The 72089-nt window shown below is 41.6% G+C and overlaps 2 protein-coding genes across 3 annotated transcripts in view; one reads left to right on the top strand and one right to left on the bottom strand.

Annotated features, from left to right (window-relative positions):
- Window positions 1-16636: 16636 nt before the first annotated feature.
- LOC133659282 (uncharacterized) lies at window positions 16637-25786 on the bottom strand. The gene is made up of 2 exons (XM_062062051.1): window positions 22450-25786; window positions 16637-17084 (listed from the first exon to the last, which is right to left on the bottom strand). Exon 1 carries the CDS (start codon window positions 25784-25786, stop codon window positions 22844-22846), a length of 2943 nt encoding a protein of 980 aa, XP_061918035.1. The 3' UTR covers window positions 16637-17084; window positions 22450-22843.
- Window positions 25787-54517: 28731 nt separating this feature from the next.
- LOC133650144 (chemokine-like protein TAFA-1) overlaps window positions 54518-72089 on the top strand; it is a 401775-nt gene continuing 384203 nt past the window's right edge. For both annotated transcript variants that reach the window (XR_009826188.1, XM_062047052.1), the window contains exon 1: window positions 54518-54986. The gene's annotated coding sequence lies outside the window, so the exon portion shown is untranslated. The remainder of the gene's footprint in view (window positions 54987-72089) is intronic.

Here is a 72089-nt window from a genome sequence, read left to right on the forward strand (position 1 = left end):
TATTTCCTGGACTTCCGGCAGAATCCTAGCCTGGAGCACACCCTGCATGGCCAATTGTCTGGGGTCAGCGTCTCCTCCGGTCCACCACTCCACTACCTCGACTCCCCAGGCCGATCTATCCATGGTTCCTGCTTGCTACCATGACCTAGCCGAGGTCTTCAGCAAGGTACGTGCCCTGGGACTACCCCCTCATAGACCCTACGACTGTGCCATTGAACTACTTCCTAACGCTACCCTGCCGTCTAGCCGCCTTTACAATTTGTCTCTTCCAGAGAAGGAAGCAATGAGGAAGTACATTACAGAGGGCCTTGCCTCGGGCATCATTACCCCGTCCAAGTCTCCACTGGCGGCGGGATTCTTTTTCGTGGCCAAGAAGGACGGGTCCCTTCGACCCTGCATTGATTACCGTCATCTTAACAACATTACCATCAAAAACAAGTACCCCCTTCCGCTACTCAACTCTTCCTTTGAGTCCTTGGCACCTGCAACCATATTCACCAAACTGGATCTTCGTAACGCCTATCACCTGGTACGAATCAGAGAGGGAGACGAGTGGAAAACGGCCTTCAACACCCATATGGGGCATTATGAGTACCGGGTAATGCCTTTTGGACTTACTAACGCACCTGCAGTTTTTCAAACACTTGTTAACGACATCCTCCGGGACATGCTGGATCAATTCGTGGTTGTATACCTTGACGATATTTTGATTTTCTCCCGTAACCTCTCTGATCACCAGCAACATGTTCGACGTGTCCTGCAACGTCTTTTGGAGAATTGCCTATTTGTTAAGGCAGAAAAATGCTGCTTCCACTCCTCTTCAGTGGAGTTCCTAGGATTTGTGGTCGAAAGGGGTCACATAAGACCCGACCCGAAGAAGGTGGAGGCCGTGGTGAAGTGGCCGCAACCAACCACGAGGACGGAACTTCGGAGGTTCCTCGGCTTCGCCGGCTTCTACCGACGATTCATCCAGGACTTCAGTAGGGTTGTGGCACCGCTCCATTCTCTCACGTCAACTAACGTGCCTTTTGTATGGACTCTTTGGCTAGGAAGGCCTTCGAGGAATCAAAGGAGCGTTTTGTTTCGGCCCCCATTCTGGTCCACCCTGACTTGGACACTGCCTTCTTGGTGGAGGTGGACGCCTCGGACTCAGGGATTGGGGCTATTCTCTCTCAAAGATCCAAGAATGACAAATTAATTCATCCTGTTGCCTTCTTTTCTAGACGCCTGACTCAGGCCGAACAAAACTACGATGCTGGGAATAGAGAATTATTGGCGGTCCACGAGGCCCTGGTGGAATGGAGACACTGGCTGGAAGGGGCTAGACACCAGTTCCAGATCCTGACTGACCACAGCAACCTTCTGCACATCCGAGCTGCCAAAGAATCAACAATCGCCAGGCAAGGTGGCAGCAGTATTTTTCCCGCTTCAATTACGTGCTCTCTTTCAGGCCAGGATCCAAGAATACTAAGGCTGACGCTCTATCCCGTTTATTCGTAAGAGAGCCCACTTGTCCATCAGTAGCGGAACCCATCCTTCCTCCCACTCGCATTGTGGGAATGCTAACCTGGAAGGTGGAGGACCTGGTAAAATCTGCGCTGCGCTCCAATCCAGGACCAGGAGATGGACCACCCAACAAACTATTTGTCCATCGGGAGCTATGACCCAGAGTCTTGGATTGGGGGCACTCCAGCCTGTTCTCTTGCCATCCAGGTTTTCAACGAACTCTATCACTGCTGCGAAGACGTTTTTGGTGGCCATCCATGGCCAAGGACACTCATGAGTTCATCGCTGCTTGTTCTACTTGTGCCCGTAGCAAGACGTCACACAGGCCTCCCGCTGGTCTCCTTCACCCTCTTTCCATTCCTGCCCGTCCTTGGTCACACATTGCCCTGGATTTCGTCACAGATTTCCAGCCTCTAGAGGTAACACCACCATCTTAACTATTGTTGACCGTTTTACCAAGGCAGCCCACTTCATTCCGCTGCGCAAGTTACCTTCTGCCTCAGAGACTTCTGATCTCCTCACTCTACACGTCATCAAGCAACATGGTATCCCGGTGGATATCGTCCCTGACCGTGGCCCTCAGTTTACGTCACAAATCTGGAGAGCCTTCTGCAAGGGAATCGTGGCCTCGGTCAGCCTCACATCGGGATACCATCCCCAAAGCAACGGGCAGGCTGAGAGGGCGAATCAAAGCTTGGAGACCATGCTCCGCTGTGTCGCCAGTCATCAACCCACATCCTGGAGCAAGTTTCTGCCTTGGGTGGAGTTTTCCTATAACTCCTTGAAGAGCTCCGCTACCGGTATGTCTCCATTTGAGTGCTCATTGGGTTATCAACCCCCCTTGTTTCCCAGCAGGAACTGGAAATCGCTGTGCCCTCAACAAGGGCTCATATTAGACGGTGTCAGAGGGTGTGGAGAGCCGCTCGTGCAGCTTTGGAAAGGGCATCCGAGAGGATGTGTCGCAACGCAAACTGTCATCGCATTCCAGCCCCATCCTATAAACCTGGACAACAAGTGATGCTTCTCCCTAAGGACCTCAGTCTCCAGGTACCATCAAGGAAATTGGCTCCACGTTATGTTGGTCCATTCTCCATCATGTCGATCATAAATCCTGTATCTGTTAAATTGGCTCTCCCACCCTCGGTCAAGCGACATCCAGTTGTCCATGTGTCTCAGATTAAACCGGTAGCGGAGAGCGCTCTGTCCCCTCCTCTGTCCCTGCCCCCCCACCCTGTAGGTTCTTGTCTAACGGAGATCAGGTTTGGACGGTTAAGGAAATCCTCAGGGTCTGTCGACAAGGTAGGGGGCTCGTTTATCTGGTCGACTGGGAGGGATATGGACCTGAAGACAGATCTTGGGTGCCAGCCTCCTACCTTGCCGATCCCTCACTTCTAGAGGATTTCTACCGTGCCAATCCTGATGCTCCCCGGCGCTTGTCGGGGGCCTCGCATAAGAGGGGGGGGGGGGTACTGTCATGACGCGGAGTCGAACCCACGTTTCCTCTGCAGCTGGAGCTGCAGGCACCTCTGCTAACCCCTCTGCTGGCAGCATGCTCAGACACGCCTCTGCTCGTGCTGAGCACAACACGCCCACACAGCAACAAGCCTGCAAGCAATCAATGATCAACGCACCTGGACTTGACGAGGGGGAGCGGCATAAAGACCAGCGGACCCGAGGAACCTTTGCCAGAACGTCGCTAACCTTCAGTAAGCATCACGTCTGGCATTCCCTTTTCCCAGTGATTTCCTCGTCCTTGTGGTTGCTCTATCTCTGTGTTTTCCTCCTGGTTCATGCCCTTTTGTATTTTCACAGTGACTCCCCTGTCCTCCGTGATCGTGCCTTGTCACTCGATACCCATCCGGATTCCTGACTGCTGTCCCCGATCCACGACCTCCCTGCTCGGAACCAGACCACGCTGCCCTGCTCTTGCCCACGACCTCTTGCCTGTCCATGAACTGCCTCTTCGCCTTGCCCCTTTGGATAACGACGAAAGATACAACCAACATTTGCTGACAACAACTCATGGTAACATTTACATTATTAATATTACACATAGTCAACACTGTAAGGCTGAAGGAGGTCGGAAATAAGGTGGAAATAAATATGCCAATAATGAATAGAGCAAATTATGACCTGAACAAAAACACAAACAAAACAAGAATAACTCCATATTCTCTACTGCTCTCTAGTGTTACCATAGTTAGTGTTAGTTAGTGTGTCAAAATATGGGAAACTAATTACAAAGTATGATGTATTCACTAACCTGTTACAAAAAGGTCAGTTATGATAATGCATAATTCGTCGGTTATAGAGAACATTCAAACATATTGACATTCAATAATTTTGTGCATTTGCAAACAGCTAAAATTAGGCACAAATCAAACTATAACCTGATGTACAAGACTGTACTTTTGTACAATTCTTCTCAACAAAAGAGGAGAAAAATAACCTGAGGGAAAAAAAACGTACTTGAATCATTTGTATGCACGTACAACACTTAAGACCTTTAGCATAGCAGTATGTGGAATTGAATAATGGGATGGATTAAGCAAATAAATCAAAGCTCTAATAGGATCAAGTTTAAGAAATGGTTCAATCTCAAAGTGTTTACAAAGGAAGGCAGACAGATACTGATAAACATATTTAACCTTATTGAACAATGAGATAATCTCATTCATCTTATTTGAATAACAATTTATAAACACATGTTTTTTGTTCATTTTAAGTTTGTTTGTGTCACAGACTGAGCACAGGAAGTGAACAAATGTGAACGGAAATTGGCTAGAATAAGATGAACTCAGCTTCTTCCTAACCCTTTTCGGAAATGTTGTCATGACAAACCGTAAATGTGTGATGTTTTATTCCATAGAGCGCACCGGATTATAAGGTGCATTAAAAGGGGTTGTATTATGATTTAAAACACTTCCTTGTGGTTTACATAACATGTAATGGTGGTTCTTTGGTCAAAATGTGGCATACGTACATTATGTTATCTTCTTACTGACTCTTCAAGATGCGCCATTTTGTGTGCGGTTTTATAATTATTTTAGTCATGGAATTAACACATTATTATGCCTAATTTTGTTGTGATACCCCGCTGGATGCATTAAACAATGTAGCAAGGTTTTCCAAAATAAATCAACTCAAGTTATGGAAAAAAATGCCAACATGGCACTGCCATATTTATTATTGAAGTCACAAAGTGCATTATTTTTTTTAAACATACCTCAAAACAGCAGCTTGGAATTTGGGACATGAGCATGAGGAGGTTGAGGTGGGCAGGGTTGGGGTGGGAGGGTTGAGTTGGGGGGGGGGGGGGGGGGGGTAGCGGTGGATGTATATTGTAGCGTCCCGGAAGAGTTAGTGCTGCAAGGGGTTCTGAGTATTTGTTCTGTTGTGTTTATGTTGTGTTACGGTGCGGATGTTCTCCCGAAATGTGTTTGTCATTCCTGTTTGGTGTGGGTTCACAGTGTGGCACATAATTGTAACCGTGTTAAAGTTGTTTATACGGTCACCCTCAGTGTGACCTGTATGGCTTTTGACCAAGTATGTCTTGCATTCACTTGTGTGTGCGAAAAGCCGTAGATATTACGTGATTGGGCTGGCATGCAAATGCAGTGCCTTTAAGGCACGCCCTCAATATTGTTGTCTGGGTGGAAATCGGGAGAAATTCGGGAGAATGGTTGCCCCGGGAGATTTTCGGAAGGGGCACTGAAATTCGCGAGTCTCCCGGGAAAATCGGGAGGGTTGGCAAGTATGACAGGGAGACGCAACTGCTCTGTACTTCTCCCTAAGTCCGTGTACCACTCCGTACAGCGGCGTTTTAAAAAGTCATAAATGTTACTTTTTGAAACCGATACCGTTAATTTCCGATATTACATTTTAAAGCATTTATCAGCCGATAATATCGGCAGTTCGATATTATCGGACATCTCTAGTTTGAACTGTATGCTACTTTACATTAGAAACGACAACAGCGGAGAATGCATGCCCCGCAACAAGAGGATGGAAAAAAAGAAGGAGCTTAATGATGACGTCACTATGGCGTCGGACTACAAAGACGATTGTGCGCACATTTTTAGTACCTATGCAGATCCCAAATACACAACAGCAATGAAAAATGTGTTTTGCATTTTAGGCCGAAATAGGGCAGCACGGTGGAACAGGGGTTAGTGCATGTGCTTTACAATGCAAAGGTGCTGGTTTTGATCCCCGGGCTTGGGGGTCTTTCTGTGTGGAGTTTGCATGTTCTCCCCGTGACTGCGTGGGTTACTTCCGGGTACTCCGGCTCCCTCCCACCTCCAAAGACATGCACCTGGGGATAGGTTGATTGGCAACACTAATTTGGCCCTAGTGTGTGAATGTGAGTGTGAATGTTGTCTTTCTGTGTTGGCCCTGCGATGGGGGTGGCGACTTGTCCAGGGTGTACCCCGCCTACCGCCTGAATACAGCTGAGATAGGCTCCAGCACCCCTGCGACCCCAAAAGGGGACAAGTGGTAGAAAATGGATGGATGGATGGATATGAGGCTGAAATAAAACACCAGATAACATGTCTCCTATATGTAACATTATGGGGTAGAAATCATTTCAATAGGTTTATTGAACTTGATGAATGTGTAAGATGTGTATGCTACTCTAAGTGATAGGTGCAAAACGATGTGTATAATTCACCATGTAAAGGTTACTAGAGGTGTTGTATGTGTATGTTGGATGAATCCTTCATCAGACCAACAGGGCAAGGCGAGAAGGCAGTCCGTGGGCAGGCAAGCGTTCGGGGGCTGGAGAGAAGCAACGAGGTCCGTGTCCAAGCAGGGATCGAGGGAGGCAGTCCAGAATCCAGAGGGAAGTCGAGGCACACAGCTCGATCACAGGAATCAGGGGAGGCACTGCGGGGAACACAAAGGACATAAGACACGGGAACAGGGAGGGCACAGAGAGAGAGCAAGTACACAGGAGGGAAGCCAGAGACGGGATGCTTACTACGAGGAGTAAACTTCGTTCCGGCACTAGATCATCGGGTCCGCTGGTCTTTATGCGGCCTGTCTTCATTAGTCCCAGGTGCGCTGATTACTAATTGCCTGCAGCTTTGCTGGCGCGTGGCTGCGATGCGGTGAGAGCGAGCAGGGGCGTGTCCCGGCGCGCTTCCAGCAGAGGTGCCAGCCAAGTGACACAATATTCTCAATGAAACATCAACATTTTGGTGTTGCTTGCTTACGGGTACTTGTTAGCGTCATTTAATGAACAGGCGTTAACCTGCAGTCCATCTACTGGTCACACTTATTATTACACCATGTACCAAATAAAACTGCTTCAAGGTCGGTAAGTAAAATCAGAATTATCGGGTTATGAAGTGCACTGTTGATTTTTGGGAGTCATTTAAGTGCACCTTACGAAAAATATGGTACTTAGTAATTGTATGCATGCTTGAAATGAACTAATACCATAACCATAAAAGTTACGGACATAGCCGATACACACTTATTATCTGCAATTGTAGACGTTGCTTCCTAGCAGTTCCACTGTAGACACGGCACAGGAGCCAAGCGTGCAGTTTTTAACAAAGTTTTTAGTGCACAGATTTGATCAAAGTCTTTCTCCCGCAGAACGTGACTTTTCAGTCACGTCCGTATCCTCTCTTCCCCCCTGCTCTCGGCCGCTTACTATTAAAGACAACAGATGATTAGATTAACACGTGCCACCTGGGAAATCTAATCAGCTGTCAGCTGTGTCTCCCCGTCAGCACATGCCCCGCCCCCATCCGATGGGGCTCGTCCTCAACACCATAGACAGAGGTGGTGACCTTTGCTCCTGCAGGTGCGCTGGCCACACCTCCCTCCACAGCAATGAATTGCAAAACTATTATGATACTGGATTAATAATTCAACAAAAGGCACACACTGGATTCAAGCGTTCTCCCAGTGCAAGCATTATTATTGTCAGCAGGTGATGTCTGGAAGTCTAGTTTAGAGACAATTACCATGAGGAGAGAAGAGGCCACAGTAAATAACGCCATACCATCAATAGGAATGGCCTGAGTGGACAGCAGAAACTCTTTGTGATTGCACCACTTCATGCATTCATGTTTGACTGTTATCTGCTATTCACCTGTGTTCCCATTGATCTTATTCTTTCAAAGACCCCTTTCCTTCTTCTTTCTTGCTTTTTCAATTCCAATTCTTTCATTCCTGCTTCCTCGACGGGCAGTCCTTGAAAGGAAAGTACAATTGGATGCTTCGCCTTGAAGCGTTTTCCTGTCAGATTTGTAGCAGATTTTTGTTCTGCAGAGGGTGACTTCTTTTCATAAAAAAAATAAAGTCAGCCTGTCGTATCCTGTCATGCCCTCAAAGAAACCAACTATTAAATCAGCTATGAGTGCACAAATAGAAAAAACAGCATGATTAATGAGAATGTATTTTTTTAGAGACGTCCTGGTCCCGGTTAGGGTATCGGATCAGGGCCGATATTTGTATTTTTTAACTGATTGGCGATCAGCTGATGAGCTGCCGAGCCCAGCTGCTCTTTACTGCAGCTGTGTTTACTAAAGATTGTACTCACGTGGAAGATTCCTTCAAAAGGCATGCACGCTCGGTGAGACACGATTACATTTCCATATTCCTTGTCACACACATGCAGGAGTTGCATGCATGTCTTGCTAAAACACACGCTCTAATATGAGTGCAGGCGTCATTCAGAAGCCGTTTCTAAGATGCTAATCCTCACCATTATGGCAGTAAAATTAACTTCTTCCATGTCTCTTTATCACTGGGGGAGTGCAGGAAAATAAATTGCTAAGCATGCTACACACACATAGGCTGAGCAGGACAACAGAATAAGCTAACCGCTAAAGCTTCAATGTAAAGTAGGGGTGCTTTATCCAGATGTCGATACTAAATAATACTAAAGTCATTAATTATTATTTTTCTTTCTATTGTTAATATACAAACTCAGGGATTAAGTCCCTGGACACAGGAAGGCTTTGAGGGCAAAACTGTTTTGTACAGGAGGAGTAGACGGCACAGACAACAAGGGAGTGGTATTTAGCTCTATGATTTAAATATATATATATATATATATATATATATATATATATATATATATATATATATATATATATATATATATATATATATATATATATATATATATTTATTTTATTTATTTATTTATTTTTATTTTTATTTTTATTTTTTATTTTTTATTTTTTTTATATATATATAAATAACAAATAATAATATTAATAAACAAGGGTATGGAGTGTGACTGAGCCAAAAGGGTGTATATGTGTGTGACTATGTGTAGGAATTAACTGCTGAGTGTTACCAGAGTGTTGAGCGAGAGGCAAGTCCAAAAGGGGCAGGGCATGCTCGTAGATCCGTGAGACAGGCAGGTAGTCGGGGGGTATAGCGAGGCCTCAAAAGGTCCGTGTCCAGGCGGGAGATCAAGATCCGAAGGGCAGCCAGGGAACCAGAGGGGAAACACAGGGAAGACGAGACGCACTGCTCGTCATGTGGAACGAAATCAGACTGCAGTAAGGACGTCCAGGAAGACACGAGACCAATCAAACACGACGGTGGAGAACACACAGAGAGAGAGCAAGGTTGCATAGAGCTAGATGATCGCTTACGGTACTCGAACAGATGATTACGTTCTGGCGCCGGATAGCATGTTGTGCAGGCTTATGAAGGCGGTCATTTGATCAGCAACAGGTGCGCTGATTGGCGGGGATTGATTGCAGCTGCTTGCTGCCGCCGGACTGACACACGCTTGGCGCGCTCCTGGAAGTGCGCTCCTTGAGGTGCGCTCTGATGAGCGCACAGATGAGTGCGAATTGGCTGGCGCCTGGGCCGTGACAAAAACACAGATAATTTAAATGGGAGCCAATAGTAGTTTTTGCTTTTGTTTAGTTATTGTGCAAAAGCCCCTTTATTTTGTTTAAAAAAAATTTATGTCGCATTAAATACCACAAGTTAAATACATCATCTAATTTATTATAGTACCTAATTTTTAATTGAAGAAGATATGCTTTATAAAAAATGTGTTTACTTTAGTTACTTGCTATAAAACTTTTTTTTTTGTTCTACAATCTATAGTCTAAGTGGCGGTTTGGGACTCAAAATCGGATCGGAGATCTGAGACCAAAAAAACGGATTGGGATCGGAAGCCAAAAATGTTGATTGGGAATGTCACGAACAGACTACATTGCTTGTGATGTAAGCCCAGGATGCAGTGACATTAGACTGCGTGCAGGCAATATCTTACTTTCATAAGTGGACATAAAAACTTGTGCACAGTGGGAGTGCACAGAAAACTAGTATCTGTCAAGGTAGCGGAGCCACAAAACAATAAGCCAGTCCTGTCCAGAGGAACAAGACAGCTTTAAGAAACGACCTTGTTGGCAACGAAGGACAGGTGTGTCCTGATTGGCATGTCCAAAACTGTCATGACAGAGACATCCCTATTTGTTTTATTTATTTGGATCCTATATTAAGTATACATTAGGGGTGTGCATCGCAACCTTAAACGGCGATCCGATATTAAATCTAGATACATGAGTTGCAATACGATTCACTAACAATACTTTTTAAAACATTACGATTTGATGCGAATCACTGCGATATGATTCGATGCAGATGGAATCTTTGCACTGTGGAAAAAAATAAAATAATCCTATATAGTTTCATGTCAGAACAATGTTGTGTTTATTTTTTTAGTAGACACAGACAAAACAGGCGGTTACTGTATTGATTATGAACAAATAGTAGAACTTCAGTGCATTACAACCGATACAATTTAGGATAAGAAAATGTAAACAAAACACTTTTGAAAAAGCTAGCTGGTTTTTATTGTTGTTTGCTCGGGTAGCAACAATAAAATACAGAGAAAAGCAAGTTGTGCATCAAGTAGAGGTGTTATAACACCACAGTAACACAAGTGCAAAAAACAATTAAGTGCCACAAAGTATACTAAACAGCAGCTTTAGTGTAGAATCTCAAATACTTTTCAAAGTGCCATTCTGCTGGTGACTGTGCAGCTAGGTCTTTATCTTTAGCACAATGAACAGTGTAGTCGATGCCGTGATTACCTCGCAAAGTTGTGCCTAAGTTGGGGCTAAAAATCTTTCAAATCAGTGTCCTTGTCTTGCCAGATGGTAGCTCTGCTAGCATTAGCATCCCTTGCGCCGTCATCACCGGCTTGAGTGTCTCCATGCCATCACAACAGGGGGTTACTAAGATTATTGCTCCTTTCCAAACTTTACAAGTGGCAATACCTTTATCCAACTGACCATTCTTTTTAAAAATCTAAACCTTTACCACACTTTTTTTTAATATTCAGGGTTGCATTGTTTGTAAACTCTTTCAGTGCTGTCTGCCATGTTGCTCTGTTGCTGTCAGTCGCTAACGAGATTACGAGAACGTTGCTCTTGTATTAAAGGCCTGCTGAAATTAAATGTTTTTATTTAAACGGGGATAGCAGATCCATTCTATGTGTCATACTTGATAATTTCGCGATATTGCCATATTTTTGCTGAAAGGATTTAGTAGAGAACAACGACGATAAAGTTCGCAACTTTTGGTCGCTGATAAAAAAAAAGCCTTGCCTATACCGGAAGTCGCGTGACGTCACAGGAGGAAAGGCTGCTAACGTTTTCCCATTGTTGACAATGCAGCGAGGGAGATTCGGACCGAGAAAGCGACGATTACCCCATTAATTTGAGCGAGGATGAAAGATTTGTGGATGAGGTACGTTAGATAGAAGGACTAGCGTGCAGTGCGGGACGTATCTTTTTTCGCTCTGACTGTAACTTAGGTACAAGGGCTCATTGGATTCCACACTCTCTCCTTTTTCTATTGTGGATCACGGATTTGTATTTTAAACCACCCCGGATACTATGTCCTCTTGAAAATGAGAGTCGAGAACGCGAAATGGACATTCACAGTGACTTGTATCTCCACGACAATACATTGGCGAAACACTTTAGCTACGGAGCTAACGTGATAGCATCGGGCTCAAATGCAGATAGAAACAAAATAAATAAACCCCTGACTGGAAGGATGGACAGAAGATCAACAATACTATTAAACCATGGACATGTAAATACACGGTTAATGCTTTCCAGCCTGTCGAAGCTTAACAATGCTGTTGCTAACGATGCCATTGAAGCTAAATTTGCAACGGGGCCTCACAGAGCTCTGCTAAAAACATTAGCTCTCCACCTACGCCAGCCAGCCCTCATCTGCTCATCAACACCCGTGCTCACCTGCGTTCCAGGGATCGACGGAGCGACAAAGGACTTCACCCGATAACCGATGCGGTCGGCGGCCCGGACACGGAGGAAGTCAAGGTGAGGTTGGTGGCTAGCGCGTCTGCTATCCATCTCAAAGTCCTCCTGGTTGTGTTGCTGTAGTCCGCTGCTAATACACCGATCACACCTACAACTTTCTTCTTTGCAGTCTCCATTGTTCATTAAACAAATTGCAAAAGATTCACCAACACAGATGTCCAGAATACTGTGGAATTTTGGGATGAAAACAGAGCTTTTTTGTATTGGATCCAATGGGGTCCGAATACTTCCGTTCTCTCTGTGACGTCACGCGCATACGTCATCATATCTAGATGTTTTCAACCGGAAGTGTCGCAGGAAATTTAAAATTGCACTTTATAAGTTAACCCGGCCGTATTGGCATGTGTTGCAATGTTAAGATTTCATCATTGATATATAAACTATCAGACTGCGTGGTCGGTAGTAGTGGGTTTCAGTAGGCCTTTAAGTCATCCCAGAAGTCTTGCAAGATTAGAGCAACCATATTTTGTAGCAGAGCTCCAATCATCCATTTATCCATTTTCTACCGCTTATTCCCTTCGGGGTCGCGGGGGGCGCTGGAGCCTATCCCAGCTACAATTGGGCGGAAGGCAGGGTACACCCTGGACAAGTCGCCACCTCATCGCAGGGCCAACACAGATAGACAGACAACATTCACATTCACACACTAGGGCCAATTTACCATGAATTGATTTACGTGGACCCCGACTTAAATACGTTGAAAACGTATTCGGGTGTTACCATTTAGTGGTCAATTTTACGAAACATGTACTGAACTGTGCAATCTACTAATAAAAGTTTAAATCAATCAATTTAGTGTTGCCAATAAACCTATCCTGGGAGAAAGCCGGAGTACCAATCAACCGATTCCTAACTTTCCAACTGGACATCGACTGATCCATACTAGATATACAGTAGATCAATCCAGAGGCTCGCCAAAATTATATATCCATATCTCTGAAGTTGAAATAGTTTTTCGATTTGTACCCATTCATTTTTGGTGGTCTTAGGAGTAGCCTTTGAAAATGAACTCCTTTGTGGGCCTCAAACAGCTGAACTGTTCTTTAATGCTTCCCTTTGCTTTTGGCAGATCATAACCGTCCTCTGAGGGGAAAAATGTTGAACACCCTCCTCACAGATCTGATGGAAAAGGTCACAACAGTCCCTCCATCTGACGCGGACTGGCTTACATGAGTCAGCAGTACAGTTGTCCAAACCCCTGTCTTACCTCATCATCCCATCCCAGCACAGCAAGGCTGGCCAAAGGTTTAATCCCCACCTACAGTTTGAAACCCTCTTTTCTCCTCTCTCTTTTCTTTGAGCGATGGGAAGGCTGCTTGAGCCACCGTGGAAAGCATCAAGCCGGGTCACAGGTGACGGAACAGAATAATCCCTTTATGAAAACCTTCTTCTCCTGCTGAAGTAGAGCTGGCGTGAGGAAGGTCAGCGTGCATTGACCTCGTCCCTCAGCAGCGTCATACCAAGATTGCCCTGCTCTATTCACTCACTTACCCTAAGAAGCACGTGGCTACTTTGTCCCACATTGTCATTGTACCTTGAATGCAGTAGGAGAGAAAAGCCAGATGAATGTCTTACTGTGGGTTCTTACACACGATCGTGATCTTATCAATCTTCTATCCCAGGGGGTGTCAAAGTCATTTGGAGGAAAATCTATTCCCAAGTGGGCCGTAATGGTAAAATCATGGCATGATAACTTAAAAATAAAGACTACTTCAGGTTGTTTTCTTTGTTTTACTTTAGCCAAAAAAATACAACAAGCACATTATGAAAACATACAAAAACACTTCGAGTTTGTCGAAAATTAAAGGAAATTGGTGCAGCTTGAAAAACACGAGTTTAGACTTGGTCTCAGTGTATCTACAAAGCCAGGTTTGAACTTTAAGTAGAGACTTAGACTTGGACTTCCTTTGATTGTCATTCAAATTTGAACTTTACAGTACAGATAAGAACAACATTTTGTTGCATTAGCTCGTGGTAGTGCAGGATAAACGAGCAATAAGGTGCAGATATAAATAAATAGATTACAGTACAGATAAATATATTGCACTTTTTCATACGCACCCACGTTTATGGATGTATGTTATATTGTCTTTATATTTCAGCGAGTTAATCCGTTTTTAGGGGGGGATTTAGGGAATTATTTTGATGCGTTCAAGAGTCTGATGGCCTGAGGGAAGAAGCTGTTACAGAACCCGGAGGTTTTGCTACGGAGGCTGCAGAACCTCTTTCTAGAGTCCAGCAGTGAAAAAAGTCCTTGGTGGGGGTGGGTCACAGTCTTTCTGGGATTGAACAAAAAACACAACATGTAAACTATTCCAGGTATCAAATACTTCCTTTTTTCATGTCCACGTATCAATCCAGTGCTAACTCAACAAACCGTAAGAAACGGTGGTATAAACTATTCAAAAGAGTTAAGTTCACTTTTCTTGTGTTTGACAGAGACATTTTGGGGGAGTAAGGGTGCCAAATGACGATATGTTCGAAGCAGAAGACATAAAACTGCAGGTTTTAAGTTTCATGTGGGTGGGGGAGGAGGCGCCACAGTCACCCTTTACTGTGTACCTCTTGCTTGGCCCCGGTATAAACCGTTTGCTTGCCTAACAGAATTACTATTGTGACATCCAGTGGACACATTTAGAACAGCAGTTTCTTTCGTTAAAAAAACATTTAATTTTTATACTCGGCAAACTCATCACGCGGGCCAGAAAAAATCTGTTCAGGGGCCTGGTCCGGTCCACGTGCCGTATGTTTGACACCCCTGTTCTATCCCGTTTCATAACCACTATTCTTAATGCATTCTTGCCTATAGTCTGCAACATGCATAGAGGAGAGAATCCAGTGTGACTCAGATGTTAGTCATCAATGCTTCCTTCCTCAGGTCAGGGATGGATCAGGTCTCTTCTGCTGCAAGAACATATTGGAATATCTTATTCGGTTCATTTAAGTTTTGATTAGTGCTGTTAAACCATTGTTTATTTCAATCAGAGTAGTCACACTTAACCTTGGATCAATCGTGACTAGGTGTAGTAATCAACTAGCTTGCATAATTGAAATTACCTTTTTTTAAAAAGGACAATATTTTGACATGAATCCAACTTTGTTTTACAGAATGTCATTGAGGGAAAAAAACGGAAAAAAAAACAACGTTTTTCTCCGTATCAAAACTGAAATGTCAAGGTGGTGAAATGTCAAATGGAGACATTTTGGGTGTTTAAGAGTTAGAATACTGTAAATATTCGTACAACGTTTGTTTACACAAGCAAGCATTACAATAAATGCACTGAGTGAGGGGATGCAATTAATGCACGGTAGACCAATGGTCCCCAACCACCAGTTGAAAGAAAAAGAAAAATTAAATAAAAATAATAATAATAATTTTTTATTTTTTATTTTTTTTATTAAATCAACATAAAAAAACACAAAATACACTTACAATTAGTGCACCAACCCAAAAAACCTCCCTCCCCCATTTACACTCATTCACACTCAATCGCACAAAAGGGTTGTTTCTTTCTGTTATTAATATTTCTGGTTCCTACATTATATATCAATATAGATCAATACAATCTGCAGGGCTACAGTCCGTAAGCACACATGATTGTTATTTTTTTATGGCAAACAAAAAACCAAAAAAAAAACAACCCCCCCCAACCCCCCATTTCTGTATAGGCAGGTTGTGACGTAAACTTTGGTATTATGAAAGGTATTTATTCAAGTCGGACTAAGTAGGACATCACTGAAGGCCTAGGTGTGAAATGCACGGCCCGCCACTTTATCATATATTAACGTTTGTTCACCTCACTGTACGTTTTGAGGACAGGTTGACTGTCAAAGAACCACAGCCACACAAACATGGTGCATACCATGAATTGATTAACGTGGACCCCGGCTTAAACAAGTTGAAAAACTTATTCGGGTGTTACCATTTAGTGGTCAATTGTATGGAATATGTACTGTATTGTGCAATCTACTAATAAAAGTTTCAATCAATCAAAATGCCGCTATCTTACACTGATGTCACGTCGTTATGTGGTACATGGTACTGAATTTGGTACTGTTATAGGTATCGACCAAATTCCATCACATACAATCATGACGTCACATCCTGTTGCAGACTTGGTACTGAAACAAGCAGTCAAGCAGTCAAACACTCAGAACGGACTCAGCTGGACTGCCTTTAGGTGATGTTTAAATTTTTAATGCCAACAAAACCAGTATGCCTGATAGAAAACACCCGTAAGTACAGCAAGGCTTTACTTTTAAAAATGTCCTAGCTCGATGCTTATTTAAATGGGATATACCATGTACATGCTGCTGATTAGCATTATCGATTTTTAATTCAATTAAATTTATTGTCATTGTCACAAAGAACAATGCAATTTTACATGGCTATCATACAAATTTGGTAATCAAAACGACAACTAAGATGCATGCTACATTTAAGTAGCTGGTGTGTAGTAAGAACAATACTTAAAGTATAAACACTTTTCAGGTCTCAGCAAAAGACTGGATAGGCACATTCAGCTGAATGGCAAAGACTACTTTCTTACTACAGCAACACACCGTAGCCTATACACTACTGTCATCTAACATCTTGTAGTTGTAACTGCATGCAAAGTATTCTATATAATACTTGCAAATGACACTTATAAGTGTAAGAAAAAAATAATGTAACAACTGGACAGCACAGTTATCATTATCAGCTCTATTAAGCTCTATTTTCTTTACATTAAAAAAAATTGCTATCTGGGAGTCAGTTCAAACATTTTAAAAATGTACCCATCCCTATATACATTTTACACTGTTATATTATTTATTTATAAGTTATTCCTGTGTTAGGGTAAATGAGGTGATTTTTTAGGAAAAATGTACTATTTTCGGATTTTTTTAAAAAATGACACCATAAAAACATTCATTTGAGTGGTACTCTCTTTTTTCTGGGCTTCTGTACACTGGTAAATCAGTAAATATTTTACGTTGTGCCTTAAAAACAATTTCACTTTCTAGTCCTCATATTTCGTGGGAAATGAATAGCTGTCATTCTCGGGAAGCTTGCAAGATATCGTCAATTTTGTTCAAATGTTTTAAGTAAAAACACAGTTCTCCTTATTTGAACCAAGCCTTCCATCACTCTCTCAGCAAGTCCCCGGACTCAACAGTTGACTAAAACTCTATTGAGCGAAGCCTTGTCACAGGTGGTCTCCTCAGGCATGGCACCAACGTCTGTCCCTGGTCCTGTTAAAGTAGGAAGAAAAGGGCATTTCTATGGCTGCCAACGTGGATTGGAAAGGGAGGACAAACAAAGCCTGCAGACACCTCAAAGAAACAATCCTCACAAACCACATTCTACAAGATCACATGCTTGGAGTTTGTGACAAAGCTCCAACAAAAAGACCAGAACTAAGTTTATTATACTACTACATAGGCCACAATTTAGAATCAAACATTTTCATTATTTTTCTGGAAAAATACACTATTTATTCGGGCCACGTGCAATGGTGTGAGGGTTTTAGGCGTGCAGGCTTAGCCTAAGTCAGATTGATTGCATATTTGATGTATGGTTTATTTTATATGAATTCATTATACCCTTACCTATCGTTTCATTATTTGGTTTTACACTATTAGTTTGTGTGCTGTGGACTTGCAGTGGATTGCATGCCCCCTATTGGCCTTAAGCCTTCTGACTAGGCCCTACCATCAGTAACCCAGTAACCCGGCCTAGCCCCCTGGGTAGCCCTATCCCTACTAGCCATTGCCCGTTGTCCTTACACTGCAGGTAAATCCTCTACATTAGACTCCTCCTGTGGTAACTTTTACTACTGTATTGAATTAATAAAATTGTTCCTTAGATTTGTACATCAGCCTCTGTCGTCCTGGTCATTCTGGACAGCTTATGTGGGGATATTGCCTTGGCCTAGATATTAGTAATTTGCTATAGGATTCCCTCATCCTTTCAATCGAGGGTGGCATTGTCTTCGAGGACATAGCGTACTTCGTTTAGGCCGGGGGTCAGCAACCCACGGCTCTGGAGCCGCATGCGGCTCTTTACCGCCGCCTTAGTGGCTCTTTAGCGCAGCCCTAGTGGCTCCCTGGAACTTTTTCAGAGATATGTGAAAATGGAAAAAGTTTTGTTTTAATATATTTTCTGTAGGAGAACAAACATGACACAAACCTTCCTACTTGTTAGAAAATCCCACTGTTTATGTTATACATGTTTCACTGATGACAGTATTTGACAAGCACCGTTTTGCCCTACTAATCTCAGGGATCTTTGAACTCATCGTAGTTTGTTTACATGTACAACTCTCTCCAATGCTGCCACAGAAAGACGCGTTGTATGCCACTCATTTGTCTCATTTTGTCCACCAAACGTTTTATACTGTGCGTAGAAGAAGACAGCCTGCCTTTTTCCCTTAACTTGGACACTCACATCTATACCTTTGGCCATTCTGAGCCAGTATTTTTTAGAAGGTATATCACCCTCTGAGAAGCCTCCATTTTACTAATGATTTCCAATGTTGCAAAAATGTGTAGAATAAAAATGAAAATACAACATTTCTGTCAACAAAGATTTGCGTCAGCCTTTGATAGTAGGCTAATATAGCTAATATAGACACTTACATCATATGTTGCCTTCATTATAACACTTATACAAGACTTTTAAAGTCATTTTGATAGTAGGCTAATATAGCTAATATAGACACTTACATCATGTGTTGCCTTCATTATAACACTTATATAATGCTTTTAATTTTGTGCGGCTCCAGACAGATTTTTTCTTTGTAATTTTGGTCCAATATGGCTCTTTTTAAATTTTGGTTTGCCGACCCCTGGAGCTAATTAAGGCGAAAACGACCCCGGAAATACGTTTCTTTCCAATCCCCTTTTTTCTTTGCGAAGATTATAAGTCATTCTTCATACTAACAGTCGGCATCCCAGTGAGAGCAGACATTGTACAGTAAGTGATGATGTACTATGTTTGTTGGCCCTCATAAAGTCTGCGGTGAGTTATAATCAGTGATGTTGTTATAGGAAAAAGTTAACATTTTTGAAGTTTATGCTTGAAGTGAGCATAATACGTAAATATGACATATTATTACACGTGTGCATGTTACTGCATTACATATATACTTACATCATGTATATAAAACCTTAATGAAGGTGTTTAGATGTTTTTAGGTGCTTTATAGACAGAATAGAGCGACTCGTATATGCTTCATTTTAAGTGGAATTTTGATCGCATTTATTTACTAGTGAGAATCTAAAAAAAAAAAAAAAAAGAAAAACTTCTGTGTGCTTGTCTTGCATCATGATTGGGAATGGTAGGGAAAATTCCCCCCAAAAAAGTGCAGTTCCCCTCTAACACACAAGGAATTTGATTTGGTAGACTGCTCACTTTGTTCAATGTAACTATTGATCACTTAAGTCAAGACTGTGTGAGGGTTTCTTTGCTTTTATTATTATTAGGTCGGTCAATGAATTGTGACTGTACACTTTATAAAGCCTTTATGCAAGCATGGGTTTTGAACGGAATAGATTGTCATACATTATTCCCCATAATGAAGGGACATTTTACAGCTGTATAAACTTAAAGTATTTCACATAAAGAATATCTCCACCTAAACTTAGAAAAAAGATGCAATGGGAAATAAATGATAACCATAGCGCTTTCAAGTTTTTATTCATGAATCATCTTCTCCCTTCCAACATCCATGAGCAAACAAGGTTCCACTGCTTACCTTTTCGAAATGAACATATCCCCTCGCTTGACTAATCTTTTTTTTATTATTCTCTGTCACTGTACCTACAGTTGTTGGTGACAAACAGAACTTCCATCTTGTCAGATGGCTTTGCACAATCTATGAGTAGCCCCACTTTATTAAGACAACAGCTAAATGCACTGCAGGGTGCAAAATATTGCATTTCTTATTTACAATGTATTTTATTTTTTTTACTTTGAATCAGTTCCAAAAGCTTGTCGGCTGAACTGGAACGGTAGAAAGGCATGCAACAAAGAGGAATACAGTGGACCAATAGAGAGAACGGCCATTGGCAAACACTGGTGTTTAACAGGTCTGTCCTGGTCCAAACACAGACTTGGCCAGTGATTGGACATTTGTGGTTACGTTTTGGCACAGTGTGAGTAGACAGCTGTTTGGAACTGATGGATGGACCTGAGAATAGAAATGAGAGAGCAGAACCAAGACACCAAATCCAACGGTGTTGTCCTAGTCTCAGCTTTCCTATTCTCACATGCTGCTCAAAGAAAAATACAAATCAAAAAGTAAAACTGGGCAAAAAGATGAATATGTTGGGAATACAACTTGCTGCGAGGAACATGCAGCAATTTAAAAATCTTAATCGTCCTCCGGGTGTGGTTTGTTGGACTAATGCCTTTATCCCGCCCAATAGAACTGTTCATTGTCATGTTAAATGCTAAAGATCCAGATGGGCATGGTAGTAATGGTCTCTTCAAAAGACTCCAAGATACGGAATATCTATTGTGTATAGGGAAATACAGGTGAAACTAAAAATAAATACATTTTGTGCAAAGGTTTGTTTAATCCAGCAATTATATTTACAAGGTGAAATCTACATCAACTCATAACATGCAACTCAAGCTATTTCAAGCCTTCTTTTTAAAATACATTTAATGATTATGGCTTAGAGCCGTGTTTTTCAACCTTTTTTGAGCCAAGGCACATTTTTGCGTTGAAAAAATCCAGAGGCACACCACCAGCAGAAATCATTAAAAAACAAAACTCTGTTGACAGTAAAAAGTTGTCGCAATTGTTGGATATGACTTTAAACCATAACCAACCATGCATCACTATAGCTCTTGTCTCAAAGTAGGTGTACTGTCACCACCTGTCACATCACGCCGTGACTTATTTGGAGTTTTTTGCTGTTTTCCTGTGTGTAGTTTTTTTTTTTTAGTTCGCTCCTATTTTGGTGTTTTTTTCTTTTTTTTTGGTATTTTCCTGTAACAGTTTCATGTTTTCCTTTGAGTGATATCTCCCGCATCTACTTTGTTTTAGCAATCAAGAATATTTCAGTTGTTTTTATCCTTCTTTGTGGGGTCATTGTTGATTGTCATGCCATGTTCGGATGTACATTGTGGACACCGTCTTTGCTCCACAGCAAGTCTTTGCTGTCGTCCAGCATTCTGTTTTTGTTTACTTTGTAGCCAGTTTGGTTTTAGTTTTGTTCTGCATAGCCTTCACTAAGCTTCAATGCCTTTTCTTAGGGGCACTCACCTTTTGTTTATTTTTGGTTAAAGCATTAGACACATTTTTACCTGCACGCTGCCTCCCACTGTTTCCGACATCTCCAAAGCAATTAGCTACCGGCTGCCACCTACTGATATGGAAGAGTATTACACGGTTACTCTGCCGACTCTAGGCAGCACCGACACTCAACAACAACACATCATTTGCAGACTATAATTCCTGGTTTGCAAAAAATATTTTTAACCCAAATAGGTGAAATTAGATAATCTCCCACGGCACACCAGACTGTACCTCTGTGGCACAGTGGTTGAAAAACACTGGCTTAGAGATGATGAAAACCTAAAATTTAAAATATCCGAAAATTTGGGGTTTTCAAAAACTGGAAACCATGATCATCAAAATGTTTACATTTTAATGCTTGACATATGTCACTTTGCATATGAAGAGTTGATATCGCATATAAGTTTCACTTGTGAAGTTGAATTGCTGACATGAACAAACTCTTACTCAATTGTAAAATGTTTGTGGTTTCACCTGTGTATACAACACATGTTTTTATAAGTACAACCATACTGTGTGTATAAACACAATTTTTTGAGATATTTACTTAATAGTTTCAGATCACGTTCCCAATAAATTCAGAATCAGCTTTATTGGCCAGGTGTGTTTAACAAACAAGGAATTTAACTTAGGAGACTGTGTTCTCTTTGTACAATGTAAACGATAAATATTAACAACTAACTAAAAGATAAACAAGTATTTGACTAATATGTGCAAGGCTAATGAGGTAATAATACATTGGTGAATAGCATTGGTGTCGTTAGGCATATTTTAGGTGGGCTGAAACCCCCCTAAAATGTTCTCAAGTTTTTTTTACAAAAAAATGCAGAAAAAAATCATATAAATATGCAGGAATATGAGTTTAAATAAATATTATAACCTGTCATTATTCATTATGATACTAAATCATTGGAAGACCATTTGTCAGCGCTTATTATCCAATGGGTTCCATCGTTAACACCCACTATTCTGCTCTTGCTTTTTGCTGGTTAGCTTAGCAGATAGCTAACATGATATAATCATTGATGAAAAAAGAGTCCCAAGCGTCTAGTGTAGTTTAGGTCTTTTTAGTGAAGGATCAATCGTATATTTTGTAAAACTGTGAACAAAAACACATAAACAAACATTTTACATTCAGCATACGTCTATATACAACATACATGTTTACGTAGCATCCAAACCAACAAAATGCTGCCAGTAATTAGCTTTCAACAATGGGCACAAATATCTTACTAAAGCAGTCTTAAACTGAAAATGCACAAATAATGTGTCACAATATACATATGCATGTTACATTCACATAAACTTACAGGTTTAGACCTTCAAAGTCTTCAAAGTCGAAAAGAAAGCTTAAAGCCTGCAGTACGTCCTGTTTGTTTGACATCTGCTCTCAACTGTTCTCTACTGCTCTCTGAAACACACCCTCACTAAGCTGACTACGGCAAAACAGGAGGGTCAAAATAGAACACAAACTGCAAACTGATTTCCACCACTAGGTGTCTTAGAAAATAGCATTGTGGGGCATAACACTCCCCGTCTGGTATTTTAAGATACCACTATGTCTTTTTACTGAGGAGCAGTACGACCTCTGAAACGGGTCTGGAATAAACCTTAGGGGTACCCTGTTTGATGACCTTCACATTCACTTTTCGAATCATTCCGTCACGGCTGGGGAAGGTTTCCTCAATGATGCCGGTGGGCCACTCATTCCTGGTAGTATCGTACCAACAAGGTAGATATGTGATTGTCTTTTGGAAGAATGATCGGATGCTTTTCTTCCCAGGTCATGTCTGCTGATGAATTCCTACATCCGACTCTCAGCAATCCTTCATTGTCAAATATGGGATCCAAACTCTTGAGCGGACTGTGTCGAGACAACTCTTCACCCTTTGCTAGGCTTTTCATTTCCTCTTTGTACACATCTTGTTGTGTTGTTTTCAATATGACCAGTCTTGCTTGACGGAGTTCATCTTTTTTCTGGATATCGTCTGAAGTTTTCCAGAAGACTCTAGCCTTTTGGACAAGCTTGGCTATTGCTCGAGTATGAGATTTCCAGCTGGAGAATCTTTTAAACCGGTAAGAGCCAATAAGTCCACTTGTGGCTTTCGTAGCATAGGTTGAAACTTGAGGGCGAACTTCTACATCAGTCTCAGGATGCAGAAGGTTAAATGCCTCTGGCTGTGGAACTTCATCTACTTCTGGATTTCTTAGAAAAGCTGGACCTGTCAGCCAGTTGGTATCTGGTAGGAGAGCCGCTGAGACAGACCTAGATCCGTGATCTGCAGGATTAAGTTTGGTGTTGATGTAGTGCCATTGCTCTGGGGTAGAGGACCTTCTTATTCTTGTCACTCTGTTTGCCACGTAGACATAGAAGTTTCTGGACGCATTATGTATGTAGCCCAGTACGATCTTGCTGTCTGTGTAGAACTTGACTTTGTGAATCTCTACATCGATGTCATCCATTATCGTCTCTGCAATTTCCACTGCCAAGACGGCTGCACACAATTCCAAACGAGGGACAGTGTGAGCAGGACGTGGAGCCAGCTTGGATTTCCCCATGATAAACCCGACATGGCTGTGTCCTTCTGTATCGATTGCCCTGAGGTATGCTACAGCTGATATAGCCATAGTTGATGCATCTGAGAACACACAAATCTCTCTGTATACTGTGGCGAGCAGAGAAACAGAGATGTAGGTTCTCTGGATCTGGAGCTGCATAAGTTCCTTCAAGGAATCTTTCCAGTCATTCCACTGGGTTGCTTTGTCTTCTGGTAACGGAGTGTCCCAATCATACTCTTCTGTGGAGACATCTCTCACGAGAGCCTTGCCCTGAACTGTGACAGGTGCCACGAACCCCAAGGGATCATAGAGACTGTTGACCACTGAAAGGATTCCCCTTCTTGTAAATGGCTTTTCTTTGTCAGACACACAGAAGGAGAAACTGTCTGTTTGAAGGTCCCATCTGAGGCCTAAACTGCGTTGGAGTGGTAGTGGATCAGATGTCAGGTCGAGATCCTTAAGGCCTTTTGCAAGGTCTTTTGGGGGGAAAGCATCCAAAACAGTGTTGCTGTTAGATGCTATCTTATGTAGCATGGTGCTTGACTCTGCCAACATCTCCCTTGCATTTGACAGTACGGTGATGGTTTCCTCAGCATTGGAGAATGATGCAAGCCCATCATCTACATAGAAAATCCTCATTATGAACTGCTTGGCATCTGTACCATGTTCTCTCTCTCCCTCTTCAGCTGCCCTTCTCAAGCCATAAATGGCCACAGCTGGCGAAGGGCTGTTACCGAACACATGCACCGTCATTCGGTATTCAGTCACTGGTTTTGTGAAGTCGTTGTCTTCGAACCACAAGAATCTTAGAAAGTCACGGTGTTCTTTCCAGACTGTGAAACAGTAAAACATCTGCTGTATGTCGGTGGACACTGCAACCGGCTCTCTGCGGAAGCGAATAAGGACTCCAAGAAGGGTATTATTCAGGTCTGGTCCTTTCAAGAGGACGTCGTTGAGGGAAATACCTCCGTGTTTAGCACTAGAATCAAACACCACGCGTATTTGATCCAGCTTTTGAGGGTGATAGACACCAAAGGTTGGTAAGTACCAGCACTCTTGCTTCTCCTTCAATGGTGGAGCTAGCTCTGCTTGTCCTGACTCAAAGATTTTCTGCATGAACTCTGTGTATTGTTCTTTCATAACTGGCTTTCTTTCCAGTGTGCGACATAGAGATGGCAGTCGTTTTGCTGCTTGCTCTCTATTGTTCGGCAGACATTGTCTTGGGAAACGGAATGGTAAGGGTGCTACCCAGGTGTTAGCATCATTCATGTAGACATTGTTGTCCATGATCTCAAGGAAGGCTTTGTCATCAATAGACCATGCTATTTTTTCATCCTCCTTTGTCCTCTCAAATATGTTGCTTCCAAGTTCATCAGTGTCATCTTCCAGGAGACCTGTCTCTTTACGTGACCTTGGTGTGTTCTTGTCGAAATTTTCTTTCACATGAATAACACTTGTACATGGACTCAGGAACGACGTCCGTCCATTAGGTAGGACATTGGTCCTATAGACATTAATGCTGCTTGGCTTGTGGACTCCCTTTAGACATACGTCTCCGACAATGACCCAGCCGAGGTCCAATTTCTGAGCATATGGTGCATTTTTGGGTCCATTGTACTGTCTACGTACTTTGTGTACACGTAGGATGTCTCTGCCGAGAAGAATGACAATATCTGCCTCAGGATCAATAGCTGGTATTTTATCTACCACTGGCTTGAGGTGCGGATAATGATGTGCTATTTCTGCTGAGGGGATCTCTGCACGGTCATCGGGCATCATATCACACTCAATTAATGTTGGCAGTGGGATCTGTACACTGCCATCTATTGACTCTACAATAAGATTATTTGCGCGTCTTCCTGATGTTTCCATGACCCCTGCACATGTTTTAAGGGTGTAAGGAGTGGCACCTGATCCAATGCCAAACAGGTCAAATAGCTCACTCTTGGCCAGCGACCTGTTACTCTGCTCATCGAGGACAGCATATGCTTTAACAGCTTTCTCTCGTTGACTTGCAGGGTATACACGGACCAAGCATATTTTGGAGCATGATCGCCCCCAACTGCCTTCCCGCACACCTCCGTGCATTTTGACTTGACCTCTGGAGGCTCTTTCTCTTCTCGCTCCCCGCCTTGATCTTTGATGACAGCAGAGCTCTCTGGTTTTCTTACTGCTGGGCCAGGGTGTAAAGCAGTTGGGTGCCTACTACTGTCGCACTCTTTGCACTGCACAGTTTTATCACAGTCCTTGGCAAAGTGTCTTGTTGAGGCGCAACACTTGAAACAGATGTGTTTCTCTTTGAGGTAGGCTATCCGCTCCTCTAAAGTCTTGTTGCGGAAGCCATAACATTTTCTTAGGGGATGGGGCTTATTATGTAAAGGACACACTCTGTCTGGATCTTCAACCCTTTTCTCCTCCTTGTTTTGCTTGCCTGCATCTGCTTTGGACACATCAGTTTTCCTGGTGAACACAGATTGTTTGATTTCTTTCTGTAGTTTATCTGTCCTGTTTGAACCACCACCAAGCTCAGAAAAGCTGGGGTCATTTCGTATCTTTGCTTGGTCTTGAATAAACTGTACAAAGACGTGAAAAGGAGGATTTTGAACTTGAAAGTTTTCCTTATATTTCGAGCCAACTGAGATCCACTTCTCCTGAAGGTGTATCGGGAGCTTCTGCGCTATAGGAGTGACTCCCCGGGGAGTGTTGAGGTAAGAAAGTCCAGGTAGGAATCCATCCCTTCTTGCTGCTTCCAGCTCTAGCAATAGATCTCCTAGTTCCTGTAAATTTTCGGTTGTCCTTATTTGCAATCCTTAGAAATTCCTCTAACCTCTTCAACATAGCATCTTCAATGATTTCAGCTGACCCATAGCATTCCTCCAGCCTCTTCCACAACATAAAGAGTCCTTCTTTAGCTTCATGGATGTGGGCTGAACGGATTCGTTTGGCCAACTCTGCAGACTTTGGTCCCAGCCACTTGGACATTAAATCTAACTCCTGGCTGTAGGTGAGGTTCAAGCTGCCAGTGGCATTGATAAAGGAAGCCTTCCATGCCCAGTAGTTCTCAGGTCTATCATCAAACATCAGGAGACCAGTGCTAATTATTTCTTTGCGAATGAGGTATTGTTCTAAGTTTGATTGATCACATGGGGGCATGTAGTTAAATGCACCTTGGTGGCTAGGCTGCTGGTCTCGGTGGCATGCGAAGTGAAGTTGGTGGGTGAAATATCTTTGAGGGAATTTCACAGGACTTCCACGGCGTTGTCGGCTGTGGGTGGTGGGTCTGCTCTGGCGTTCCTCTTGCCATTTGTGCAAAAAATGAAAAGAGTTGCTTTTTTCTGAACAACTGCTTACATCCATACCGTGTATTTCCATATCACCGTTGTCCATGTATTGCTGGCACTTTGGCGATAAGACGTAATCACCGTTGTCCATGTACTGCTGGCGCTCTGGTGAATAGAGGGCTTTTTGTATTGGATGCCGGAGTTGTTGCTGACCATGATCCACAGAATGTTGTTGCACATATTCCCTAGTGCGTTGCTGTGAGGAATAGGGAGCCAGACCTGTTACACTTTGCCTTGAAGGCTCTCCAACTTCATCCTCATAGGCTTCCAAGACTTCGGCCTCAGCGCATGCTGCTGCAGCAACAGTCCGTACCTTCAGCGCGTCAAGGCTAGCTTGTACTTCAGCTGCTCTACATTGCTGTTCCGCTTCAATCTCCGCTTTTTTCTTTGTTTGTTCAGCTTCGAGGTCCGCTTTTTTCTTTGATTGTTTAGCTTCGATCTCCGCTTTTTTCTTTGATTGTTCAGCTTCAATCCGTGCCTGATCGATTTGCATGTTTGCTTGTCTTTGCGCAAATGTAGCCATGATTCTTGCAGCTTCGGCTCTGGCTCTTGCTCTGACAGCCAAACCGTGTGATCCATGACTAGAGCTGCCAGAGTGATTAGTACGACTGGAGCGTTTAGAAGGTGCAGGTTTAGGGTTTTGATCATCCATGATATGTTGTTGAATGTCTTTCTGGTCTGCAGTTGTAATGGCTCACTTTCCTTTGTAAGCAGACTGAATGTTAAACCTTTTTACTATTCTGCTCTTGCTTTTTGCTGGTTAGCTTAGCAGATAGCTAACATGATAGAATCCTTGATGAAAAAAGAGTCCCAAGCGTCTAGTGTAGTTTAGGTCTTTTTAGTGAAGGATCAATCGTATATTTTGTAAAACTATGAACAAAAACACATAAACAAACATTTTACATTCAGCATACGTCTATATACAACATACATGTTTACGTAGCATCCAAACCAACAAAATGCTGCCAGTAATTAGCTTTCAACAATGGGCACAAATATCTTACTAAAGCAGTCTTAAACTGAAAATGCACAAATAATGTGTCACAATATACATATGCATGTTACATTCACATAAACTTACAGGTTTAGACCGTCAAAGTCTTCAAAGTCGAAACGAAAGCTTAAAGCCTGCAGTACGTCCTGTTTGTTTGACATCTGCTCTCAACTGTTCTCTACTGCTCTCTGAAACACACCCTCACTAAGCTGACTACGGCAAAACAGGAGGGTCAAAATAGAACTGCAAACTGATTTCCACCACTAGGTGTCTTAGAAAATAACATTGTGGGGCATAACACCCACATTACTATTCTGAAAATCCAGTCCACGTTTTCACTGTCCAGCCAGACAGCAGCAGCATTATTTAGTGTGTTCACAACACTGCAGGGTAGGATGTCCAATTCATATTTTTTTCGTCAAATCTGATATTTTTATGTAGTCGTTTACATTACAAACAAATATGTCCGGACTCTACATTGAATGCAAACTGACCCGAATACAGACATGGCGTCGTGACGTTGCACGTCCTGCAATATAAGTAAACATGCTTCAATTCTCATCACCTCAGTATTGGGGCATTTGTTGCAATTTCAAGGATTCTGTGCAATCAAAGTCAACATTTTCTGAACCACGGAGAAGATTATGAAAGAAGATATCTGCCGCAGTTTTGGGGACATTTGCCTCGATGTCTGCTCTGAAGAGCATGGTGGTGATCAGTGATGGAACATTGATTGACATGAGTTCCCAAAACATTACTTTCGCCTGTTTCTGCTAATTTTTTCAACAATTTTTTTTGTAACCGTCTATCTTGGTGAGCAATGATGACGCTTATGATAAGCGTCATCATTAACGCCATTATGCGACTGGAGCGCGGGAGAGTTCGCACTGTAGTCGCATCATAACGCCTGCCGGGGAGGAGGGGTTTGAACAGTTTGTGGTCTCCAGTGAAGCTACCTGCCTGTGTCCTGACACTGACCCCTTTTGGGAGAATTTCCCCCCAACTGAGACAGCAGCTTCAATATTCTGCAAACCCTCACATCATCTTTGGGAATCATTTCCAGAAGACAAACTAAAGATACATTTTTAAAAAACTGCTTGAACTAGTCATGATCCGTTGACCGGATCATGTTTTGTTTAGTTTTTGACTCCCTCAGTTCTGTTTTCAGCACCCCTTGGTTTGTGTTTTAGTTGTCATAGGTGCTGATTAGTTTTACCTGCTTCTGATTAGTGTTTGGGACACTCACCTGCTCCTTGACACTAATCAGAGAGCTATTTATTCCTGTTTTTTGCCATACACTGTCTGGCTGTCTTGTTTGCTTTATGCAACAGTTACGTTTGATGATTTCTTACTTCTTTGCCTTAGCTCCCCTTGCGATCGGCACATGTCTCTTTTGTTTTGTATCTTGTCTTTTGGTATTTTGAATGATTTATAAGAATAAATAATTTCCTTACCTTCACTTTGCCTCCAGAGTTCCTGCCGCATCTCCGGAGAACGATCCGCGCAATAAAATTTGGCCCAAGGGTGACAGAACTTTTAGAAATGTATTTAAATTGTTTATGTTTTATTGGTTTGTTGCAGACTACTGCAGGTTTTCAACTTCAAAGATTCTTTAGTCACTATAAACTTAGCAAATATATGTTTCCAAAAAGCTCACCATGTCGTCAGAGAAATACATGTAACATTTTAAAATAAATGTAAACACTAACTGATAGTACATGCATTGATCCCACTTTTCATAATCCAAGGTTGACTTCATTGAAACAAAGTGGTGGTAATCTGCATTCCTTTTCCACTACAAAGTGAGTGGGGAGAGTTGTAGTCGCCCCACTTTTCGTATGATTTGGTTTTCGATGAATATTTTACCAAGAGTTTTCATTTGCCGTCTTGGATATCGTACTGCCAAACATCACGTGTAACAAACTAGTCAGCTTGTCCACGCATAATTCTGCAAAATTGAGTGCCTGAAGAAATACTACTAGTGGTGGGTGAGATAGTCTTTTTTATATTTTTATTAAGGCATTATAATAATAATAATAATGAATTAGATTTATATAGCACTTTTTAAGACACAAAAAAACCATTAGTCATTCACTCCACATTCACACTTTGATGGTGGTAAGCTACATTTGTAGCCACAGCTGCACTGGGGTAGACTGACAGAAGCGTAGCTGCCAAACTGCGCCTAAGGCCTCTCCCACCACCACTAAACATTTATGCACATTAATACACCAGTGTGAGCGGCACTGAGAGCAAGGTGGATGAAGGGTTTCGCCCAAAGGCAGATCAGCCGTGACTAGGATCGCAAAAGCTGGAATCGCACCTGAACCCTCAATTTGCTCTACCATCTGAGCCTTACCGTACACGCATATTGCTGGAATGTTACTGACGTCACGTCCCGCACAATGAATACTGGTGGTGGTCAAGCTAGCTCTGTTTTCTATGGGTACTCGTAGCCGTTCTCGTAGACAAAATGCCCAATGCTTGTGTTGTTTTCGGCTGTACAAACTGTTCAAATTGCAGAAAGGATAAACGTTTCTTCAGAGTTCCTCGAGAGGAAATCAAAAAGAGCGGAAAAGTGCAAGATTTTACAACAAAACGACGATGAGATAAGCCTGCAGCTCACACTCTAGTCCAAGGGAGCAGAGTCAAAGAATGCATGAGTTTGCAGTGATCACTTTGTTAAAGGTTTGTTACTTTTAACGGTTATTATTTCCCATTAAATGATTATATTACATCCGGAGATGCTTTGCTCTCCATTCACCAATTGAGCCTTGGCCAGGAGGACTTGATATCATCAGATGGTATCCAGCGGTCATTGGGTGTTTCGACCCTGAACCATAACACCCTACCACTGGTGGGCCGGCAGTGGTGGCCAAGTCACTGCCTATCTCCTCCTCCTGGCTTCCAGCTCATCTCGTCTCTCCTGCTCCATAACCAGCAAGAGGCTCTCTCTGCTGCGTCCCCCATCCTGTTAGCTGCTGTCTTTGTCTCCTTCCCTGTTATTCCCAAGGCTGTGAGCATTCTCCATACCGACTGGGCAGGGAATTCTCTGTCCGACCTCGACCGGGAACAGCCATGCCTGCCATCCTTTTCCCCTGCAGTCATTCAAAAGGTCCTGGTATTTGGCACTTTTCCTTTCGAAGGCTTGGTCGCACCCTTCTTCCATGGGACTGTGAGTTCTATGAGAATGATCTTCTTTGCCTCTTCAGACCACAGCACCACATCCGGTCTCAGGGTTGTCTGGACAACCTGGGGGAACTGAAGCCTTCCTCCCAGGTCTACCTTCATGTCCCAAGAACGGGCCATTTGCAATAGGCTCTTCCTTGATGTTGCTGTGGTTGGTGGCTTTTCTCCCTCCCTCACAAACTGGATTGATGTTGTTCTCCCTTGTGGTTGCCGTTTCTTACATCTCTGCTGCTCCAGGGTGTTAGCCAGTGTCATGAGCACCTTGTCATGACGCCACCTGTATCTCCCTTGGGTGAGTGCTGTTTTACACCCTGACAAGATGTGCGCCATGGTGCCCTTCTGTCCGCCAAGCTTGCATAGTGGATCCTCTCTCATGCCCCATCTGTGCAAGTTTGTTGGAGTCTGGAGTGTGTCATACACTGATCTCAGCAAGAAAGAGATGCGGAATGGTTCCAGCTTCCATAGATCCGCCCAGGTGATCTTTCTCTTGGGGAGGTCCCATTTGGTCCAGGCTCCCTGGGACGCTAGTTCCACTGCTCTGGATTTCCGACCTTCCTCTTCCAGGTTTCGTACTTCCTCCTGGATCATAGCTCTTCTTTCTCTGGGTTCTGCCTTACTCCACTGTTGGACATGGGAAGTTCCAAGACCTTGTCTTCCTGTGGATGGCGTTCCTATGATGTCACGTAGCCTCAACATGCTCTCAGCTTGTGCAACAGATGTGTCAGCTGCCCACTTGCGTCCTAATCTTGTAGTGACGCCTGCGTGTCTGACTTGTTCGTCCTGGGAGTATGTCATTAAGACTCTGCACTTTGCTACCTTGAATTCCTCCACCACGGATGACAAGGGAAGCTGGAGCTGTCCTGATCTTATGTAGAGGCCTACTGATGTGAAGCTTGGAGGGATTCCCAGCCATTTTCTGAGGTACTTGTTGACCTTTCTCTCCACTCCTTATACGCATGTCATAGGGATGTCATACACCGTCAACAGCCACATGAGTCTTGGTAACAGTCCATGTTGGTAGAGCCATATTTTGAATTTACCAGGGAGTCATGATTTTTCAATCCTCCTCAGCCACTCCTCTGTCTGCTTCTCTGTACTGGTGATGTTGGTCCTGTCAGTAAGTGAGCTGTCAAACCACTTTCCAAGGCACTTTATAGGGTTCTCCTCAATCGATGGAATCACTTCTCCTTGCACTTGCAGCTTGAACCTGTTCGTCAGTTTGCCTTTCCGGATAACCATGCTCCTTGATTTTTTTCTGGGCTTAAACTTCATTCTGGACCATGTTGCCATGTGGTCCAGAACTGTTAGCACCCATCTCGCCTCCACATGGCTTGTGGTCGTCACGGTGAGATCGTCCATGTAACCTCTTATTGGGGGTTGTCGAATGCCTGATTCCATTGCTGGTCCTCTGGCTTCTTTCCCAGCAGCTGTTATGAGGAGGTTCATACCCATGATGAAGAGGATGGGGGAGATTGTGCATCCAGTTACAATTCCCTTTTCCAGGTTTTGCCACTGAGTTGTGAAATTGGCTGTTTTGAACCGTATCTGGATGCCTCCAAAGTAGCTGGTTATCATTCCCTTGATGTGCAGAGGGATGTGGTAATGGTTTAGTGCAGTGTGAATGAGGGTGTAAGGGATTGCTCCGTAGGCGTTAGCCAGATCGAGCCAGACAACAGTCAGGTTGCCTTTGCTTGCTTTGGCCTCCCGGATCATCTGACTGAGAACTCCGGTGTGTTCCAGGCATCCAGAGAAGCCTGGAATTCCACCTTTCTGGATAGAGGTGTCAACATATCCGTTCTCCGTCATGTATAAGGTCATCCTTTTTGCCAGTACAGAAAAGAAGATTTTGCCTTCTACGTTTAGAAATGATATTGTACGGAATTGATTTATGGTTGAGGAGTTCTCTTCCTTTGGCACAAAACAGCCTTCTGCCCTCTTCCAGTATGATGGAATGGTGCCCTTTTTCCAGATCCTCCGGAACAGCATCCACAGCCTCCGAAGGAGCATCGGGCATTTCTTATACACCTTATAGGGTATACCACTGGGGCCGGGGGAAGATCCTGTTCTGGGCTTTTTCACCACATCTTGGATTTCCTTCCAGGATGGTTCACTGATGTTGAGCTCCTTTCTTGGTTTTTCCAAGCTGTCGATGTCACCCAGGGCCTGGTTTTTGCAGGTGTCATTGTGGGTTTCCCTTAAGAACGCCTCCACATCTTCCCTCGAGCTGGTCAGCATTCCGGATTTTGCTTCACCCAGTAGTTTCCTGGTGAATCTGAAAGGGTCTTTGGTGAACTGTTCTCCCTCTCCTTCCTCCTCTTCCGAATGCTTTCTGCTCTACGGAGTCTACAAAGACGTTCCCGGAGTTGCCTTGTCAGATCCTTGATGCCTTCCTTTTCCTCGACTGTGGCTCTTTTGAACTGTTTGTTTAGAGTTTTAATTTCCTTCCTTAGGCGATGGATTTCTCTTTCTCTTCTGCTTGGCTGATGCGCCATTTTGGTGTTAACCTTCTTGTCCTCCATCCCAAAACGCTCCCTTGCCAGATTGTATGTTATTGTTGTGAGTGTATTGACTTTCTGTTCAGCTGTTCCTGCTAGTGTGGCTTCTAGCACTTTGTCGAGGTCTTCATCTAGTTGGTTCCATTCTTTGGTGTCACTCATCTTGGGCCACTTATTTTGTTCTCTCGCAGGGTGGGTTTGGCTCTCTGAAGAGGTATGGGGTGGATCCCGCCTGAGGTCTTGAGGTGGCACAGGTGCTGAGAGATCTCCAGTGCAGTGGGGCGCTTCCTGCCTGGAGCTCTCCTGCGTCTCAACAGATGCTACCGCTGTGCGCTGCACCTGTGTCCCCCCTTTTCCACATGTGGTCCTGGCTTGGTGTATTTTAAGCCCTCTTGTGTTTTTGCAGGTCTTTCCGCAATGACACTTCACCTCCAATACCTCTCCAGTTATTTTTGTTTGAGTGAGCCGTCTCTTTGTCCGTGATCCATTCCTGGCCGTTACCGTTGTGTCCGTCCCGTTGAGTCTCTCATCCTCCCCCCCTCTCGGGCGACTCTGGGGGTATTGCTCATTGTGAATTTCCGTAGCTTGGCTTGGTGCCCTCTTGCGAGTGCTGTGCATGAGGTTGCTGGCCTCATCCACCCACGCCAGTCTTTCCTGGAGGTCATCTGTCTTTCCAGAGTCACCGAACTTCCTCGGTTGCCATCCAGGCTTTCCTGGAAGTCACTGGTTTCCCAGAAATCTATGATTATATTACATCCAGAGATGCTTTCCTCTTCATTCACCTTAGGTGAATGGAGCCTTGGCCAGGAGGACTTGATATCATCAGATGGTATCCAGCGGTATTGGGTGTTTCGACCCTGAACGATAACACCATACCGCTGGTGGGCCGGCAGTGGTGGCCAAGTTACTGCCTATATCCTCCTCCTGGCTTCCAGCTCATCTCGTCTCTCCTGCTCCATAACCAGCAAGAGGCTCTCTCTGCTGCCTCCCCCATCCTGCTAGCTGCTGTCTTTCTCTCCTTCCCTGTTATTCCCAAGGCTGTGAGCATTCTCCATACCGACTGGGCAGGGAATCCTCTGCAGCCGACCTCGACCGGGAACAGCCATGCCTGCCATCCTTTTCCCCTGCAGTCATTCAAAAGGTCCTGGTATTTGGCACTTTTCCTTTCGAAGACTTGGTCGCACCCTTCTTCCCATGGGACTGTGAGTTCTATGAGAATGATCTTCTTTGCCTCTTCAGACCACAGCACCACATCCGGTCTCAGGGTTGTCTGGACAAACTGGGGGAACTGAAGCCTTCCTCCCAGGTCTACCTTCATGTCCCAAGAACGGGCCATTTGCAATAGGCTCTTCCTTGATGTTGCTGTGGTTGGTGGCTTTTCTCCCTCCCTCACAAACTGGATTGATGTTGTTCTCCCTTGTGGTTGCCGTTTCTTGCATCTCTGCTGCTCCAGGGTGTTAGCCAGTGTCATGAGCACCTTGTCATGACGCCATCTGTATCTCCCTTGGGTGAGTGCTGTTAAAGTATTATCTTGAAATCATTTGTATTTCTTAAACACATATTTGCTACGTGTGTTTCGAAAAGCACCAACTCGGCGAGTCTAAATAAAAAAAATGCAAATGTCAGCAAAATCTAAAAGGATTAAGCTTTTACCAAGGGCAACAGTCATAAATGAAGCTTCCAGCACATAGACAATGTTGACATCTATTGTTATACTTTGATAAAGACGGAGGACGCTACTCGTAAACGTGTGCAACAGCAACAACAAACATGGCATCTGTAGAACTGGCCCTCTAGTGGGTTCTTCGGACCACCACACACTGCCAGGAGAGCCAAGAATTTCAGGGTACAACCCTGTTTTATTTTCATAACAGGTGCAGAGGCTTTTGCTTTTCAGCAAAGTGTCTTTGTCTGCTGCGTCCGCTCAGCAGCACCTCCAACCCCGACTAACCCATCTCATTACTGCTGCTGCTAATAAAGGCGACAGGTGATTAAATAACAAGGCCCACCTGGGCCATCTACGCACCTGTCACTGTCTTCGAGGCCGGTCCTGGCACACCCAGGCCCGCAGGCCACGCCCCCCTCCACGGCATCTTAGGTCCCTTCTACGCTAAGGTTATCCAGGGTAAATCCCACCTAACCTTATCCTTGTCCACACACACACAATGGTTGTTTAAGACCCCCTCCACCCCTCCCTCCACCGGCGCAACGCGACCTAGTATGCATGTGCGGGAAATGTGCAAGTTCTGATATTAAATTTAACTTATCTGAGCAATATCCAGTGTTGTGGTATTTCAATTACCTGGAATCCAGTGTGCTGTGTCAGGACACTCCTCACTCTTTTGCCTTCACTTTCATTGTCCATTCGTTTTTGGTGACTTTATACACTCTGGACCTAGACGTTGAGTCCACGACATACATGGCGGACAATAACTGATACAGTCTGCTTTGCCAGTCCAAATGCATTCGCTGTTTTCCGTAGTCTTCCCTCGACGACCAGGTAATACAAAGCACACGCTACCTTTTTTTTATCACATCCACGGGAGCCCGCATTCTTGTTGTCTCTCCTTCGACAAATGGACAACGTTTTTCAGTAAGTAGAATCACAGCTGACCTGGACATTCGAAAGTTCTCTTGCCATCTGAGAAGTTTTGTATCCCAAATCACTGCAATTGCTTTCTGTTAAGGTATTCATGTGTGATTTCCACAAACGTCTGTACATGCAGAGGAAGAGGCAACATGGCATGTCTGGATAACTCGCCTCTGTCTTTCTAGTGTTCACCTCCGAGTATCGCGGTACTATACTAATACCGGTATACCATACAACCCTACAAGACACACATTTTTCATCAGACGGTCACGACAGGCATACTTGACAATATATCCTTAAAAGCATCTAAAGTGTCCCAGAGTCTTCCCATCCTGTTCGCTTGTCAGAATTATCTCGCTGTGAGTGAGTCAGCCATGGCGCCTGTGTGGCATCGGCATATTCTCCAGTTCTCTGCTTTAACAGGCAATGTGTTAATAGAAAAGCTTTTTCATATGCAGGAGAAATGTGTTCTAGAAAGACATGCGCCACACAAAGGCTTGCTTGTGCAGCGCGCACACACACACACACACACTAGGGCTGGGCGATATGTATAGGCCATGTCACGATACACGATATATATCTCGATATTTTGCCTCAGCATTGAATGAACACTTGATGCATATAATCACAGCAGTATGATGATTCTATGTGTCTACATTAAAACCTTATTTTTCATACTGCATTAATATATGCTCATTTTAAACTTTCATGCAGAGAGGGAAATCACAACTAAGTCAATTTACCAAAACTGTATTTATTAAACAGTTACTAAGCAGTGGCACAAACATTCATGTCATTTCAAAACAGAAAGTGCAAGATTGTCAGAGACATTTTAAAACAAGCTATTAGTGCACTTTTGTGCATGATGTCACTAAGATGACAAAACAACACTAAATTAAAGTGCACTTTTTGTACAGAACGCCACTGCAATAGTTTAGAATAAATAGAGTGCACTTTTGTGCATGATGTAACACAAGATATTTCAATAACTGTCAAATAAAAATAAGCTGCATAATAGGAAATAAAATAGTGTATGTCCTTGGCTATGTGGTAGGTTACTGCGGACGTTATCTCCTTCTGTTGTTGACTATTTTTGTCATATGGTTTTGATCTTGAAATGGAAGACGCCAGGCTCAATCGGGTCAGTGCTGGTTGCTTCGGCATGTTGATGGGTGTGGCACTGGCTGGAGATGTTGACATGCGGAGTTTCAAGCACTCTTCATTCTCTAGCGGGTGACTTTTCAAATGATACTACAAATGAGTAGTGCTGCTACTTTTTGTAGCAACGCTTTTGCCGCATACTTGACATATTACAGTTGTCTGTTCAACATCTTCCCGCTTGAAGCCAAACCACCGCCAGACGATAGATCCCGTGCTATTTTTCTTGTGAATGAATTCTTCTTCCTCCATTTGTTACCAGATTCGCACCTTCTCTCGCTCATATTACCACTCGCACCGCTAATGTTACCCATGCTGATACCTCTCTGCTCGGCGAGGGAGTATGACGTTGCACGCGTGGCAGTATGTGATGATAACAAACTGTCACTACACCTGGGTAAAACAGAGTCCATCCTATTTGGGTCTAAGCACAACCTCGGTAAATCCCCGGGCTTTACGATTAAAGCAGGTGATACCATTATCACCAGCAAAGACAAGGTAATTTGCCTATGTTGTATATTGGACAACACTCTCTCGGGTGAAAAAATGGCATTAAAAGAAATCACCAAGATCAATAATAAAACTAAATTTTTGGGCAGGATTTCTGCGCTCATCAACAGGGATACACTTAAGACCCTTGCCGGTGCCCTCATACAGTGTCATTTTGACTCCGCCTGCACCTCATGGTTCACCGGTATCCCCAAGCCACTAAAAACAAAACTGCAAACTTCCCAAAACAAGCTGGTGAGCCTCCTGCTCAACCTCCCATACAGGACTCACCTAACTCAAGCCCACTTTACCAAATTGGGATGGCTTAGAGTTGAGGAAAGAGTACACCAAATCGCAATGTGCCTGGTATTCAAAATACTCAGAGAAACGGTCCCTAAGTACCTGCCAAACTATTTCACCAGAGTAAGTGATGCTCACAGGTACTACACGAGAGGGAGTTCCTCAGACATCGTCCCTCCCAAATTCAAGACTCTCATGGGAAAAAATGCATTCTACTATTTTGCCACCACACAGTGGAATGCACTACCAACAGACCTTAAAATTCGAACTTCCCTACTAAATTTTAAAACTGCCATAAAATCATGGCTCAGCTCAACCTCTACCTGATCTGAACCAAAATTGATCCCCGGCAACTCTTCGAAGCATCAAACAGGTTTATATGTGGTTATATATATTTTCTCATTCTGTTTTTGCACACTCTTGGAGTCAACATGTGCATAGTCATGTACATAGTGTCCATTTTTTTGTATATATTGTTCTTCAAATCACCTGACATGTATACTGTGTATATGTACATCATTTATCCATTTTTTTGTACGTATTTTTTTTACATACATGTTACAGGTTGTATGTGTTTTATTATTGAATGTATCAAATGTGATACATATTTAATGGACCACAATGGAAACAAGCCTTTTGGCTTTTTGTGCCGTCCATTTGCCTTTTTAAAGCGTTACATGGATTAAATTCTTTAAAATATCAATAAACTTCTCAATCAATCAATCAATCAAAAAAACATATGCAAGTAGGTGCGCTTGTTTTATCTCTCCTGTGCGAAGGAGAGACAAGAAAGAGTGAGAAAAGCCTGCCGCAGCTAAAAGCAACTGCGTGAGAACTTATATACTCGAATACTCACAAAATAGTCATTTTCTACATCGCACAGAGACAAACCCGTGATGTATTACATTATGCTAGATCCACTCGACGTCCATCTGCGGTCCCCCCAAGGTCTCATAGGAGAAATATAATCTTAGAGAAAATTTTAATTTAAAACATTTATATGCACATACAACACTTAAAACCTTCAGTATATCAGTATGTGGAATTTAATTATAAGAATGGATTAAGCAAAGCAATCAAACAATGTACTAATATGATCCACTTCAAGAAACTCTTCAAACTTAAAGTGTTTACAAAGTACAAAGAAGAAGAACCATGAGAAACATTCTGAATGTATTCCATCCATTCATTCATTCTCAAAATAATCTTACTCATCTCATCATATGAAATATAACTTACTTCACCAATCATGATTTATTTATTTATTTTTATTGTGATTACTTATGAAGTATATTGTGAATAAATTGAGAAGAGGAAGTGAACAAAAGTTTTAGCAACTGTTATGTAAAATAAAAGTGGTAGGATTAAAGAAGCTCTGCTTCTTCCTACTCCTTTTCGAACATGTTGAATAGAGAAACTGGAAATTGTGATGTATCATGTTGTATGCATGCATGTTCCAAATAAACTCAAACTCAACTCAACTCAACTCATTGTATCTAGAGATGTCCGATAATATCGGCCTGCGTTAAAATGCAATATCGGAAATTATCGGTATCATTTTTTTTATTATCGGTATCGTTTTTTGTTTTTTAATTAAATCAACATAAAAAACACAAGATACACTTACAATTAGTACACCAACTCAAAAAACCTCCCTCCCCCATTTACACTCATTCACACAAAAGGGTTGTTTCTTTCTGTTATTAATATTCTGGTTCCTACATTATATATCAATATATATCAATACATTCTGCAAGGGATACAGTCCGTAAGCACACATGATTGTGCGTGCTGCTGGTCCACTAAGAGTACTAACCTTTAACAGTTAATTTTACTCATTTTCATTAATTACTAGTTTATATGTAACTGTTTTTATATTGTTTTACTTTCTTTTTTATTCAAGAAAATGTTGTTAATTTATTTATCTTATTATTTTTTTTTTTTTTTTTTTTTTTCAAAGTACCTTATCAATCAATCAATCAATCAATCAATCAATCAATCAATCAATGTTTATTTATATAGCCCTAAATCACAAGTGTCTCAAAGGGCTGTACAAGCCACAACGACATCCTCGGTACAGAGCCCACATACGGGCAAGGAAAACTCACCCCAGTGGGACGTCAATGTGAATGACTATGAGAAACCCCCCCCCCCCCCCCCCCCCCCCTCTAGGGGAGACCGAAAGCAATGGATGTCGAGTGGGTCTGACATAATATTGTGAAAGTCCAACACATCAGCGAGAGTCCAGTCCATAGTGGGGCCAGCAGGAACCATCCCGAGTGGAGACAGGTCAGCAGCTTAGAGATGTCCCCATCCGATGGACAGGCTAGCGGTCCACCCCGGGTTGGGAGCAGAGTAGAAAAGAAAAGAAAAGAAGCGACAGATCAACTGGTCTAAAAAGGGAGTCTATTTAAAGGCTAGAATATACAAATGAGTTTTAAGATGAGACTTAAATGCTTCTACTGAGGTGGCATCTCTAACTTTTACCGGGAGGGCATTCCATAGTATTGGAGCCCGAATAGAAAACGCTCTATAGCCCGCAGACTTTTTTTGGGCTCTGGGAATCACTAATAAGCCGGAGTTCTTTGAACGCAGATTTCTTGTCGGGACATATGGTACAATACAATCGGCAAGATAGGCAGGAGCTTGACCGTGTAGTATTTTATACGTAAGTAGTAAAACCTTAAAGTCGCATCTTAGGTGCACAGGAAGCCAGTGCAAGTGAGCCAGTATAGGCGTAATATGATCAAACTTTCTTGTTTTTGTCAAAAGTCTAGCAGCCGCATTTTGTACCATCTGTAATCTTTTAATGCTAGACATAGGGAGGCCCGAAAATAAAACGTTACAGTAATCGAGACGAGATGTAACGAACGCATGGATAATGATCTCAGCATCGCTTGTGGACAAAATGGAACAAATTTTAGCGATATTACGGAGATGAAAGAAGGCCGTTTTAGTAACACTCTTAATGTGTGACTCAAACGAGAGAGTTGGGTCGAAGATAATACCCAGATTCTTTACCGAGTCGTCTTGTTTAATTGTTTGGTTGTCAAATGTTAAGGTGGTATTATTAAATAGATGTCGGTGTTGAGCAGGACCGATAATCAGCATTTCCGTTTTCTTAGCGTTGAGTTGCAAAAAGTTAGCGGACATCCATTGTTTAATTTCATTAAGACACGCCTCCAGCTGACTACAATCCGGCGTGTTGGTCAGCTTTAGGGGCATGTAGAGTTGGGTGTCATCAGCATAACAGTGAAAGCTAACACCGTATTTGCGTATGATGTCACCTAGCGGCAGCATGTAAATACTAAAGAGTGCAGGGCCAAGAACCGAACCCTGCGGAACTCCGCACGTTACCTTAACATAGTCCGAGGTCACATTGTTATGGGAGACACACTGCATCCTGTCACTAAGATAAGAGTTAAACCAAGACAAGGCTAAGTCTGACATCCCAATACGCGTTTTGATACGCTCTAATAAAATATTATGATCAACAGTATCGAAAGCGGCGCTAAGATCAAGAAGCAGCAACATAGATGACGCATCAGAATCCATCGTTAGCAATAGATCATTAGTCATTTTTGCGAGGGCTGTCTCCGTAGAGCAGACCTGGGCATTCTGCGGCCCGTGGGCCGCATCCGGCCCTTTGTACGTCCCTGTCCGGCCCGCGTGAGGCCAATTATAAATTACAAAATACATTTTAAAAAGTATCTATGTCGAGTGTGCAATACAACCAGGGGCGGATTAAGAAATTTTGGCCCCCTGGGCCTGACATGGTCTTGGCCCCTCAACCCCCCGCGCGTGTGGGCGCACACACACGCACGCACTATGCAAGAAATACTGTATACTGTGAACAGACATGCACACTGTACTGTACAGAAGAGTGCACATACTGCACACACACTATTAGGTATACCACACAGACACTGACAAGCACAGGTTTCACACAGACACAGGGGGAGGGGATAAATGGCCTAAAAATAAACATTTTGGAAAATGATTACGCCCACTTCAGTGATGGTGCATTGGGTCATTTGAGAGATATTATGTATTGGAAGTTGGTAGCTATCATGAAATAAACCCCCCACCCCACCCAAAAAACTAAATCGGACATGATTTTTGCCCCCTTTTCCTCCCTTCTATCATTAAAAATAAAATAATATCTTAGGAAAACACTTTGGCATAACGGCAGCTGTGCAGCAAATTGAGGCTCAAAGTCTGTATCTATTTGTGGTTAAGCTTGAGGAGAAGGAGAAAGGTAAAATGATAACATGCATCGGAGAGCACCACAAAGAAAGGTGTAGGCCAGTTCATGGTACAAGGGCTGCATGCAGGTCAAGATAGCCCATTTCCAAGAATGCTATAGTGGCTGGACAGGCACTGGACATGTCCTGAACTCAGTGTCAGACGTGGCTGCCGAATACTTGGATGAAGTGAAGCAGCTGACAGATCTCATGCTGCCCCATCTGAAGACTGTCCTGGCCAGGCAGAGGATGGATGAGGAGACCTTCCCAATGGACCCTGTCAGTGAACAGGCTAGTAACATTGATGGCACCCCTGTGCACAACATTGGGATGGAGAGACAATGTGGCAAGGTGGACTACAAACTGAAGAAGTTGGGCACACTGAACGCAGTCAATAGGTCAATAATTTTACAGAAGAGCCAGGAGCTTCAGAGGTTTCAAGGCAGCAGCACAAGCAAAAAGGGAGGTTGAACTCAACTGGAGTAAATTCATGAAGGCAAAATTCGAGAGTAGGGCAGATGAGAAACAAGAGATGGCTCAAAGAAAGGAGACTAGACATGCTGGACACACTGAAATCTTTTGATGGCCCCTTCACGATAGTGGGGAAGTTGAAAAGTTCCTTGTGGATGAAAGTCTGCACAAGAATGCAAAGCTGCAGAGAATGAAGCTTGAGGTTCAGTTTGCCAGAGAAAGCACCAAGCTTCTGCCTAAAGTCAATCCTATCTTCACAATCCAGGTGACACTTCCCAGAAATGGCAAAAGTGCAATTCTCCAAGTCATAATGGATACTTAGAATTTTATGGTGGTGGTAAGTATTCATGAAAACAGGTAGCCTAACATTAGTGAATGGGTGAATTCTGGAAATAACCTAAAAATCTTACACAGTGCACCTTTAAAGGGAAACTTCGGTTTTTTTCAACCTGGGCCCTGTTTTCATAATTTTTTCTGTATATGTGAGTGCTGGATAAAACATTTTTTGAGGTCGCGCCAGTATTGAGCAGGGCAGGCAGCCTCCAGCCCAGCTAACGCTCGTACACAGGGCAAATGGCTCTCGTCAAAATTCGGCCTATAAACATGCATTTTTTTCACACTGACAGGCTCAGATAGTTACAATGAGTGTCCGACAACATACTAGAAAGGAGAAATTAACGTATGTCTCTACCTTTAGCTGGAGATCGCTGTATGTTGTGAGCTGTGTCCAAATCTCACCACGCTACAAATCTCGTTCCGAAATCTCGCGATAACTCGCGACAAAACACCGGTGGAAAAACAGTTACCTGACTGAGGTGAAGAGAGATGACTGAAGTGATTTTCTGTTGGATTACCGAAGACTGTTATTTTAGTTTTATAGAAAAGTTTGTTTGTTTGTCTGTCATGGCTGAATTTTTGCCTGATGTGGACGATTTGATTTGTCGCGAGTTATCGCGAGATTTCGGAACGAGATTTGTAGCGTGGTGAGATTTGGACACAGCTCACAACATACAGCGATCTCCAGCTAAAGGTAGAGACATACGTTAATTTCTCCTTTCTAGTATGTTGTCGGACACTCATTGTAACTATCTGAGCCTGTCAGTGTGAAAAAAATGCATGTTTATAGGCCGAATTTTGACGAGAGCCAGTTGCCCTGTGTACGAGCGTTAGCTGGGCTGGAGGCTGCCTGCCCTGCTCAATACTGGCGCGACCTCAAAAAATGTTTTATCCAGCACTCACATATACAGAAAAAATTATGAAAACAGGGCCCAGGTTGAAAAAAACCGAAGTTTCCCTTTAAGCAAGGGGTTTCTTTCGTGCTTTCAATTTTGCAAAATCATCCACCACATCATTGAAGTCCAACTCTCTTGTCAGCTCACTCTCAATTGCCATTAGAGATAACGCATTTAATCTTTTCTGAGTCATTCTTGTGCGCAGCTCATTTTTTACTCTTGACAAAAGAGAGAATGAGCGTTCTCCCTCACAGTTACTGACCGGTAGAGTGAGAAAAATCTGTAGCGCAATGTATGTATTAGGAAACGTAGGCTGTAGTCCAAAATGTATTATTGTTTTGAGCAGTCCTGAAGGGGTCCTCTCCTCATCAGTGTTGTTGAGCTGTATAAAAGATTTGAACTGTATAAGCTCCTGTCCAAGACTTTCATTGAGGTCAGATGGGTATGATTCAGTGAGAATCTTGGCCTTGTGAAGGACTGAAGCATTGGACTCTGTATCCAAAGAGAAAAGGACACTGAACAAATTGTTCAGATGTTTGTAGGCCTCCAGACGGTGATTAAGGCTTGAACTCAGTTGATCAATAGAGGCAATAAATGTCTCTATTTGAAACAGTTGCCTTCCCTCAAGCACAACATCTGGGGATGCTGATTCATCAGCAAACTTTTTACGTTTCCTCGTCCGTTCAGCCCTGTAAGATGGGGTGCCACCCAACATGTTTAAGGCTTTCTGCTCAAAATGATCAAATAGATCTCTTTGGGAGAGAACAAAGGTGCGCAGAGATTCCAGCAATCTAACTGCTGTACCAAGGTCCATGTCTGCTTTTTGAAGTTGCAGACTTGTGGCCTGAAATCTGGACAGAACAGTGTCCCAAAAGCCTGCCATGAAGGCCATCTCAAGTGAATCCAGCTTCCGCACTAGACTGTCAGCTTCAGTTCGTGTGTCTCGTTTCTCTGTGTCATCAGTGGAAATAACCTGTAGTGCTGCTTTTATTTTACTGTAGTTCTGCCACAGTGCTTTGGTAGATTCTGCACGGCAACTCCAACGCGTGTTGGATAAAGCTTTAAGTGTGAGATCTATGTTGGAATTGCCAAATACCCTGTCCCATCGGTGTGTGGATGCAGTTGTGAAGTTGTAAATAGACTGAATCAAGTCAAAATACTTAGAGACTTCATTTCCACATCTGTCAATGCTGTTGACTCCCACCAAATTCAAAGAGTGAGCTGCACATGGAATATAGTGTATTAATGGGTTGCTTTTCTTTAAGTGAGCCTGCAACCCATTATACCTCCCTGACATGTTGCTGGCATTATCATAAGCCTGCCCCCTGCAATTTGACAGCTCTAACCCTAGATTTTCCAACACAGACATGACACAGTTAGCCAAACTTTCACCTGTATGGCTAGTAATGGGCTCAAAACCCACAAAGCGTTCAACAACACTGCCCTCTTTGCTAACAAAACGGAATATGAATGTCAATTGGTCCACATGAGATAAATCTGGGGTTGAATCCACAATGATAGAGTAGTATTTGCTTGCTTGCAGTTCATCTGCTATAGCCTGTTTGGTTTTTGCACCCATCAATTCAATGAATTCCTCACAAATGGTGGAGGACAGATATGAGGTATTACCTCGACCCATCTGCCCAAACTTTCTGATGTGATCCTTTAGAAAGGGATCAAATTCAGCCAGGACCTCCAGAATACCAAGGTAGTTCCCATTGAGAGGAGACCCTAACGATTCATTTTTACCCCTAAATGCAAGGCCCCTTTCTGCAAGGAATTTAATGACTGCAACAACTCTTTGTAACACCTGCCTCCAATAGCTGCTCTCTGCCTGAAACTGTTTGAACAGGTCTGCATCAACTGTGGCACCTTTGGCGCGGTTCAAGACTGCTTGCATGCAGGTTATGTGCTCAGCACTTCGCTCATGTTCACCAAATCTTTCTGAGTGTTTCCAATCACAATAGCCTGTCACAAAAGAATGCGTTTTTGGGGAAAACAGTTTGCATGCAAAGCAGTAAACATTACCAGTAGAGGGAGAGTACATCAGCCACTCTCTTTGTACTCGTTGTCCATTGGGCAAGTGTGAAGTAAAATGTTCATTGTTTAGGCATCGGGTTTTGCCTCCTAGCCCACTGTTCCTCACAGAAGCTGGATAATGGCTGTGACGGTTGTGAAATGATTTTGCACCTCTTTGAATAAGAACTTCCTTCATTGACTCAGTGAGGGTCTCAGCCCATTTAGCGGGATCACTAGGTAGAGTTGTCACTGTAGATGGTGTTGAAGAAAGATTCAGCTCATTTTCTATGCTGTCCAGAGGTGCAGTGACCTCACATTCATCCGAGCAACTGGCTACTGCTGAATTGGTTGAATCATAAGCATCAGAAGCATTTGGTTCAGTGTCTACACTTGTAGTGGTCTCAGGATCTTGGGAGCTACATGCTAGCTCAGGTGCATTGCTAACCTTAGCTGAATTTTCAGTAGCATTTATAGAATTGCTTTCAGCAGATGTCTTTGTACTGAAGAAGCTGGAGATATTTGGAACACTCTCAAGTAAAACTGATTCCTTTTTTTTCTTTTCTTGCTGAATTTTTTTTCTAGCTCCTCCACTTAAACGTTTATGATCCATATTTCCCTTCTTTCTTTGCACATTGGCTCTTTGCCTATCACAACAGATAAACCAACTATGTGTGTGTGTGTGTGTGTGTGTGTGTGTGTGTGTGTGTGAGTTTGTTTGTGTGTTTATGATTGGTGCTGCTTCCTTCAAGTGTGTGAGGTGATTTAGAAAACTAGCAACCCAGCATCAACACTCCAAAGCAGAGAATAACAGCTTACTAGCATAGACAATTGAGAGCAGAGAATCAACTGATTCGTCTGATAGACAGCAGGAGAGCAGAGTGGTCAGTGATGATCGAATCAAGAAAATGTCTAAATGGCAAGGGAACAGACTGATTTGTACTGAGGAGAAAGAGAGAGAGAGCCAATTACAGTGAAATATATTCCAAAAGAGCCAAGTGACTAGCTGAAGGCAGGGACAAATGCCTTGGAGTGACCAACAAGAGTGCAAAGTACCAAATGGCAAAATGTGGAAAGACCAACAGGCAGATCTGCTTTTACCTCTTATCTTTACAACCAAAAAGTTGCTAAATGATGTTTTCAGTCGCTAGCCAGGTATGGCCAAAAGACGCGAAATCTAGCGGCAAAGTCGGTCAATCACACTGACAGTGAAACAAATATTTTGAAAAGATAATAATTGTACACCTTTGTGCACTTTAGTCTTCTATCTAAATATTTTCACAAAGGACACCAAGGCAGCTTGCTAGCTATGATGGGAGCAACAATGTCTGATAGACAGCAGGAGAGCAGAGTGGTCAGTGATGATCCAATCAAGAAAATGTCTAAATGGCAAGGGAACAGACTGATTTGTACTGAGGAGAAAGAGAGAGCCAAGTACAGTTAAATATATTCCAGAGCCAAGTGACTAACTGAAGGCAAAGACAACAGCCAGATACCTTAGCAGAGACCAACAAGAATTCAAAGTACCTAATAGCAAGATGGCGAGACCAACACAATAAATTGTATTAGGATTTAATTTATTAACGTTAATCTTAACAGCCAAAAAGTTGCTGAATAATGTTTGTAGTCGCTAGCCAGGTATGCCCAAAACAAGAGTCGCTAAACCTAGCAGCAAAGTTGCTTAATTGCAACACACTCTAGGATTCAGGGGAATTAAGGATAATAAAGATATTAATTGTACAACTTTTTGTACTTTTTTTCTAGTTTTTTGAGTCGCCAGCCATGTATGGCCAAAAGTCGCTAATTGAATGCCAACGTTGCTTAATCGCCAACACACTGGGACTCACTGAAGGACTGACTGAATAAAAAAGATAATTAAGATAATTGTGTACTTTTCTCTTCTGATATTTTCTCTAAGGACCCCAAGCTATCTGCAAGCAGCAATAATGTCTGACAGACAGGAGAGCAGAGTGGTCAGTGATGAATGGCAAGGGAACAGGCTGATTTGTACTGAGGAGAAAGAGAGAGAGAGAGCCAATTACAGTGAAATATATTCCAAAAGAGCCAAGTGACTAGCTGAAGGCAGGGACAAATGCCTTGGAGTGACCAAGAAGAGTGCAAAGTACCAAATGGCAAAATGTGGGAAGACCAACAGGAAGATCTGCTTTTACCACTTATCTTCACAACCAAAAAGTCGCTAAATGATGTTTTTAGTCGCTAGCCAGGTATGGCCAAAAGACGCGAAATCTAGCGGCAAAGTCGGTCAATCACACAGTGAAACAAATAATTTTAAAAAGATAGTAATCGTACAATGTCTTGTACTTTTGTCTTCTTTCTTAATATTTCTCAAAGGACACCAAAATGTCGCTATCTGCAGGCAGCTTGCTAGCTATGATGGCAGCAACAATGTACCTTAGAGTGAATGACCAACAAGAGCTCAAAGTACCTAATGGCAAAATGTGGAGAGACAGACACAATAAATTGCATTAAGATGAAGAGAACTGTTGCTATTATTAATCTTAACATCAACCAGAAAGTCGCTAAATGTCACCAGCCAGGTATGGCCAAAAGTCGCTTAATTGGCCACACACAGTAACAGAGAAACTAACAAAAAAAAGATCATAAAGATAATAGTTGTACAACTGTGTGTACTTTTGTCTTCTTTCTAAATATTTTCCCAAAGGACACCAAAATGTTGCTATCTGCAGGCGGGAGCGTGCCTATGTTCCCCGGGTCCTATGTTCCCCGGGTCCTATGTTCCCCGGTTGTTCCTGGGTCTTTGTATTCGACCGGGGAACTTAGGACCCTTTTTCTAAAAAAGGGTCCTATGTTCCCTGCATTGTATCTGGCGAAATTGCGAAATTGTGCCCTGACCAAAACCATCCCTAAACCTAACCTGTCACAGGGCGTTGTGGAGCACTTTTTTTTGGCGAAATTGTGCCCTGACCAAAACTATCCCTAAATCTAACCTGTCACAGGGCGTTGTGGAGCACTTTTTTGGCGAAATTGTGCCCTGACCAAAACCATCCCTAAACCTAACCTGTCACAGGGCGTGCGGCAGCAGATAGAGCAACTCAAACGCGAACTTCCTTCCTTCGACAACTTAAACGCGTCTCTGTCATGAGTGTCTGCGTGCGTCTTACTTAGTCGCGCATTGGAAGCAGCAGGGAACATAGAACCCTTTTCTGGAAAAAGTGTTGTACGTTCCCCGCAGCGGGGAACATACAACACTTTTTTTTAAAAAGGGTCCTTAGTTCCCCGGTAGAGGGGAACATAGGACCCGGGTAACATAGGGACGGGGAACATAGGGATGACCCGCTGCAGGCAGCTTGCTAGCTATGATGGCAGCAACGATGTCTGCCAGACAGGAGAGAGTGGTCAGTGACGATCGAATCGAGAAAATGACAAAATGGGTCAAAGACCAAAAAGTTATTAACTGACAGCAGTGACAAATGTCAGACTGTAAACTTTCTCGAAAGAAAAGGACAAAATGGGAAGATGCTGATAATAACAGCAAAATGGAAAATATAAGAATTTCCAAGTAATGCTCAACTCAAGTGTGTGTGTGTGTGTGTGTGCGCGCGTTAAACTTCTTGTTGAATGATTTCAAATTATCTCTGAGTCTGAACTGAGGGAAAGGAAACCAAATTTTGAGCAGTCTCTCACGAGTTCAAAATACCAAATGAGGAGATTCTAAAAGAACAGACCGGTTTATGAAAGACTCGATGGGGGAGGGGCACAGCTAAGAATACTTGAGTGAGATTCTGTGATCCAAATTCGAGATAGAGCTTTTTGATAATGATAATTTGTCAGAGTAAGGTTGTGTAATCAAAATTTGAGAATGAGCTTTGTCAATCAATCAAGAATATTTGCATTAAGTTCTGTGATCAAAATTCAGAAACAACCTTTAATAATTGATAAAGAATATGTGAGTGAGGTTGTGTGATCCATCCAATTTGAGAATTAGCTTTGATAATAATGATTGAGAGCCTCTGGCCCTCTGTGGATCATGGCCGCGGGGCCAATTTTGCCTGGCCCCTTGGGGCCTCTGTGGGTCGTGGCCGCGGGGCCAAGTTGGCCTGGCCCCTTGGGGCCTCTGACCCTCTATGGATCGGGGCCAAGTTGGCCTGACCCCTCGGGGCCTCTGGCCCTCTATGGATCATGGCCGCGGGGCCAAGTTGGCCTGACCCCTTAGGACCTCAGGCCCTCTGTGGGTCGCGGCCGCAGGGCCAAGTTGACCTGGCCCCTTGGGGCCTCTTACCCTCTATGGATCATGGCCGCGGGGCCAAGTTGACCTGGCCCCTTGGGGCCTCTGGCCTTCTGTGGCTCGCGGCCGCGGGGCCAAGTTGGCCTGGCCCTTTGGGGCCTCTGGCCTTCTGTGGGTCGTGGCCGCGGGGCCAAGTTGGCCTGGCCCCTTGGGGCCTCTGACCGTCTATGGATCGTGGCCGCGGGGCCAAGTTGACCTGGCCCCCTGGGGCCTCTGACCCTCTATGGATCGTGGCCGCGGGGCCAAGTTGGCCTGGCCCCTTGGGGCCTCTGACCGTCTATGGATCATGGCCGCGGGGCCATGTTGGCCTGGCCCCTTGGGGCCTCTGGCCCTCTGTGGGTCGCGGCCGCGGGGCCAAGTTGACCTGGCCCCTTGGGGCCTCTTACCCTCTATGGATCATGGCCGCGGGGCCAAGTTGGCCTGGCCCCTTGGGGCTTAAGATTATTATTTTTGCAAAAGTAGTTTTGCTTGGGTCGCGGCCGCGGGGCCAAGTTGGCCTGGCCCCTTGGGGCCTCTGGCCCCCTGGGCCTGGGCCCGGTAGGCCCGGTCATTAATCCACCTATGAATACAACGGTGCTGCTTTTGTTTTGAACATCGTTATTTGTATTTCTTCCGTGTGGACGTATGCGTGTGCGTGATTGTGAGTGAATGTGAACAGCTGCAATTACAAATTACAAAATAAAGTTGAAAAAACATCTATGTCGTGCGCGCAATACAACTGTGCTACTTTTATTTTGAAAAGTATTATTTATGGGCGTGTGTCCGTGTGTAACCTGTGAGTGAAGGTGCACATGCAGCGACAAGTGATGCACGGTTTACACCCGAGACGCTAAAAAGAGAAAAGTTGATGAAGAATGACGTGTTTTCAACAAGACATGGACTGCAAAGCAATGTTCCCTCTAAGGTGCGTGCCTGCGCAATTGCGCACTGCTCAAGCGTCTGCTGCGCGCAGCAAATATATGCCGCGCACCAAATCAAATCCCATCTGAATTCTAAACAAAATAAACATATTTATTCTATGTAATTTTGCAATGCAACTTTGAGTGACAGTGACAACAAGCGGCCCTAACGGTGTTCGTCAACACCGTTCAATTATTGTAACGTCTATCGAGATGCTTCGAGGACAGGAATTATATCGATCACTTTATTGAGCAAAACTGTTTATATTCGGACATAACCACACCAAAAACATGAGTAAAACACTTCTATCTCGAAAAACTAGTCATTTTCTGCCGTACAAACCAGGCCAAAACCAACTTGTCATCTGTCACCAACACGCATAGCACTAAACCACTGGTGCGTTTATGGCCACACAAAAAGTCAGACAACTCAAACACCACACAAAGTTACACTATGACTCCTCAGTCATACGTGTGCTTATTTTACTGTCATTTATTATTAATGTTAATTTATTTATATTAGTCGTGGAATGCTGTTACACACACTATGTTGAAGTATTACTATTATTGTTCATTACTATTATTATTATTATTATTATTTATCTTACGGTATATATCAAAAATAATTTGAGCAAAATTTAATTGAGATATTGTCGGTTTTGCCCTCCAGCGGTGCTCGGGTTGCTCATGCGGCCCCCGGTAAAAATTAATTGCCCACCCCTGCCGCAGAGTGATTCGTCCTGAAACCGGATTGAAAAGGTTCACAGAGATTGTTAGACGGTAAGTGCTCATTTAGCGGCTGTGCGACAATTTTTACGAGGATTTTCGAGATAAACGGAAGGTGGGACACCGGCCGGTAGTTTACCATGAGGTCAGGATCGAGGTTAGGTCTTTTGAGTAGAGGATGAATAACCGCTTTTTTGAATGGGGAACAGTGCCAGAGGAAAGTGATAAGTTTATAATATTTAACACTGATGGACCTAATAATACAAAAAGCTCCTTGATAAGTTTCCCAGGAATTGGGTCAAGTAAACATGTTGTTTGTTTTGTCCCATTTACACATTTGAACAATTCCTCCAATGTTATTTCATCAAAGAGACAGAAACTATTTTGGAGGGCAGTGTCCGTCGTATATACAGTCGTATTTGTGTTAATAGAACCCAGTTGTAGCTAAGATGCATTGTCTTTAATCTCTTTTCTAATGACTTCAATTTTCTTATTAAAGAAATTCATAAAGTCATCTGCTGAGTGGGTGGAGCTACTGGGAGGAGTCCCTTGTTGGGTTAGTGATGCTACTGTACTAAACAAAAATTTAGGATCATTTTTGTTGAGGTGGATGAGATTTGAGTAATATTTAGCTTTAGCTGAGGTAAGCATGCGTTTATAAGTTATTAAACTATCACTCCATGCTTGATGGAAAACCTCAAGTTTAGTCGCACGCCATTTGCGTTCCAGCTTTCTACATGATAATTTCTGGGCTTTAGTTTCTTCTGTAAACCATGGGGTACGCCTTTTAGGGGCCCTTTTTAGCTTTAGCGGTGCTACACTATCAATGGTGTCGCATAGGGCGTCGTTAAAGTTGTTAGTGAGGTTATCAATAGAGCCCACATAATTTGGGAATGGTGCCATTACCGAAGGCAGTAGGTCAGTAAGAGTCGTCGTTGTGGCAGCATTAATGTTGCGGCTGCTATAGTAGTTATTATTATTATTATTAGTTTGTTGACAATGAGTCAGAACTTCGAATTTTATAAGGTAATGATCGGACATTACTTTAGTGTACGGGAGTATCGTAACTTTAGAGGTGGTGACACCCCTGACAAGCACTAGATCTATCATATTACCGTTGCGATGCGTGGGTTCATTTATTATTTGTGTAAGACCACAGCTATCAATTATAGTCTGGAGCGCCACACATGGAGGGTCCGATGGGGTATTCATATGGATATTAAAGTCCCCCATTATGATTATATTGTCGGCATGCGTCACTAGATCAGCAACAAACTCTGAGAATTCACTGATGAAGTCCGAATAGGGCCCAGGGGGGCGGTAGATAACAACCAGGTGGAGAGGCAGCGGTGTGACAAACCTCATAGTGAGCACCTCAAACGAGTTATATTTATTATTTAGGTTAGGTGTAAAATTATAGTTTTCATTGTATATTAGTGCGACACCCCCTCCCTTTTTAAGAGGACATGCAACATCTTCACCATACCTGGTTGTCCAAATTAGGCATAATAATGTGTTAATTCCACGACTGTATATATCGGTATCGGTTGATATCGGTATCGGTAATTAAAGAGTTGGACAATATTGGAATATCGAATATCGGCAAAAACCCATTATCGGACATCCCTAATTGTATCCCATTGGGTTGAGTTTTTTCTTGCCCTGATCTGGGATCTGAGCCGAGGATGTCGTTGTGGCTTGTGCAGCCCTTTGAGACACTCGTGATTTAGGGCTATATAAGTAAACGTTGATTGATTGATTGATATCGAGTATATTCGATATATCGCCCAGCCTTAACACACACACACACACACACACAAACACACAGAAAACTGTGGATTTTTTTTTTTTTTCTATCAAAAGAAAGCCACTGAAGGACGCTCACACGCTCCTTCTGGCACTTTCTGCAGATGCAACGGGGACCGGCCGTAAAAAAAAACTCACATCCACGTTCATCGCTGCAGAAACTGCTAGCCAGCTGCTAATGGACCGTTTGGTGATTGCAGAGGCTCTGATGAGGCACTCCGACGCCTAGTAAAAGTCCCGTGCTTGGAACACATTTCACTCTCAAGCCTCAAGTGCCAGGGGGGGGGGGGGGCAATGACGGGAGGGAAGGGGGTGAAAATTCACTCACCCCGCCGTCCACACCCTCGCAGGCACCCATTCTCCACACATGACTAACGAGCCGAGGGCGTAACGTTAATGCCCCGTCTCCTGTCATGGCGCAGGGGATGTAAAGAACGCTGGGGTTAATAAAGCGCGCTTCATTTACTGATGGAGTTTTGATGCAGAAGTGGGCAGTCTTACTTTAAGGCATGTGATTCCACTCTCTCACTTTCACTTTCTCTCTTCCCAGCTGGACTAGGTTGTAATACACACATGCTCACTCACACAAGAGCGCTGCCTCTCTGACACAGACTCTACTTAGTGGCTAGGGGGGGGGGAGAGGACCAAGGCGAGGAGCTTCTCCAATGTGGAGGACGCCGACAGAGCAGCCTGACAAGGAGTGTGACGGTGGAAGACGTCAAAAAAGCCCCCCTGTCGCCACGGCATAGGAGTTTCTACGGACGGAGACAAAAAGGCAAGGACTGAGGAGAGAGGAACAGAGATCTCCACATCCAAGCATCTCTTAGTCCCCTAACCAGTGGCTGACACAGACGTGAGGGTTTGTGTTGTCAAGGAATTCAAAGGAAGTGAGGAGCGCGGGTCCAGAGGAGGGACTATTTTTTTTCTTTCTTCCAGATCCTATTCTAATCTGGAATTTCAGGCAGGAATCCCAGGTTTTTTTGGTTGTTTTTTTTTACAGCATGGATGAATTTAAAGAGGAGGAGTAAGTCATCCAAACCCTGCCTCGGTCCTCCTGAAGTCATTGCTAAGGTAAGGGTCACTTTCTTTCTTTCTTTCTTTTTCTTTCTTTTCTTTCTTTAGTTTATTTCGAACACTTACAGCATAATACATCACACCATTTCACATCATTTCACTTTTACATCATGTCCGAAAAGGAGTAGGAAGAAGCTTAGCTTATTTAATCCTACCCCTTTCCCACTTCAGAGCGTTTACATATGTTAATTTACTGACTTTTTTTTTTTATGGCAAAATGACATCCGTGAATGAGTAATACAGCAGTTTTGTAATAAATAATTAAGTCAGTCATGATTAACATACTGAGATGAAGAATATCTTATTTTCAATAAGGTTGAAAGTGTTTCTCATAATTTGAACAACCTCTTAAACTGGATCATATCAATACATTGTTTAACTTCTTTACTTAATCCATTCCATAATTCAATTCCACATACAGATATGCAAAAGGTTCTAAGTCAGTGGTTCTTAACCTTGTTGGAGGTACCGAACCCCACCAGTTTCATATGCGCATTAACCGAACCCTCCTTTTTTTCAAATTCAAGACAAAGTTATTATATGTTTTTGGTAACACTTTAGTATGGGGAACATATTCTAAGTAACAAAGACTTAATTTAGAATTATTTGGTTAGGGTTAGGGTTAGGGTTAGGGTTAGAGGGTTAGGGCCAGGGTTAGGGTTATAATAAGGCCATGCCGAATAAGGCATTAATAAGTACTTAATAATGACTAGTTAAGAGCCAATATGTTACTAATTTGCATGTTAATAAGCAACTAATTAATGGTGAATATGTTCCCCATACTAAAGTGTTACCATGTTTTTTTTACTGGTGCACAAAATGAACCGTGCATGAACATTACCTTGTTCAAACAACAAAACCAACACAGTGCATAAACTCACAACAAATGACACACCTGCAAATCAGTGTGACTTCTGCTGTTGCCGTATTCGTAATACGCCGATAGGGAGAAGTTTTTATTTACACGATGAGTCGGGTGTGTCTTGACCTCCGCCGAACCCCTGAGCCCAACTCACCGAACCCCTAGGGTTCGATCGAACCCAGGTTAAAAACCACTGTTTTAAGTGTTGTACGAACATACAAATGTTTTAAATGAGATTTTCCTCTAAGGTTATATTTCTCCTCTTTAGTTGAGAAGAATTGTTGTACATTCTTTGGTAGCAGGTTATAGTTTGCTTTGTACATCATTTTAGCTGTTTGCAATTTTACCAAATCATGGAACTTTAATATTTTTGACTCAATAAATAAAGTGTTTGTATGTTCTTTATATGCAACATTATGCATCAGTCTAATTTATCTTTTTTTTTTTGTAACACGGTTAACGAATGTAGCGCACATTTGTAGTTATTTCCCCATATTTCTGCACAATAACTCAGATATGGTAACACTAGCGAGCAGTAGAGAATACGAAGTGATTTTTGGCCCAGGACTTTGAGGGGCACCTTTACCTGAAACTTTGGGATGCATTTTACTCACATTTGGTATTATGTCGTGTAGCTGCAGGAAGTAAAAAAAAAAAAAAAAAATCCCAATCCTAGAGTTTTGACATTTTTCGACGTTGGATCATTTTCCTCGGATTGGATTTTTACAATTGTGCAAAAAAAAAAGTTGTGAGGTCAAGTTAGGATTGGCTACGGGGGTAATAGTGGACGAGTGTGTCCACACAGGAGCATTAGCATGCAGGTGTGTCCGCTCTTACCCCTTGGTCTCATGCAGGAACGGAGGGGAAAAAAAGCTGTTTAGGTGAGACATCTTAAAAGAGAATGTTATAATTTTGTTTATTAAAAATTTTAAAAAAAAAATCTGATACCAGGCTTGTTTTTTCTGCACCTTCAGTAGGACTGCTGGTAATTTATTGTAATTTTCTGTTCCGCTGAAAATGAGGAGTTGCGCTTGTAGGTGCATTCGGATAAAAAAAAAAACATAATGCTTCTTCTTTTTTAAAAGCGGAGTACATTTAAATGATTTGTTTTGTTCAGGACTTTAAACCTAACTTTTTTTAACTATCAGATGTCAACATGCATGTCTTCGGGCCCTCATGGATCAAGTAAATTGAACAGCTTATAGATCATATAAAACGTGCATAATTCATCAAATCATGTGTGCTTTCCCGGCACTATGTTGCAGACATATTCCAAGTGCTTCCATTCATGTTATAGTGTAAAAGGTGTTAATTTGAGGTGCAAACCGACAGCTGAATGTTGTGTAATTCAATAATTTAGACATTTACAGTAAAGCATTGAAATTGGTCGAAAAGTGACACTTATAATGGGATTAATGTCATAGGTCAAGATGTAGATGATAAAAAAAAAAAAGAGCTAAGACATCAAAATGTAAATTTTGCTCTTGTTGTTGAATGGATGAGATACTGAGTAAACACAGTCAAACACAGGAACGTTCAAAGAAGGTGTGTCGTGCATCATTTCAGTGTTTTCAATGGAAATTAACACTTACTATACGACATGGAAAGAGAGTTATTAAAAGTGTTGCCATATGTCCAAGCAGACTGACTTTTGGGATTTTTTTTTTTTTTCTCGATAAATGTTTTATTTTTTAATGTCCCTTACATTGGTGATTTTATCTTATATAAGGCAAATGGTAACTTAATCCAGTGTTTTTCAACCACTAGTGTACCGTGAGATATTGTTTGGTGTGCCGTGGGAAATTATGTAATTTCACCTAATTGGTTAAAAAATATATTTTTTTCAAACCAATAATTATAATTCGCAAATAATGTGCGGTTAGAGTGTCTGTGCTGTCTAGAGCAGTGTTTTTCAACCACTATGCCGTGAGATACAGTCTGGTGTGCCATGGGAGATTATCTAATTTCACCTATTTGGGTTAAAAATATTTTTTGCAAACCAGCAATTATAGTCTGCAAATGATGTGTTGTTGTTGAGTGTCTGTGCTGTCTAGAGCTCGGCAGAGCCTCAATCATTGGTATGTTTTCATCTACAAAACCATTCTGGGTATCACTCCTTCTTATCTGTCTTGTCTTTTAACAAAGAAACAAGGAAGTCATACTCTTCATTCAATGAATGTTATGCAATTTGTCGTCCCCAAAGTAAGAACTGAACTGGGCAAGAAAGCATTTAGGTTTTCAGCACCGAAGGGTTGGAATAACCTACAATCGAATATTAAACTTCAAACCCTTGTTACATTGAATGAGTTTAAAGGCCTACTGAAACCCACTACTACCGACCATGCAGTCTGATAGTTTATATATCAATTATGAAATCTTAACATTGAAACACATGCCAATACGGCCGGGTTAACTTATAAAGTGCAATTTTAAAATTCCCGCCACACTTCCAGTTGAAAAACTCCTTTGGATATGATTTATGCGCGTGACGTCACAGAATCCATGGAAGTGGTTGGACCCCGTCGAACCCGATACAGAAACCTCTTGTTTTCTTCGACAAAATTCCACAGTATTCTGGACATCTGTGTTGGTGAATCTTTTGCAATTTGTTTAATGAACAATGGAGGCTGCAAAGAAGAACGTTGTAGGTGGGATCGATCGGTGTATTAGCGGCTAAGTACAATACTTACAGCAACACAACAAGGACTACTTACTACGCCTAGCCGATGCTTGCCGCCAAACCCACGGATGAAGTCCTTCGTCGCGCCGTCGATCGCTGGAATGCAGGTGAGCACGGCTGTTGATGGGAAGATGAGGGCTGGCTGGCGTAGGTGGAGCGCTAATGTTTTTATCATAGTTCTGTGAGGTCCGGTTGCTAAGTTGCTAAATTAGCCTTAGCATCGTTAGCAACAGCATTGTTAAGCCTTACCAGGCTGAGAATTTTTAACCGTGTACTTACATGTACATGGTTTAATAGTATTGTTGATCTTCTGTCTATCCTTCCAGTCAGGGATTTATTTATTTTGTTTCTATCTTCATTTGAGAACGATGCTATCACGTTAGCTCAGTAGCTAAGTGTGTCACCGATGTATTGTCGTGGAGATAAAAGTCACTCTGAATGTCCATTTCACGTGCTCGACTCTCATTTTCAAGAGGATATTGTATCCAAGGTGGTTTACAATGCAAATCCGTGATCTACAATAGAAAAAGGAGAGAGTGTGGAATCCAATGAGCCAGCTTGTACCTAAGTTACGGTCAGAGCGAAAAAAGATACGTCCATCACTGCCTCTCTAATCCTTCACTGTAACGTTCCTCATCTACGAATCTTTCATCCTCGCTCAAATTAATGGGGTAATCGTCGCTTTCTCGGTCTGAATCTCTCTCGCTCCATTGTAAACAAAGGAAAATTGTGAGGAATATTCCCTCCTGTGACGTCACGCTACTTCCGGCACAGGCAAGGCTTTTTTTATCAGCGAGCAAAAGTTGCAAACTTTATCGTCGATTTTCTCTACTAAATCCTTCCAGCAAAAATATGGCAATATCGCGAAATGATCAAGTATGACACATAGAATGGATCTGCTATTCCCGTTTAAATAAAAAAAAATCATTTCAGTAGGCCTTTAAAGCTTCTGTGAAAGGATTGCAGTCTACCTTGTCTGTATGCACATGTGTCATGTGAGCAAGTTTTAATTGCTTTGTAGATGTCGGAAACAGCGGGAGGCAGGGTGCAGGTAAAAATGTGTCTAATGCTTAAACAAAAATGAACAAAACGTGAGTGTCCCTAAGAAAAGGCATCGAAGCTTAGGGAAGGCTATGCAGAACGAAACTAAAACTGAACTGGCTACAAAGTAAACAAAAACAGAATGCTGGACGACAGCAAAGACTTACTGTGGAGCAAAGACGGCGTACAAAGGAAAATACCAAAAAAAGAGAAAAAGCCACCAAAATAGGCGCGCAAGACATGAACTAAAACACTACGCACAGGAAAACAGCAAACAAGTCAAAATAAGTCAGGGCGTGATGTGACAGGTGGTGACAGTGCACCTACTTGAGGTGTACTGTCAAGTAGGTGCATGCATCACTAGAGCTATTGTGATGCATGCTTGGTTATGGTTTAAAGTCATATCCAACAATGGTGACAATGACTTTTTACTGTCAACTGAGTTTTAGTTTTTTAATGATTTCTACTGGTGGTGTGCCTCCGGATTTTTTCAATGCAAAAAATGTGCCTTGGCTCAAAAAAAGTTGAAAAACACTGACTTAATCAATATACAACCAAGCACACAAAGTGTTTTCATTTTTGTAATTTCGTTTGAGGACAAACATAGAACTCGGATTTGAATTTGGCCATAATGTGCACTAATCGGCCAAATGTATTTAAAAAAACAAAACTATTTTAAAACGTTGATAATCCTCATTTTGTTGTGATTGACCCCGTCAGACATGCATTATTAATACATTATTTGCAAGAGTGTCACAATTTTCACATTTCAGTTACCTTATTATTGCATGAGTGAGCACGGCTTACCATCATTTTAGGTAAAATCCCACATAAGCACAGCACATAGAAATACCACCCTGTCTGCCTTGCCACATGCGAAAGTAGTATCAGCAGGGGCCGCCCCTCCCTATAAGCGGATCACTGGCTGCGCCTAGGGCCCCGCGATCCATTGGGGTCCCTGTTTTGCGTGAATAAGCATGTGTATAATGTCAATTAATGAATGGTAAATGGTAAATGGGTTGTACTTGTATAGCGCTTTTCTACCTTTTTAAGGAACTCAAAGCGCGGACAGAAATAAAAGTAGGAACGCTGGACATGCAAGCTTTTGCTTCTCCCTGCTCTGTTTTGGACACACAGCATATATTTTTGTTTTTTTCCATTTACTTGTACTATAGTTTTTGCAAATATTGCATTCGGGATGTTTTTTCTTTGTTTAAATTGTGTAGACTCAATTGTTTTACTCAAAACAAATTGGTGAATTGAATTGAATTATTTGGAAAATAAATAATACAGGAAATAGCTCCCTCCTGCTTTGTCACTGATAAAAATATAATAATAGAAGGGACAAGCAGTAGAAAATGGATGGATAGATGGATGAAATGCTTACAGCCCGATGTGACATGGTAGTAGTGCTGCTTGTACAAAGTCCGACTCTCGGTCTGAATTGTTTCAGGAAGATTTCCAGATTTTTGTTTTAGTTATATTGAATTAAGTTTGCACTAAAAAATATTTGTTTCAGTACAAAACATGCATCAGATTGCATTTAATTCAAGTTTGATTAAAATAGTATAAGTTTCACATGAATAAAAAAAAAAACATCCCCCAAATTAAATGCTTATTTGGGCCCTAAAATGTAAGGGAGGATGTGATGCTCTTGGGAGCATTGGGTGGTAGTGATGTGCAGATCGATACTGAAATATCGATACCGCTGTTTCCAGGTCTTTATGCTCTAAAGATCCTCAAATCAAAATATCGATACTGTTGATATTTTAGTTCAGGAGTGTTCAAACTTTTTCCACCATATGACCAGGAAAAGTCAAAGTATGCAAGGGCTATATTAAAAAAATATATATTTAAAAAAATGTTAAAAATTATGTAAACTATGTATTATAGGTGATCAAATATAGTATGATTATTGATTAGTTAGTACAGTGATTCTTAAACTGTGGTTAATGTACCACAAGTGGTACGTGGGCTCCATCTAGTGGTACGCCAAAGGAATCATTTTATTAAAATCCAAGTGTTTTATGTTCCTATATTCAAACAGTGTTACTGTTCAAACTGTGTGTAGTGTTACAGGGGCCAAAACATGTTCAATATACCTGTTGAAAAAATGTTTGCCTTGGTTTCGATGAATACTTAGGCCTACTACGCTTCTGTATTCTATTGTTTGTCTTTATGTTGGTACTTGGAGAGAAGTTTCTTCTGGGGTGGTACTTGGTGAAAAAAGTTTGAGAACCACTAAATTTGGGACATCTCAGTTTTTTCTCATTAAATACCGATAATTTTGCTGGATTCTCTTACATTTTTACTATAGTTTTTTTCCCCATGTAGGAAGAGAATACTATAATCCATCCATTAATTTCCTACCGCTTGTCCCTCTCGAATAATAATAACACAATTGTGTAACTGTATAACCTACTGTGTTAGAAATGCTGCCTGTACGAAAATATTAATGTTCAAGATTGTTTATTATGGTTGTTATTCATAAATTATTATTATTTTCATTTCAATTAACTAACTAAACTTTGTATATATTTCAAGTATATTTTCTTTTTCTTTTGAGAGCATCTACTACTTTAGATCAAGAGTTTTTAAACTTTTTCCACTAAGGGGCACGTACTGAAAAGGCCTTTTAGAATTTTTTTTTCATAAAAAAAAAATATGCTAAATGGATAATATATATATTTAAAGACACAACTTTGTGTTATAAATTACTAAAATATGTGATTATTAATTGTTTTAAAATGTCTGCTTTTTCACATTATATTCCCATTATTTTGCTCTTTTTCTTATATTTTTAATGTTGTTTTTTTAGATAGATATGTTATTTGCAAATATGCAACTTTTAAAATTTTAGCAGCCACGTTACATTAGGTATATTTGCACAAAATATATGTATCGAATGAGTATCGCCAATACCAGCCTGAATTTTACTTGGTATCAAGTTGGGAAGAAAATCAACTGCCGGGTGGATTGGAAGGTCTGGGATTGAATGACCAAAATACATGGAAACTTTGGACTTGTTGCTGTAGAGATGCTGATTTGAAAGCATGACTACATTCTTATATAGTCCATTTCTGCATTTGAGTGCACCGTTTGTGTGTCAAACACATGTAATAATAAAAAAAAGGATTGTTATACCTGTTGGATAATTAAACTATTAAATTGGGGAAAAAACACCATCATAAATTCCTATCCAAAGACTTGAAATTTGTTATAGTTTAGGCTCTGACCAAAATTTAATAGGAATATGTTTCCAATCCTAAATGTTTATTAGAAGGGCTCCTGGGGGCCTTCTTCTACTAAGTGCCACTAAATTAGAAGGGAGGGGGGGGGGAGTTCCTGATTTTTTCCTGCTGAACTTGCAAATCATCACCTACATCTTGCAAGAATTTGGAAGACTGTTGTCATGGCAGCCAATTTTTTTTTATCTCTCTCTAGTCTTCTCACTGCCAGAGACGAGGCCAAATGTGGGGTTTTATATCAGCCAATTTGAAATCATGCTGACGCAGCATTGCGGTCATATTGTACGTTGAAAGGAAATATATGACAGTTATTATTATCACTTCAGCACCTTAAATGTCTCGTCCAAAAACTTAATCCAGTAATGGAACGAGGCAGCTTGGATTCAATAGTGGTTACCTAACGCCTAGTTTTATTACTGGTGCATTGAGCAAAATAAAAGATGAATCAACGTTACAGAGCAAATCACACATCAGGCTTGTGACTGCTGGGATGTGCGCAAACTGCCAACTCAGACATTGTGAATGATCTCCTCTGTCGGTCCCTCCGACATGAGGAATCGCACTTCTTAAAAACATAAACCTCCAAAAGCAGCCACAATAAATTACAGTATATAACAAAACATCAAGTTATACTACCTGTAAGGTGAAACCATATCACTGTCAACTAATAAATAAATAATGCATAAAAAATACTGTGCCTTGCCAACAACATGGTAGAATCTCTACTCATAAATAATATTTGGTTTCGCCCATGAATGATTTGCCAGTTGGACCAGGGAACGCCACACATGCTCCTCCAAGACAACCGTAAGCTTTGATATGATGGGTTAAGCACATCTGCCTCGCAGCCAGGAGGTTTGAATCCAGCTCAAACCTCTCACCACCAAAGACTCTAAAGCAGAGGTGTCAAACTCATTTTAGATCGGGGGGCCACATGGAGAAAAATCTACTCCCAAGTGGGCCGGTGACTGGTAAAATCACGGCACGATAACTTAAAAATAAAGACAACTTCAGATTGTTTTCTTTGTTCAAAAAACATACAACAAGCACATTCTGAAATTGTACAAATCATAATGTTGTTCTGTTTTTTTTACACTTACATGTATTCCATCTTTATTTGTCGTTATTTATATTTTCTGGATAAATTATCGGTGTTAATTTTCAATCTATCGAGATAAAATAAATTATAGCAAAATCAAATTATGCTATTTATGTAGTTTGATAATTTTCCTCGACTGTTGTTTATTTTGTACATATGTAGCATCATCTACAAAGATACAAAGATTTGACATTGCGACATCCAGTGGACACATTTAGAACAGCAGTTTCTTTCATTAAAAAAATTTCAGGTTAATTTTTATACTAGCAAACTCATCCTGATCCGGCCCTCGGGCCGTACGTTTGACACCCCTGCTGTAAAGTGTGCATTGGTGTGTGAATGGATGCTTATTCGTGCCCTGTGACTGACTCACAAAATAAATGTTTGTATTGTATTTTAAAATTCTATATGTTTTGTAAATTGTTGTTCAAGAGCCAGAATATAGCATAGTCACTCTTTTACATGTGTAGCCCCCCCATACTAGTGTGGTTGGCACTGGGAACAAGGTCAGTAAACACGGTAATTAATATTCAGCTATCATCATTATTAATCTGACTAAAAATGTTAACAAAATTAACCAATCCGCAGCACAGAACCTTTTAAATGTTCCTGAAATGTCTTTGATAACATATTCAGGGCAGTTTATCCCAGTTACTGATTGCGCAAATGCTCCTTTGATCCGGTTCTGACAGGCTGCAAAGGAAATATGAATGATATTAAACAAAATGTTGGCCCTCTTTGGATAGAAATGAAAAAAAAAATGATGCATACTCCACAGCAAGGGTGTCAAACTGGTTTTCATTGAGGGCCACATCGGAGTTATGGCTGCCATCAGAGGGCCGTTTGTAACAGCAAATAATGTATGAATTTGCCTCTAGATTACATTGTTAATTATATCAATTGTTTTAAGTAGACTGTTAATTTTACAGTAAAAACTTTACATTTACAAAATTTTACTGTAAACTATAGTGTTTTTAAAAAATGTTTACAACATTTTACAGTAAATAGAAAAACAGTACCACTGTTTTTTGGAGGGTTTTTCCACATAAAAAAGATGGCGGCTTAGTTGCCATAATTTTTTAGTTAAATTTACATTGGTTTTTACAACATTATATTGTTAATGGAAAAACAGCACCAGTTCTTTTTTTTTATTCTGGCAACTTAGCTGCCAGTGTTTCTACCGTAAAAAACAAATGTACCGTCTTTCCATTTACAGTAATACACCCTTGAAAACAACAACCGTGAGATTGTACAGTCAAAAACGGGCAGCTCAGTCAACAGAACGCCAAAAACAGTGGTAGTTTCTTCCAATTTACAGTAATATGCTGTAAAGAACAACATAAAATGTATTGTCATTTTTATTAATTTGATGGGTAGTTTGCTGTAAAGTTAAGTATTTTTATTTAGACAAAAACATGTTTGGAAAGTATCATAATATACTGTAATATTTGTTGCAATATTGGATACTATTAACGTTTAAAAGGAATGCAATTTCAAGCGGTACATATATTTTTTTCTGTCGAATTGGAAAAAAAAAACACATTTAGTGAGAAAACATTAAGTATTGACACATAGCATTTCTTTTCACAGAAGCACTTTCATGTTAAAATAGCACATTAATAACACAGAAGGAATAAAAAGTCCCAATAATTGTTAGTTTAGAGGAACAGACATGATCATGACATTAAAGGTGTTTGTTTCAGGAACACATTAAGTGCTTTTATAGTGCCTTCTTTCTCAAATGTGTTTGTTCATGCAAAATGAATCATAATTTTTATGTATTAAAAATGAATATTTGATTGTGATTACTATTTTGTCCCACAAATTATTGCCGATAATATTATTGTCATCAATATTTTTAGACTAAATTAATTAAGCACTTATGTAAACATAGTATTAATAACAGTATTTAAAGTATTCCATTTAAATGCAAGAACATTTGAGATATCATTCTCTTTTTTTTTTTACTGATGTAATTGGACGTTAAGAACTTGAAATTGTCCCAAATAAGTAAACAATCATGCAAATAAAATGGACTCTCAATCTCTGTTCGGAAAAATGCGCTTTAACAAATATTGAACATCTTGAAGTGCAGTTTTTCCCCAGTTAGAAAAACTGTTTTGTTGTGATCACTTGACATGACATACCCAGTGTTGGCGCTAGGGATTTTACAAAATGGGGTCCCACAGACCCCATCGAGTCATAAAAATGGGGTTCCACGGTAAATTTTTGGGGTCCACCTTTTTTGTAAGCGTTTTGAAAACAAATCATAAATATATGCATTATCCTGTTATATCTCACATTCTATATTGTGTTTTGGAAAAAGGTTGTTATATACATTACTTAATTCATTAAAAGAATTATACAAAAGAAAATACATTTTTTTGCATATGCAAATGTATTCAGTTATAAACATTCATACACTTTCTTCTTTCCTTCATGGATCTAAACTTTACCGCTGCCGGTATTTTTTTCTATATTTTTATTTAATAAGTTGTAGGTGTATTTATTTCAGTATAAAAGTATAACAAATGTGTTATACTGGTGTGCCAGGGCATACACTACCGTTCAAAAGTTTGGGGTCACATTGAAATGTCCTTATTTTTGAAGGAAAAGCACTGTACTTTTCAATGAAGATAACTTTAAACTAGACTTAACTTTAAAGAAATACACTCTATACATTGCTAATGTGGTAAATGACTATTCTAGCTGCAAATGTCTGGTTTTTGGTGCAATATCTACATAGGTGTATAGAGGCCCATTCCCAGCAACTATCACTCCAGTGTTCTAATGGTACAATGTGTTTGCTCATTGGCTCAGAAGGCTAATTGATGATTAGAAAACCCTTGTGCAATCATGTTCACACATCTGAAAACAGTTTAGCTCGTTACAGAAGCTACAAAACTGACCTTCCTTTGAGCAGATTGAGTTTCTGGAGCATCACATTTGTGGGGTCAATTAAACGCTCAAAATGGCCAGAAAAAGAGAACTTTCATCTGAAACTCGACAGTCTATTCTTGTTCTTAGAAATGAAGGCTATTCCACAAAATTGTTTGGGTGACCCCAAACTTTTGAACGGTAATGTACATGGATTATTTATTTAACACTTACATTTTTAGAGTCTACATCAACTTCAGATCTATCTGTTAATTTAAAAAAAAAATGTTTCATGTTTTTTTTGTTTGTTTTCTGCTTTTTTTGTCAAAGAAAACTGTTTTTTTTATGGCAAACACAAACTATGCAAAATCTTCTACAAAAAATAAGTTTCAAAATGGAACATTTAATGTGAAGTAATTGGAGCAATGGATAGGTCAATAATTCATAAAACACATTGATTTTGATTCAATATTATGTTTTGAGCAATGATAGTTTTAAAGAAAAAAACACAGCTTTGTTTTATTAGTCAACATTGCTATTTTTTCTAAATTACATTTCAACTGTACGCTTTGTTATTTCACTTTTGTTATGTTTTTGTTTATTTTAATAGTATTTTTAGAATGTGCCGTGGGCCTTTAAAACATTAGCTTAGGGCCGCAAATGGTCTCCGGGCCCCACTTTTGACACCCCTGCTACAGATAATAAAAAATTAAGTCTGATAAATGTATCGATAAAAAGCAGAGCCTGGCGACGTATGCGTGTTTATCATAATGCACAGTGAGCATCTCTGCTTCCGTAAACAATGACGGTGATGATGTCACTATCAGCGATGCGAGCAACACTTGCTATCTTGTCAGCCACTTCTCCAAGAGACTCCTTTTGAACACTCCTCGCACATTAACACTTCAAAAGGCACATATGTTCCCCATTTCTTGACCTGCAAAGTATGTTTTTGGGGTGGAGGAGTCTGATCAAATGCTGGTTAGCTTGAAGCTCACAAAGACTAAAACCAGTCATTTACTGGAGCCATGGCACAGGATGAAGTTAAAAAGCTTGACTTTACACTCACCTTAGTGTTAACCATGAAGTCTTTCTTTTGACAGACCCTTGTGTTAAAGTTGGCTGAGTGCAAACCGGGGAAGTATTTGTGATTGATAAACCTTTCGGCGAATCAAAATTCAAGAAATTGTACCGGAAAGTTCATTACTTTGAAGACGACCAAAAAAACGCAATAAACGGGGACGGAAATTTGACCCGGGTATCTTCTGACAGGTGCGTCCTCGCTCTCCTGGCCAGAGAGAGAGAGAGAAAGACGTGTCGGTCTTCAAATAACGGCGTGATAAGAGCGCACCGTCACAACGAACAAAACAAAACACTGGCAGAAAAAGAGATAATCCATAAAAAAACAAAAAAACAAGCAAACTGGAGTTTTGACCCAGAGAAAGCATGGTCGACAAAAAAAAACAAAAAAACGGACTTACGGAAATGCGCGTCCTTTCTGATTTCAATGCGTAAAAAGACACAAAAAGTGCGTAAACGCCAACACTGCATACCTTTCCAACAAATAGTGCCCGTTCATCCATGTTGATGGGCTCATATTGCTCATTTGTTTGTAGCCGAACTCTTCCCACAATGGATATTTGGCTTTGTAATCATCTTTTTTTCTACCAAATTTTGGCTACCTTGCGGTGTTTCTCACTGGCGAGTAGCGACTAGCAAGATTCTCTGTCTGTGCATCCTGTGTGTGTAAGCTATTCCGCCCACCGACACAAAGATTGCGGTGTACTGACCGGCAGAGTTACTAATTCGGCTGTTGAATGAACCCTCTTGCACCCTGTTTGGGGACGTGAGACGTAGAAAACAAGCACACACAGACACAGCAATTTAAGTTATCAAGTTCATTTTCAGTCATCGTTCGATGGATCCCAGGCCAACCGGAGACTCTAAATTGGTGTGAAAATGACAAATGATTTCAGTTCAGTTCAGTTCAGTTTCAATTTATATCGAACATGCATACGATACAATGTAATGCATCACACATTTCCAGTTGTTTCATTATAGCACATCCGAAAAGGAGCAGGAAGACGCAGAGCTTATTTAATCCTACCCCTTTTCATACCGTAGCAATTTTATCCAATTCCTTGTTCTCTGTAACAGAACAGTGAACACATAAATAATTAATAAACACTATACCATAGTAAGCAAACACATATTAAAAACATAAGTACTCTCAAGAAAGAAAAAGACTTCAAGATGTTCATCATAATTCTTGTTCTGTGTACTTTGTGAACACATGTAGTTTGAACAGTCTCTTAAACTGAATCATATTGGTGCTTTGTTTCATTTCATTGGTTAATCCGTTCCATCATTTATTTCCACATACTGATATACTAAAGGTGTTAAGTGTTGTACGAGCATACAAATGTTTTAAAATGGATTTTCCTCTAAGATTATATTTCTCCTCTTTTGTTGAGAAGAATTGTTGTACATTCTTGGGTAGCAGGTTATAGTTTGCTTTGTGTTTAATTCGAGCTGTTTGCAAATGAACCAAATCATTGAATTTCAATAATTGTGATTTAATAAGTAAAGGGTTTGTATGTTCTCTATATCCAACATTATGTATTATTTCTAATTGATCTTTTTTGTAACACAGTTAGTGAATGAAGCGCACATTTGTAGTTATTTCCCAATATTTCTACACAATAACTCAGATATGGTAACCCTAGTGAGCAGTAGAGAATATGATGTGATTTTTGGTCCAGAACATGTTTTGCTTTATTCATTATTGACGTGTTTCTTGCTACTTTATGTTGTATATTTTTTTACCTGAGATTTTCAATTCATTTTATCATCTATTATTATACCCAAAAATGTTTTTTTTTTTTTACCCTTTCAATGTCTCTTTGTATTTGTGTTTGACTTTCTCTTCTACTGTTACCAAATAGCATTATTTTAGTTTTACTGAGACTCAAATATAGTCTATTTTTGTCAAACCACATTTTTAATTTGCTCATTTATTCTGTTAGTATTTGTATTATCTTCTGTGTGTTCGCTCCTGAACACAATTATTGAAAATTAATTCATGGTCAATATGTCCAAAGTGAAAATGATTACCAAATGTCGACTGACAGACGGATGCTACAGCATTTTTTTTTTATTAATCTATCCAACAAAACAATACACAACAATAGCATAAAAAAGCAATTCCAATTCCAAAAAACCAAACCCGAGCCAGCAACATTCATAATAGCAAAAAACACAGCAATTGAGAGGACACACAAACATGACACAAAACAATCCAAAAGCAGTCAGACAAAAATGAATATTATCAACAACAGTATCATATTGTGGCGGTCCCCTCCCTGTATGATCAGTGTCAGAGCTTGGTCCGTATTGCCGGCAGTAATTCGGACACGTTTCCAGTGAGGGTTGGACTCCGCCAAGGCTGCGCCTAGAAATTATGTCCATAAAAGTTATGAACATAATTTCTAGGTGTAGTCGAGGCGTTGAGGGGATCCGGTTTGGTGGCTGCAGGATTAGGTCTCTGCTTTTTGCAGATGATGTGGTCCTGATGGCTTCATCTGGCCAGGATCTTCAGCTTTCACTGGATCGGTTCGCAGCCGAGTGTGAAGCTACTGGGATGAGAATCGACACCTCCAAGTCCGAGTCCACGGTTCTCGCTCGCAAAAGGGTGGAGTGCCATCTCCGGGTTGGGGAGGAGACCCTGCCCCAAGTGGAGGAGTTCAAGTACCTCGGAGTCTTGTTCACGAGTGAGGGAAGAGTGGATCGTGAGATCGACAGGCGGATTGGTGCGGCGTCTTCAGTAATGCGGACGCTGTATCGATCCGTTGTGGTGAAGAAGGAGCTGAGCCGGAAGGCAAAGCTCTCAATTTACCGGTCGATCTACGTTCCCATCCTCACATATGGTCATGAGCTTTGGGTTATGACCGAAAGGAAAAGATCACGGGTACAAGCGGCCGAAATGAGTTTCCTCCGCCGGGTGGCGGGGCTCTCCCGTAAAGATAGGGTGAGAAGGTCTGTCATCCGGGAGGAGCTCAAAGTAAAGCCGCTGCTCCTCCACATCGAGAGGAGCCAGATGAAATCTGGCATCTGGTCAGGATGCCACCGGAACGCCTCCCTAGGGAGGTGTTTCGGGCACGTCTGACTGGTAGGAGGCCACAGGGAAGACCCAGGACATGTTGGGAAGACTATGTCTCCCGCCTGCCCTGGGAACACCTCGGGATCCCCCGGGAAGAGCTGGATGAAGGTCTGGGCTTCCTTACTTTGGCTGCTGCCCCCGCGACCCGACCTCGGATAAGCGGAAGAAGATGGATGGATGGATGGAGTATAAATATTAATAACAATTTCAACATAGCAGTCGATTAAAAATCCCTCATTAACATTATCATTACAGACATTTATAATAAATAAAAACATTAAAAAAAAAAAAAAAAGAACAATAGTGTTACAGTGGCTTACACTTGCATCACATCTCATAAGCTTGACAACACATTGTGTCCAATATTTTCTACAAAGATAAAACAAGTCATATTTTTGGTTCATTTAATAGTTAAAACAAATTTAAATAATGGCTCCCATGTTCCAATATATGACTCATTATTATCTAAACCAGGGGTGTCCAAAGTGCGGCCCGAGGGCCATTTGCGGTCCGCAGCTAATTGTTTACCGGCCCGCCACACATTCTGCAAAAATTGCAAAATTTATAGTATTGCAAAAATAAAAAAAAACATTTAAAAAAGTGGAATGAGGTGAAATCTAACGAGAAAAAGTTGCAATGTTGACACAAAGATGCCATGCAGGCTGTTTTTTTTTTCTTTTGTCTTCCTTTATTTTTCTTTTTTTTGCCATTGCTCAAAAAAAAAAAAAGACAAAAAATCAATGTTATAATGAATTATTGACCTATTCAAGGTTCCAATTACTTCAAAAATGTCACTTTAAAATGTTTTATGTGGAAAACATATTGCATATATTGTGTGTTTGCCATATAAAAACATCAAAGATTTCTTTGACAAAAGAGCATAAAAACAAACAAAATAATAGTTCAAACGTAAAATCGACAGATATATCTGAAGTTGATCTCGTAACTTGAGGGTTGAAAGTAAAATAAAACCTAATAAAAATGCATCACTTTACGAGTGGGGGACCTTTTGGATCCCAAACATATTTAGTGGGATTTTATTAATATTTTCACTGATTTCTCAAAAATATTAAATAATTAAAATCAATGGTGTCCTGCATTATTGATCTTTTAGAGTTATAATTACTAAATACT

The sequence above is a fragment of the Entelurus aequoreus genome, linkage group LG01, assembly GCF_033978785.1.
Source record: "Entelurus aequoreus isolate RoL-2023_Sb linkage group LG01, RoL_Eaeq_v1.1, whole genome shotgun sequence".
Classification (NCBI taxonomy): Eukaryota; Metazoa; Chordata; class Actinopteri; order Syngnathiformes; family Syngnathidae; genus Entelurus; species Entelurus aequoreus.

Bases quoted from the DNA above. Each gene is read 5' to 3' on its own strand.
- LOC133659282 (XM_062062051.1), bottom strand. From the start codon at position 25,786: ATGCACGGAGGTGTGCGGGAAGGCAGTTGGGGGCGATCATGCTCCAAA.